The 72,089-nt window shown below is 33.0% G+C and overlaps 2 protein-coding genes and 1 non-coding gene across 8 annotated transcripts; all 3 read right to left on the bottom strand.

Moving 5' to 3' along the window:
• Positions 1-14,546: 14,546 nt before the first annotated feature.
• On the bottom strand, positions 14,547-14,653 carry LOC136221037 (small nucleolar RNA R71). Its single transcript, XR_010684829.1, has one exon. It is a non-coding gene; the product is annotated as a small nucleolar RNA R71 (small nucleolar RNA).
• Positions 14,654-34,826: 20,173 nt separating this feature from the next.
• Positions 34,827-44,979, bottom strand: LOC136218780 (polynucleotide 3'-phosphatase ZDP-like). The gene is made up of 14 exons (XM_066005882.1): positions 44,496-44,979; positions 43,970-43,999; positions 42,398-42,442; positions 42,018-42,095; positions 41,598-41,852; positions 41,130-41,159; positions 39,149-39,199; positions 38,623-38,682; positions 38,207-38,458; positions 37,734-37,763; positions 36,337-36,387; positions 35,928-35,987; positions 35,688-35,748; positions 34,827-35,054 (listed from the first exon to the last, which is right to left on the bottom strand). The coding sequence occupies exons 1-13, from the start codon at positions 44,712-44,714 to the stop codon at positions 35,737-35,739; spliced, it is 1,173 nt and encodes a 390-aa protein (XP_065861954.1). The 5' UTR covers positions 44,715-44,979; the 3' UTR covers positions 34,827-35,054; positions 35,688-35,736.
• A 5,871-nt stretch (positions 44,980-50,850) lies between these two features.
• Positions 50,851-70,301, bottom strand: LOC136218777 (polynucleotide 3'-phosphatase ZDP-like). 6 transcript variants are annotated; one of them, XR_010683938.1, is made up of 24 exons: positions 69,601-70,300; positions 69,162-69,191; positions 67,103-67,171; positions 66,627-66,686; positions 66,400-66,453; positions 66,187-66,246; positions 65,764-66,021; positions 65,254-65,313; positions 64,624-64,701; positions 64,203-64,460; positions 63,730-63,759; positions 62,067-62,117; positions 61,585-61,644; positions 61,366-61,425; positions 61,180-61,239; positions 60,825-61,079; positions 60,354-60,383; positions 55,199-55,249; positions 54,703-54,762; positions 54,500-54,559; positions 54,284-54,374; positions 51,947-52,004; positions 51,221-51,542; positions 50,851-51,065 (listed from the first exon to the last, which is right to left on the bottom strand). XR_010683938.1 is itself a non-coding variant. In XM_066005877.1 (22 exons), the coding sequence occupies exons 1-21, from the start codon at positions 69,817-69,819 to the stop codon at positions 54,306-54,308; spliced, it is 1,932 nt and encodes a 643-aa protein (XP_065861949.1). In that variant the 5' UTR covers positions 69,820-70,299; the 3' UTR covers positions 53,834-54,165; positions 54,284-54,305. The 6 variants fall into 6 exon arrangements, 4 of the variants coding, with proteins under 4 accessions (XP_065861949.1, XP_065861951.1, XP_065861950.1 ...); XM_066005877.1 differs by lacking the exons at positions 50,851-51,065; positions 51,221-51,542; positions 51,947-52,004 and adding an exon at positions 53,834-54,165 and having other exon boundaries at positions 69,601-70,299; XM_066005879.1 differs by lacking the exons at positions 50,851-51,065; positions 51,221-51,542; positions 51,947-52,004; positions 66,400-66,453 and adding an exon at positions 53,834-54,165.
• Between the last annotated feature and the right edge of the window lie 1,788 nt (positions 70,302-72,089).

Below are 72,089 nucleotides of genomic sequence, written 5' to 3'. Positions count from 1 at the left end.
TTTAACCCATCAAGAAGGTTTCTTGACGCATTTTATCTCCAAAATCCAAATTCGCAATCGGATAAAACATTTGTTTTATTAAAGATAATGGGCGGCCCGGTGCACTACGCGTCCCCGCTTAAGAGAGGGTCCGGGGAGGGGTCCCACCGCAAGGGTGTACTGGGGCCAAGCCTTTCTCTGCCAATTTTTTAACAAGAGTCCGCTCCTAAAACTCGAACCGTGTAGGTATCTTTTATTCCCGAACATAGTCCCAATAAATGAAGAAAACAAGTCAAAACAACAAAGAAATGTTGTGATGACGAAACAAGGATGCAAGAGTTTCAGAAGTAAGGTTCGTTACCTCCAACAGTAGCACACATTTTTTAGGAAGTGCAAGAATGACAATGCCCTTGTGTGAAAACCACCTGCAAAAGAACGACTCAAAGGCTAAAAGCACGAGATAGAAACTATAGAGAAAATCATAATTGTTATTTGGCATAACACAATAAAGACATCAATATGGTAATACATTGCACAAACTTGTGCTTTTCTTGCAACAACAATACAAGTTAAAAGCATAGTGACAATAAGGCCTGCCTTTATTTGGAGTCTTTTGAACCATAACTTTAATAGGAAAAATCTTATTGTCTAGTAGTTTTTAAGACAACACCAAAATGACATGAATTTGTATTTTCAATTAAGTTGATTAAATAGTTACTTAATCTATTAGCCATAGGAAACTTGTCTAGAAACATATAAAAGATAACAAACATACTGTCAAATTGAAAATATAATACTCATCCTCACTTAAAACTCCAGGAAAAAACATATAAATAGCAAAATCATGTCAATTTGGTCTACTATACTTTCATTCTGTGAAAACTTTAAAGTATAACAACAAATGTACCAAAAATTGAAGTAGATGTATTTAAATGATATATTTGTGTAAATTATGTTCATGACCCCCGAACTACAAAGCTACTAATATTATGATCCCTATACCTTATTCCTTGACATCAAAACGATTTTTATGCCAATAAATAAAATTTAAGGACCATGATGTTAGTAGCATTATAGTTTAGGAGCCATGAATGTATTTTACCCTTATTGTTTTTTTCAAAATTTTATGGAAAGAAAAGAAGCAAACAAATGGGTAGGCATATACCTTTGTAAGACCATATCTATCCTAAAAGATCTTTTGTTCCTTCATTCAAACCTTTCAATGTAACATGGCAAGTACTCCAGCATTCCATCTTTCAAAGTGGACACCAACATTCTGATATCAACCACAAAATAGAATGGAAAACAAGTTCAACAAACAAAAGCTGAGAACTTTCTGCAAACAGTGATAATGGAAAAGCTAGACAACTAACGGGAGACCAGCTGCAACAGTAAAAAAAGAAATCAACTTAATTCATCTAGTGCCCTCCATTTGTGCATATGTGTGTTCCTATATATGTATGTATATGTATGTGTGTGTGTGTGTGTGTGTGTGTGTGTATATATATATATATATATATATATATATATATAAAGAGAGAGAGAGAGAGAGAGAGACATGTTCGCTGGAAACAACTTGAATTGGACCAATGTTTACGACACATACTTGCCTTTGAATGGTACATTTTCCTTCACATGACCTTGAGCACATAGTAATATAAATTAGATATTTGTTCACATTTCAAATGATAACCACATATGTGCAGTGAATAAATAGACTAGGAAAAAAAGAGGAATATGAAAGAAAATGTTCAATACGAAGGAAAATCACTTAATACGTTGTTTGGACACACAACAGTAGCTGCTCAATCAAAGGATGGAATGGAAAATAAAAGAAAACACTTAATTGTCAGAGAAATTTAAATAATGCAGTAGTGAGAAACAATTGTTTCATTTAGGTGGAATTAACAGTTTCTAACACTGGTAGAAGCGTTAAATGCCCACTGAATTAACAGAACTCCCCTACTATATACAAAATAAAGATAGTGTTTAATTTCATTGTAAAACAAATTACATATCTACAATGAGGTTTTGAGTCCCATGCAGTTCACCTATAAGAATATCATTATCATATAACACGAATGCTCTCCAAAAAGCATCTAACACCCATCTAAACATATTAACAACCATCAACAAATCATTTTATTCACTGATTAACGCAACCAAAACTAGCAAAAGCTTAATTTTTTTATAGATCATAATTGTATAACATTGATGGTTCAATTATGAAGTATCTGATCCACAAAATATGAATTGTATAAATTTTGAAGTTCGTTTTCTTTCAAACAACATGTTAGAAGGAAATGTAGCGCACCTTGTTATTGATAGCATGTTATAGAATTCTATTTATAGGCAAATGGAGAGTGTTGATGTAGCATCTTTGCCAGAGACTGAAAGTGCAATTCAGATTTCATACTTTATCTGGAAAATATCAATTTTGTTCCCTATAAATATTTCTTCTTTAGTTCGGTCAAAAGAGAAAGAGTTGACTTTTTTAAATTAGTGCATACATGAGCATGTATATTAGTGCAAACATTAGCATGAATATTAGCACGAATATTAGTGTGAATATTTAGTATGTTAATTTAATAATCAAATCTTAATTAAATAAACACATTTTATAAATGGAAGAGTTAATTAAGCACAATTATTCATTTGTACAACTCTTGGCCAATACATGCATATAATATACTTAATAATATTATACCAAAAATATACTAAATGTACCTTTTAGTCTTTTGTATTTGAGTTAATATTACGAGGTGTATATTCATTTAAAAACATGGCATGTATATATATATATATGAAAGGATTAATTTAACAAAACTCTTTTAATAGAAGACTTTCATATATGTATGATTATGTTTAAGTGAAGAATATTTTAATTTTTGTTTATAAACTCCAAAACAATTTGTTTATAGTAAGCCTTTTGATTAGATATATTCGTGGAATAATATTATCTAAGGCTTAATTTGATTAATTAAAGAGGAAATTACATCAAAAATCATGTTTGAATTTTAATTTACATTTAAGTAATTCCTATATTTGTGTTTTATCATTTCATACTTTTATTTCTATTTTTGTCAAAATTCAGTTATTTTCTTCATTATTTAAAAACCATATATTTGAAAAGAAAGAAAGTGAGATACGGATGTAGTTAAAAAACTGAAAAATGTGACAAAATAAAAAAAAATCTTCTTTAAGGATGAGGAAATTATAAATATATACTTGATTCATGACTTTTGTCTAATTCACCCTTAATTAAAGTGTAATACATGTCTGAAAATATGATCGTCTAATTATCAAAACTGGGTCAGGGACGGCCCTGGGCCTAGGCCAGGGGTGCACCGGCCTAAGGCCCATAGCTGTAAAGGGGCCCAAATATTTTTTATTAACTGTATATATATGTGTGCGGTAAATATTTATACCAAAACCAAAGAGTATCCTAGTGGTTGAAGTTTATAGTTTCAACTAGTTTTTGGCCCGTGCGATGCACGGATTCATCTTAATATATAAATATTAATAAAAATACAATCTAATAATTACAATTAATGACATAAATGTGTTATATAAATTAAATATTATTATTTGATTTTCACATTTACTTTAAATAATATTTTTATATATAAATATAATAATAAAATAAAAACTAATATATTATATATTATATTATATTTTTTATCAGTAAAAAAGGAGAAAGTGACACCTCAGTTCCATCGTTACTGTTTCATATTATATATAGATGTAGAGAATTAGAGAGATTTTAGGGATTAATTTAAATTATGTAGTACTCTTAGATATATGGGATAAAATAATCTTTTTATAGATAAATATACATAATAAAATTAAAATTAATATATTAAATTTTTTATCACTAAAAAAAGAGGAAGTGACACCTCAGTTCCATCGTTACTGTTTTATATTATATATAGATAGATGTGTAGAGAATTAGAGAGATTTGAGGGATTAATTTAAATTCTGTAGAACTCTTAGATATAGTACGGATAAAATAATCTTTTTATAGATAAATATATATAATAAAATTAAAATTAATATATTAAATTTTTTATCACTAAAAAAGGAGGAAGTGACACCTCAGTTCCATCGTTACTGTTTTATATTATATATAGATATATAGATGTGTAGAGAATTAGAGAGATTTTAGGGATTAATTTAAATTCTGTAGAACTCTTAGATATAGTACGGATAAAATAATCTTTTTATAGATAAATATATATAATAAAATCAAAATTAATATATTAAATTTTTTATCACTAAAAAAGGAGGAAGTGACACCTCAGTTCCATCGTTACTGTTTTATATTATATATAGATGTGTAGAGAATTAGAGAGATTTTAGGGATTAATTTAAATTCTGTAGAACTCTTAGATATAGTACGGATAAAATAATCTTTTTATAGATAAATATATATAATAAAATTAAAATTAATATATTAAATTTTTTATCACTAAAAAAGGAGGAAGTGACACCTCAGTTCAATCGTTACTGTTTTATATTATATATAGATAGATGTGTAGAGAATTAGTGAGATTTTAGGGATTAATTTAAATTCTGTAGAACTCTTAGATATAGTACGGATAAAATAATCTTTTTATAGATAAATATATATAATAAAATTAAAATTAATATATTAAATTTTTTATCACTAAAAAAGGAGGAAGTGACACCTCAGTTCCATCGTTACTGTTTTATATTATATATAGATGTGTAGAGAATTAGAGAGATTTTAGGGATTAATTTAAATTCTGTAGAACTATTAGATATAGTACGGATAAAATAATCTTTTTATAGATAAATATATATAATAAAATTAAAATTAATATATTAAATTTTTTATCACTAAAAAAGGAGGAAGTGACACCTCAGTTCCATCGTTACTGTTTTATATTATATATAGATGTGTAGAGAATTAGAGAGATTTGAGGGATTAATTTAAATTCTGTAGAACTCTTAGATATAGTACGGATAAAATAATCTTTTTATAGATAAATATATATAATAAAATTAAAATTAATATATTAAATTTTTTATCACTAAAAAAGGAGGAAGTGACACCTCAGTTCCATCGTTACTGTTTTATATTATATATAGATGTGTAGAGAATTAGAGAGATTTTAGGGATTAATTTAAATTCTGTAGAACTCTTAGATATAGTACGGATAAAATAATCTTTTTATAGATAAATATATATAATAAAATTAAAATTAATATATTAAATTTTTTATCACTAAAAAAGGAGGAAGTGACACCTCAGTTCCATCGTTACTGTTTTATATTATATATAGATAGATGTGTAGAGAATTAGAGAGATTTTAGGGATTAATTTAAATTCTGTAGAACTCTTAGATATAGTACGGATAAAATAATCTTTTTATAGATAAATATATATAATAAAATTAAAATTAATATATTAAATTTTTTATCACTAAAAAAGGAGGAAGTGACACCTCAGTTCCATCGTTACTGTTTTATATTATATATAGATGTGTAGAGAATTAGAGAGATTTTAGGGATTAATTTAAATTCTGTAGAACTCTTAGATATAGTACGGATAAAATAATCTTTTTATAGATAAATATATATAATAAAATTAAAATTAATATATTAAATTTTTTATCACTAAAAAAGGAGGAAGTGACACCTCAGTTCCATCGTTACTGTTTTATATTATATATAGATGTGTAGAGAATTAAAGAGATTTGAGGGATTAATTTAAATTCTGTAGAACTCTTAGATATAGTACGGATAAAATAATCTTTTTTATAGATAAATATATATAATAAAATTAAAATTAATATATTAAATTTTTTATCACTAAAAAAGGAGGAAGTGACACCTCAGTTCCATCGTTACTGTTTTATATTATATATAGATGTGTAGAGAATTAGAGAGATTTTAGGGATTAATTTAAATTCTGTAGAACTCTTAGATATAGTACGGATAAAATAATCTTTTTATAGATAAATATATATAATAAAATTAAAATTAATATATTAAATTTTTTATCACTAAAAAAGGAGGAAGTGACACCTCAGTTCCATCGTTACTGTTTTATATTATATATAGATGTGTAGAGAATTAGAGAGATTTTAGGGATTAATTTAAATTCTGTAGAACTCTTAGATATAGTACGGATAAAATAATCTTTTTATAGATAAATATATATAATAGAATTAAAATTAATATATTAAATTTTTTATCACTAAAAAAGGAGGTAGTGACACCTCAGTTCCATCGTTACTGTTTTATATTATATATAGATGTGTAGAGAATTAGAGAGATTTTAGGGATTAATTTAAATTCTGTAGAACTCTTAGATATAGTACGGATAAAATAATCTTTTTATAGATAAATATATATAATAGAATTAAAATTAATATATTAAATTTTTTATCACTAAAAAAGGAGGTAGTGACACCTCAGTTCCATCGTTACTGTTTTATATTATATATAGATGTGTAGAGAATTAGAGAGATTTGAGGGATTAATTTAAATTCTGTAGAACTCTTAGATATAGTACGGATAAAATAATCTTTTTATAGATAAATATATATAATAAAATTAAAATTAATATATTAAATTTTTTATCACTAAAAAAGGAGGAAGTGAAACCTCAGTTCCATCGTTACTGTTTTATATTATATATAGATGTGTAGAGAATTAGAGAGATTTTAGGGATTAATTTAAATTCTGTAGAACTCTTAGATATAGTACGGATAAAATAATCTTTTTATAGATAAATATATATAATAAAATTAAAATTAATATATTAAATTTTTTATCACTAAAAAAGGAGGAAGTGACACCTCAGTTCCATCGTTACTGTTTTATATTATATATAGATGTGTAGAGAATTAGAGAGATTTTAGGGATTAATTTAAATTCTGTAGAACTCTTAGATATAGTACGGATAAAATAATCTTTTTATAGATAAATATATATAATAAAATTAAAATTAATATATTAAATTTTTTATCACTAAAAAAGGAGGAAGTGACACCTCAGTTCCATCGTTACTGTTTTATATTATATATAGATGTGTAGAGAATTAGAGAGATTTTAGGGATTAATTTAAATTCTGTAGAACTCTTAGATATAGTACGGATAAAATAATCTTTTTATAGATAAATATATATAATAAAATTAAAATTAATATATTAAATTTTTTATCACTAAAAAAGGAGGAAGTGACACCTCAGTTCCATCGTTACTGTTTTATATTATATATAGATGTGTAGAGAATTAGAGAGATTTTAGGAATTAATTTAAATTATGTAGAACTCTTAGATATAGTACGGATAAAATAATCTTTTTATAGATAAATATATATAATAAAATTAAAATTAATATATTAAATTTTTTATCACTAAAAAAGGAGGAAGTGACACCTCAGTTCCATCGTTACTGTTTTATATTATATATAGATGTGTAGAGAATTAGAGAGATTTTAGGGATTAATTTAAATTCTGTAGAACTCTTAGATATAGTAGGGATAAAATAATCTTTTTATAGATAAATATATATAATAAAATTAAAATTAATATATTAAATTTTTTATCACTAAAAAAGGAGGAAGTGACACCTCAGTTCCATCGTTACTGTTTTATATTATATATAGATGTGTAGAGAATTAGAGAGATTTTAGGGATTAATTTAAATTCTGTAGAACTCTTAGATATAGTACGGATAAAATAATCTTTTTATAGATAAATATATATAATAAAATTAAAATTAATATATTAAATTTTTTATCACTAAAAAAGGAGGAAGTGACACCTCAGTTCTATCGTTACTGTTTTATATTATATATAGATGTGTAGAGAATTAGAGAGATTTTAGGGATTAATTTAAATTCTGTAGAACTCTTAGATATAGTACGGATAAAATAATCTTTTTATAGATAAATATATATAATAAAATTAAAATTAATATATTAAATTTTTTATCACTAAAAAAGGAGGAAGTGACACCTCAGTTCCATCGTTACTGTTTTATATTATATATAGATGTGTAGAGAATTAGAGAGATTTGAGGGATTAATTTAAATTCTGTAGAACTCTTAGATATAGTACGGATAAAATAATCTTTTTATAGATAAATATATATAATAAAATTAAAATTAATATATTAAATTTTTTATCACTAAAAAAGGAGGAAGTGACACCTCAGTTCCATCGTTACTGTTTTATATTATATATAGATGTGTAGAGAATTAGAGAGATTTTAGGGATTAATTTAAATTCTGTAGAACTCTTAGATATAGTACGGATAAAATAATCTTTTTATAGATAAATATATATAATAAAATTAAAATTAATATATTAAATTTTTTATCACTAAAAAAGGAGGAAGTGACACCTCAGTTCCATCGTTACTGTTTTATATTATATATAGATGTGTAGAGAATTAGAGAGATTTTAGGGATTAATTTAAATTCTGTAGAACTCTTAGATATAGTACGGATAAAATAATCTTTTTATAGATAAATATATATAATAAAATTAAAATTAATATATTAAATTTTTTATCACTAAAAAAGGAGGAAGTGACACCTCAGTTCCATCGTTACTGTTTTATATTATATATAGATGTGTAGAGAATTAGAGAGATTTTAGGGATTAATTTAAATTCTGTAGAACTCTTAGATATAGTACGGATAAAATAATCTTTTTATAGATAAATATATATAATAAAATTAAAATTAATATATTAAATTTTTTATCACTAAAAAAGGAGGAAGTGACACCTCAGTTCAATCGTTACTGTTTTATATTATATATAGATAGATGTGTAGAGAATTAGAGAGATTTTAGGGATTAATTTAAATTCTGTAGAATTCTTAGATATAGTACGGATAAAATAATCTTTTTATAGATAAATATATATAATAAAATTAAAATTAATATATTAAATTTTTTATCACTAAAAAAGGAGGAAGTGACATCTCAGTTCCATCGTTACTGTTTTATATTATATATAGATGTAGAGAATTAGAGAGATTTTAGGGATTAATTTAAATTCTGTAGTACTCTTAGATATATAGGATAAAATAATCTTTTTATAGATAAATATACATAATAAAATTAAAATTAATATATTAAATTTTTTATCACTAAAAAAGGAGGAAGTGACACCTCAGTTCCATCGTTACTGTTTTATATTATATATATAGATAGATGTGTAGAGAATTAGAGAGATTTGAGGGATTAATTTAAATTCTGTAGAACTCTTAGATATAGTACGGATAAAATAATCTTTTTATAGATAAATATATATAATAAAATTAAAATTAATATATTAAATTTTTTATCACTAAAAAAGGAGGAAGTGACACCTCAGTTCCATCGTTACTGTTTTATATTATATATAGATGTGTAGAGAATTAGAGAGATTTTAGGGATTAATTTAAATTCCGTAGAACTCTTAGATATAGTACGGATAAAATAATCTTTTTATAAATAAATATATATAATAAAATTAAAATTAATATATTAAATTTTTTATCACTAAAAAAGGAGGAAGTGACACCTCAGTTCCATCGTTACTGTTTTATATTATATATAGATTCTAAGGGCCCTAGTTTTGACCCCCACAAACTGCAAAGTTTTTTTCCAAAAAAAAATATATTCAAATATTTGGTTTTCTAAAAATATATTAATATGAAGAATTTTTTAAAAAAAAAACTGATATACAATTATGTCAAACTAGTAAAATTATTATTTTTAATATATTTTAAAGATAATGGCTTATAAATTAAGGGGATAGCATATATTTACTAAGGTATTAGAGTCTAAATTTTTTTAATTTGAGTATAAAATCATACTTTATTTCTTTTATATGAAAATTAGGTGTCTTCTATGGTTACTTTGTTTTTGACAAAGTACAATTACTTGGGTGTTTTCACCATTGGATAATGGATTAGAAAATTAATCAAATGGTGAAAACACATAAATAAAACTTACTTTGTTAAAAACAAAATAAACATAGCCTTTACCGTGAAAATTAATAATATATTGAAAATTAATTTTGATGATATGATTGAATTGTAATTTTGTAACCAATTGTGATATTAATATAAAAAGCCCTATAAATTATTTAGGTTTTGAAGGGTCATTTTAAAAAAAAGGTTTTAAAGGGTCAAATAATTAATATTTTATATTAAAAAAAGGTCAAATTGATATTTTGAATAAAAATTGAAGGTTAATTTAAGAATTAAACTCATATTTTGGCTTTTGTGATATGCAAAATTTTGTCATACCATTTTGTAATATTTTTCGCTTAAAGTTCCATAAGTGACATTTAACTTGGATGAAAAATTAATCGATTTTGTTATTTTTTTTTTTGCCAAATAACACAATTTTTGAGTGCGATATATACATGTGGCAATTGATTTAATTTTTTAACAAATACATTTAATAGGTAGATAAATAAGAAATTTCATGTACTGAAATATTTTTTATGTTAAATATTTTTAATCAAGGAGTAGGACCTGATGTCATCCCTATTGAGGTTTGGAGATGTTTGGGAGAAAGATGAATCGAATGGTTGACGACGTTCTTCAACAAAATTTGGAGAAACAATAAGATGTCATCAGAATGGAGGAAAAGTATCTTAATCCCTTTGTATAAGAACAAAGGCGATGTCCAAGATTGTGCCAACTATCGGGGAATCAAATTAATGAGCCACACTATGAAACTTTGGGAGCGAGTGATCGAACAAAGGCTAAAGAGGACGGTGAAGATCTCGGAAAACCAGTTTGGCTTTATGCCGGGAAGATCAACTATGGAAGCCATCCATCTAATAAGACAATTAATGGAGCACTATCGAAATAAGAAGAAAGACTTGCATATGGTTTTCATTGACTTGGAGAAAGCATATGATAAGGTACCAAGGGAAGTACTTTGGTGGGCCTTGATAAGGAAAGGCATTTCGCGGAAATATATTGACATCATAAAGGACATGTATGAGGGAGTATGCACGAGTGTACGTACTAGTGTTGGGAAGACTGAAGAGTTTCCTATTACGATTGGAGTGCATCAAGGTTCCGCAATAAGCCCATTTCTTTTTGCCATCGTTATGGATGAACTAACAAGTTCACTTCAAGATGGTATACCATGGTGCATGCTGTTTGCAGATGATATTGTGTTGGTTGATGAGACGAAAGAAGGAGTGGAGAGAAAGTTGGAACTATGGAGACAAACTCTAGAATCTAGAGGCTTTAAGTTGAGTCGAAGTAAGACAGATATTTGGAGTGTAAGTTTAGCAACCATAGGAGTAGGGAGGCAGGGACAATCACCCTAGATGGGAGAGTTGTTCAGGCCTCGGGTTGCTTCCGGTATTTAGGATCTATTATCCAAACGGATGGAGAAGTAGATGGAGATGTTGCTCATAGGATTAAAGCTGGTTGGTCGAAGTGGAAGAGTGCTACGGGTTTCCTTTGTGATCCCAACATGCCTAATAGACTGAATGAAAAATTCTACCGGATGGCAATTAGACCAGCATTGTTATATGGTACGGAGTGTTGGGCAGTGAAACACTGCCACATCCATAAGATATCGGTGGCGGAGATGCGTATGTTGAGATGGATGTGTGGTCATACGAGAAAACTTTAGCCATAATACATGTTGAATTTTAAGTCAATATAGGATGAATGTGCTATTTTTCTTTTTCCCAAATTACAATTTTATAATTCATATTAATCAATCAATTAGTTGAATTCTTAACTTTTGGCCACGATTGAGACCAACCTTATCACAATCGAGGTATGAAAGGGAAGAAAATTAAGTACCGTTTACTTTTGGCCACGGTTGTGACCACCCTTATCACAATCGAGGTATGGAAGGAACGTTTAAAAAATAATAATAATAAGCGTGTATAAGTTTAAAGTAACGATTGCGTCCACCCATGGCATGGTCGGTACCTCTTAAGCAAACACAAAGCAATAAAATACGTATAAAGTTACGATCAAGACCACCATTATCTCGGGCGTAACTAAGCAATAATTAACCCAAGTACTTATTCATTTTAATATATCTCATATATTAGTTTAGGTTTGGGAAAGGAAATTTTGTGCTTTGAAATGCCTTGAGACGAAAGACTCAATAACATGCGTGCTTACCTTGTCCCGAATGCTTCAATTCCAAATTGGAAATACAAGACGAGTGATATATCGTATATTGTACTAAGTTAGTTTGATATTTTGCGTATAAATTTGCCATGCGAAGTTAGTCTTTTCGGCTTAACTAATTTAAAAGGTAATACAGAGATATGTTTTATTTTCATAAAGAGATTAGTTAGAGAATAAATTCAGTGAAATTTTGCTCGGGACTAGCAAAAGATTAAGTGTGGAGATTTGTTAAGCCCAAAATATACCTAAAATATCATCAATAATTACATCAATATTGCTACGAATTTATGATATTTATAACCATTTAGAAAGCTTTTACTCTCGAATATGTTTCTTTCATGCAAGGTACATAAATATTTGGTAAAATCCAAATAGGAGTAAAAAGAGCTCAAAAATAGAAGAAAAGCCCTACAAAAGGAGTCGAAGACGGCGAAAATTAATAACGCCAAGTCGAGGACACGAACGAGAGCGAAGAAGTGAAAAATGCTCCGTTCCGCGACCGCGGCCCCCACTATTCACGGTCGCGACACGCGTCCCTCAGCCTCTCCTTCCCTTCGTCTAAAGTACAATTGATGCTCCCCCATTCTCGGTAGAGAATTTAATATTCTCGGTACGAGCAGGAGATTTTAGAGGCCTAGTTACACACTTTCATTTTCGACGAAACGCGATCGTTCGGGTGGATAAAGACGTCCTTTCGCAGCGGACACGATCCTTCACAACGGACACGACACTTCAATCAAGACTCTTCAACATCTATAAATAAAGAGTTGATGGAGAGTTGAAATATAGTGTGTTATACGTGTAGAAGAAAGAGATTAGTGTAGAATTTATGCAGAAATTCCGAATCAAGTGATTCAGAAGTTAGATTTCAATTCTGATCAAAAGCAATATGATGTACACACATTGTTTACAAAATAATAACAAATTCAGTAGCGTTTAGACATTGTTCCAGTTTAGTTTACATTTTGGTAGTGGACCGACCCAGACTCTATTACGAAGATTCAACGAGAAGATTGAGTAGAGGAATCGCCCCTGAGCCTGACAAACTCTAACGAAACCCAAGGAAAGGATTGACAACCCGTTCACTTGCACGCCGTCGAAGAATTCAATGCTCCATATTCTCTGTAAACTTGTATCAATTTATATTTCATCTACTAAAGTCCGTTCTATTCGATAGATTTTTATGCAGCACTTATGGTAACCAATCCACTAAAGTGACTGCTGGTGTTTTCATTAAAACGTAGTTTAATTCAAAATCTTTACAAGGAAACTTTGTTGAACACTTAGGCAAATTATTATCTCGGTAGAGTTTTAATTTGGTTAAGGGCAATTATCCCGGATAAGGGTTTTGTCGCGTTCAAAGCCTATTAATTAGAGGTTCCGTCATTTATTTCATCTTTATAATTCGTACAAAGTTTAAAGTTGTTTTCTTTGCTTAATGCAAACAAATATACTTGTTTACTTTTCTAAAGTACTAAAACGTTCCTGTTTTGCAAATTCATTCTTAAATCAGATATTTTCTAACATCTTCATACTCTAATCTAACTCTTATTTTAGCAATTTCTAAACCAAAACCGATTAAACGATTTTCCAATATTATAAACCTTAAAAAGTAAATTTAACCGATTGTAAATAAGTTTTTGTTGAAAAACGTCCCCTGTGGGATCGATATCTTTTATTACTACAAGCGTATACCGTGCACTTGCGGAAATCGCTCAACAAGTTTTTGGCGCCGTTGCCGGGGAATGCCAAAATTTTTGACAAAATTTTAAATTTTTCGTGTTTTATTACGAATCTAGGTTTATTTATACTTATTCAAACTTTTATATTTTATTTATTTTCAATTACTATCATATTTATTTTTCAAATTCTGTTTTGTAGGTAGTTTCGGTTCGTGCGAAATTTCAAGTTCATGCGCAGTTCTCGAAGTTCAGGCACGTCACCAGAGCCTATTGACCCAGAAATTGAAAGAACTCTTAAAAAGAACAAGAAAGAAAAGAAAAAGAAAAACAAAACCCCAATAAAAACTAAAATTACCGAGCCAGAAGTTATGGCCACACTTATGGATTACGCTAGGCCAGGAGTGGCCGGTGTAACAAACAGTATAGTTAGACCCCAAATTAATGTAAACCAATTTGAAATTAAGCATGCGTTGCTTAATATGTTGCAAAATAATGTAACGTTTTACGGGTTACCTAACGAAAATCCTAATACCCATTTGACAAATTTCTTAGAAATTTGCGACACTTTTAAAATACCAAATGTGACTGCAGAAGCAATCAATCTTCGCCTTTTTCCTTTTACTTTGAAGGATCGAGCCAAAGAGTGGTTAACTTCTATGCCAGCCGCATCAATTGAGACTTGGGAGCAATTAGCCCAAGCATTTTTATCAAAAAAAATTCCTTTAGCAAAAACCGCAAGAGTCATTAAAGAGTTAACATCTTTTTCTCAAAATGATAGTGAAACTCTTTATGAGGCTTGGGAACGTTTTAAAGAACTTCAACGTTTATGCCCACACCACCAATTGCCCGCTGAACTTTTAATGCAAACATTTTATAATGGACTAAATCCTACAACTAGAGGTTCATTGGACGCTATGTCTGGAGGGTTATTCATGAAGAAAACATCTGCCCAAGCAAGAGAACTTTTGGAGGAGATGACAATCAACAGCAGTATGTGGCCCGCGGAACGTGGACACCTACCATCAGCGAAACCATCATCCTCAACAACATCATCAGTTAAAGGTATAGTGAACCTTGATCCAGTAGCGATGTTGCAAGCCCAATTTTCTGCCTTATCGCACAAAATTGATAGGTTTATGGCACCGTGTGATTCTAATGGTAAGCCAATCCAAACAGATGTGGATTACGAAGGTATGAGTGAAATTGAACAGGTAAATTTTGTCCAAGGGCAAAACCAAAATAATAACCCTTATTCCAATACATATAATCCTGGATGGAGAAATCATCCTAACTTTAACTGGAGAGATAATAATAATGCTAATACTAATCAAAATCGTACTACCAATTATCAAAATCAATCAAGAGATTCGATTAGCACTTTATCTTCTAAAATCGACAAATTCATTGATGCTATGAGCGAAAAAATAAGTAATCACAACGATGGTTTTAAACGGATCGAGAATAAATTCGATCAGCTTATTAAAAACCAATCATCTAGCATCCATAATTTGGAGATTCAAATTGGACAACTCGCTAAATCAATTCCATCTCGCAAAGAGGGAAGTCTTCCAAGCCATACGGAAGAAAATCCGAAAGAGCATGTTAAGGCTATCACTCTTCGTTCAGGGAAAAACTACTTAGGCCCGGAAATGCCCGGAAATTCGACTTTACCTGGAACTGATTTATCAAAGCCCAAAGAGGATACATTAAAACAAAAAGATGCACCAATTGACTCTAGTACAAAAACTTTTGTACCCAAACCACCTTTTCCACACAAAGTCCGCAATAAGGACTATGATAAACAACTTTTAACATTTTTAGACAAACTTAAAAATTTGCATATTAATTTGACGTTTATGGATGCAATTACGCAAATTCCCAATTATGGTAAATTCCTCAAAGATTTAATTTCAAAGAAAATCAGTTGGGAAGGAATTTCATCCATTTCACTAACTGAAGATTGCAGTTCGATTGTGTCAAGCAATTTGCCCACAAAACTCAAAGATCCCGGATGTTTTACCATTCCATGTAAATTGGGCGATATAGAATTCCCAAGTTGTCTTTGTGATTTAGGAGCAAGCATTAACTTGATGCCATTATCTATTTTTAATAAGTTAGGCTTAGAAGAAGGCATCAAACGTACCAATATGGTTTTACAATTAGCGGATCAAACCACTAAAAGACCATACGGTATAATTGAGGATGTTTTAGTTAAAGTTGACAAATTTATTTTTCCTACCGATTTCGTTATTTTAGATTTTGCTTATGATGTAAATTGTCAGCTAATCTTTGGTAGACCGTTCATGAACACGGGACGTGCTCTAGTTGATGTATCGGAAGGGAAAGTAGTTTTACGAATAGGAGATGATAAGATTGAGTTTGATATGAACCAAGCGATGAAATATCCTATGGAAGATTTCGCTTGTATGAAACTTGATTTAATTGAAGAATGTGTAAATGACATTGTTCAAAAAGAAGAAATAATAGAACCTATAATGAGTGAGGAACTAGAAGATAAGGACCCAGAACCTTTGATTCGAGAAGATGGACCAGTTCCGCCTTCAATTGTAGTTCCACCTAAATTAGAACTTAAAGAATTACCAAGTCATTTGAGGTACGCTTTCTTAGGCGAAGGCGATTCTCTACCTATTATTATCTCTAACAAATTAACACAAGTCCAAGAAGAGAAATTGAAAGAAGTTGTTAGAAATAGGATAGGAAGTATGGGTTGGCAAATTTCAGACTTAAAAGGTATTAATCCAAGTATTGTAATGCATATAATTCATTTAGAAGAAGATAAGCCACCTAAAGCGGATAGGCAAAGACGCCTAAATCCGAACATGAAAGAAGTAGTAAAAAATGAAATTACTAAACTTCTGGACAATGGAATCATCTACCCTATCTCGGATAGTGAATGGGTTAGTCCAATCCATTGTGTACCTAAAAAGGGAGGCATAACAGTTGTAAGGAATGAAGAAGGTGAATTAATACCTACGCGAACCACCACTGGTTGGAGGGTTTGTATAGATTATAGAAATTTAAATAAAGCAACTAGGAAAGATCATTTTCCTCTTCCTTTCATTGATCAAATGATCGAAAGGATAGCTGGTCATGCTTTCTACTGTTTTCTTGATGGTTATTCCGGATTCTTTCAAATATACATTTACCCGGATGACCAAGATAAAACGACCTTCACATGTCCTTACGGAACATTTGCATATAGAAGAATGCCCTTTGGTCTATGTAACGCACCTGCAACATTTCAACGTTGTATGACTGCAATTTTTAATGATTTCATTGAAGATATCATGGAAGTTTTTATGGACAATTTTTCAGTTTATGGAGATTCTTTTGATTCGTGCCTAGAAAATTTGGATAAAGTTTTGTCTAGGTGTGAAGAAACAAATTTGGTATTAAACTGGGAAAAATGTCATTTCATGGTTGACGAAGGAATTGTTTTAGGTCACAAAATATCTGAAAAAGGATTAGAAGTAGATAGAGCAAAAACCTCAGTAATAGAGAAATTACCCCCTCCAACTACTGTTAAGGGAGTAAGATCATTCTTAGGACATGCTGGTTTTTACAGAAGATTTATTAAAAAAATTTCTGTAATTTCCAAACCACTTACTAATTTACTCATGAAAGATTCAACCTTTGATTTTAATGAAGAATGCGTTAAAGCGTTCGAAACATTGAAAACAGCTTTAGTCAGTGCACCTGTTATTGCTAAACCCGATTGGGATCTACCATTTGAAATTATGTGTGATGCAAGTCATTTAGCTGTCGGATGTGTTTTAGGTCAAAGGAAAGATAAGAAACTTCATGTCATTTATTATGTAAGTCACACACTGTCTGGTGCACAATTAAACTACACCACAACTGAGAAAGAAATGTTAGCCGTAGTTTTTGCATGTGACAAGTTTAGGTCATATTTATTAGGTTCAAAAGTTATTATTTATACTGATCATGCAGCATTAAGATATTTATTTGCTAAGAAGGATGCAAAACCACGTCTAATTAGATGAGTTTTATTGTTGCAAGAATTTGATATAGAAATAAAAGAAAAAAAGGGAGTTGAAAACCTTATCGCCGATCATCTATCGAGACTTGAAGATGAAAACGGTCATATAGGTGAAACTACCGGTATATGAGATGATTTCCCTGATGAATACCTCTATCAAATAAAAAGTGCCATGTCACCATGGTATGCAGATATTGCTAATTATCTTGCAGCCAATATTGTTCCGGAAGGATTAGATTTCCAACAAAAGAAGAAATTTTTCTTCGATATTAAACAATATTTTTGGGAAGATCCCTTTTTGTTCAAGACTTGTGGTGACGGGATAATTAGGAGATGCGTTGGTGAAAATGAATACGAATCCATAATGTCGGAATGCCATTCTAGTTCTTATGGAGGACATAATGGAGTTAACAAGACAACTGCTAGAATATTTGAAAGCGGTTTCTTTTGGCCTACGATGTTTAAGGACGTCCGTTCATTTATTACTCGTTGTGATAAGTGCCAAAGAACAGGAAATCTAGGAAGGAAAGATGAGATGCCCCTCACAACCATATTAGAAGTTGAAGTCTTCGATATGTGGGGAATAGATTTCATGGGACCTTTTCCCCCTTCCAATGGTAAAACTTACATATTAGTTGCCGTCGATTATGTTTCGAAGTGGGTTCAAGCAATTGCAACCCCGACGAACGATTCTAAAGTTGTCGTTAATTTTCTTGACGATATATTCTGTAGATTTGGTTGTCCAAGAGTTATCGTTAGTGATGGCGGTACTCATTTTATAAACAAGAGTTTTGAAACGCTTATGAAAAAATATGGAGTACGCCACCGCGTATCAACGCCGTACCATCCTCAGTCAAATGGTCAGGCGGAGATATCAAACAGAGAACTCAAATGGATTCTCGAAAAAACAGTTTCATCTTCTAGAAAAGATTGGTCTTCTAAACTCAATAATGCACTATGGGCATACCGTACTGCATTTAAAACAACAATAGGAATGACTCCGTACCGCTTAGTGTATGGGAAGGCATGTCATTTGCCAGTCGAATTAGAACACAAAGCCTATTGGGCTATTAGAGAACTAAACTTTGATTTACGATAAGCAGGTAAGAAACGTTTGCTCAATTTGAATGAGTTAGATGAGTTACGTCATCTATCTTACGAAAATGCAAAGATTTATAAAGAAAAAGTGAAAAAATGGCACGATGCCAAAATTAAAGTTAAACACTTTAATGTTGGGGATAAAGTGCTGTTATTTAATTCACGACTTCGTTTATTTCCAGGAAAACTTAAGTCCAGATGGATAGGACCATATTTAGTCGTCAAAACATTCGATTATGGTTCTTTAGAACTGGAAGGTCCTACCGGAGTTCGATTCAAAGTTAATGGTAATCGATGTAAAATCTATTACGAAAATATTTCCCAACTAGGAATTGAGTTCGTAACAAGATTGTCTGACGTATAAATTACTCAGTTTTTCTTACACAGTTTATTTTATTTTATTGTTTTTATATTTTTGTTCATTTATTTTATTTTATTTTGTTATATTTTATTTTATTTTATTTTATTTTTTCCAAAATGCCATTTTTATGATTAGATGACTTTATGTTATGATTTAAATGCATAAAATATTTCTATTTCATGATTTTAGATTTAATTTTTAGGAAATTAAGATGAATTTGAAGTTTCAGGCAATTCTCTGCCGCGAATTTAGAATTCCCTGCCGAGAATCCTCTTTTTTTAGAACAGTCCAAATAGGTTAGGATTTCTCTGTTCATACCGAGAATTTTAAATTCTCTACCGTGAATTGGGAGGTAGCTTAGACGCCTGATTTCCGCAAGGAAATCAGCGTGTCGCGACCGCGGCTTTGCCATTCGCGGTCGCGACACGCGTGTTTCCTGCACTATCAGGTCTGCAACACTCTAACCCTTTCGACGAACCTCTTGGCAAACGAAACATTAAGTTTCTTCATTTCTGAAAGGTGCAATTTATACCTTTTCATAATAAAACGATACCTCTTTTCATTTAAACTCTTATAAATTAATCCTAGAGGATTCAAGTTCTGTTACAATTCTTTTCATCTTTGTCAGAACTCTGATTTTCTTCGCAAACACCGTTCTTTACTAAAGTAACACAAACTTTGCACCATGCCTACCAAGAACAAACCATCTAGGCACAATACTGCCTCAATCAACAAACGCCCAGACTTATCCAAGCGATATGGGGCGCCTTTTCCTATCTTCAGTCACGATGAAGGTAGGCGTTATTGGAATCACCGTTACAAATTCTTCACCGGAATGTTGTATATGGATGAATTTCTTAATAGCCAATTAGGCATTTCTGATGACATAAGCCGCTATATGGAGCGCCTAGGGTGGACAAAATTCGCCCAAATGCGATTTCCAATAATAGGCGACTGGATACTCGAGTTCTTCTGTACCGTGCGTTTTACTAATAAACGATGAGTACGTCTCAGTTTTCGTCGAGAAGGCGAAATCTTCACTTTCGGCTATCCTGAGTTGCATGCTTGGTTTGGTTTTCCCCCGAGGGATACAATCAAACGTCATCCTGGACGAGACATGACATCCTCGGACATTTAGAGAATGCTCACTGGATTCTAGCGATTCAATTCAAAACTCGCCTATAATCACTCTTTTCGCTCCAACTCCAAGCTGTATTTACACAAATTTCTGTGTAACAGTTTATTCGGGCACACATTCAGTAGTGTGGTCCGTGACACAGATTTGTATGTTCTTGGAGATATATTCCAGGGAAATGGAGTGGATTCTTCCAAAATTCTGATGGAAGGTCTTGTCGCCGCTTCTCGATCCAAAGATAAGAAGATTGGGTTCGGCAATATAATCTGTGGAATAATTCTCGGTTCAAAGGGTACTATTGATATCCCCTGGAGTGATGATGAATTCTTCCCGACAATTGACTATGAATTTCTCGAGCACGAAGGACTTGTGAAACGTGTCTTTCGAGTAGGGCCTCAATTTTTGTCTGCACCGGAACGTGAAACTTTCGTGCAGTTTCAAATTGATCGTATTAAGGCCAGAAATATCCCGTTAGATAGGGATGAATATGTAGAATAGTTTATGTTTTTCATTTTATTTTTTGTATATATTTTGTTTTGTATTAATTATTAGTTTGTTTTCATTACTTGTACATATGTTAGAATAATAAAGATCTTATTTCATTCAATTCTTAATTTTTATCCATTTGATCCATTATCTATACTTAGCATATTTCATATGAGTAATTTCTAATTTTTCTTACTCAAATTAAGATAAAAAGGATTCACTTGAACTAATATGGTTTTCTATTTTTCCACACGTATATCTACATTTTATTTATAACTCAATTTCTTTTTAATGCATTAGGTTTTCATTTAATCAATTCAATTCATGTATTAAATATGTTTTACCATGCACTTATTATGCATTTAATATGGTTCTCTTAACTTATATGCATAAATGAACATTTAAGTTTCATTAATTCTTCATAATCAATTTATTATACTTTAATTCATTTTATTAAGTTTCAACCTTTGGTTTTCTTTGGAATTAATGACATTTATTTAAGTTTTAAGTGCAGGAACACTAAATATTAAGTTCAGGAACCATTTCCTCAACAAAATTGCACAAACCATGTCAAAAGGCACCAAAATAGGCCATTTTTACTAATTCTCTACCGAGAATTTATTAATTCTCGGTATGAGCAGCAACTTTGGCAGAATTTCAGGGCGAAAATTGCCTGAACATCGCGTGCCGCGGCCGCGGCTTTGCCATTCGCGGTCGCGACACGCGTATAAATTACCCTTTTCAATCCGATTTTGCCACCAAATTTTGCCTATTCCTATTCCTATTCTACCTATTCACCTAACTATACAACCCTATATAAACCTACCTCTTACACAAACCTCACATCACCTTTATTTTTACCCAATCCCTTACTCTAAACTCTTCCCCAAAAATCTACTTTTACTCTTCCCAATTTATTCACTCCAATTTCTATCCTCTTTTCTCTTTCAATCACTTCCAATTCAAAACCCCAACCTCATCTTCAAGCTTTACTTTTTCTCTCAAATTCTTCTTCTTCTTCTTCTTCTTCTTCTTCTTCTCACACCCTACAAACACAAAACACCATCACCATGGTTAGAACTAAGCGTGTTGGTAACAAGCCCGCTATTACGGAAGCTAATCGCCTTTGGGTTCAATGCGGAGCTTATTTTGACATCTATTCGGAGGAAGAAGCCGCTCGTTTCAAACATTTTTCTCAAGCCGACCGCCAATTTGTTGATATGCACTTCTTAGACTTCCATTCGGTAAGAGCATTAAATTTCTCTACTCGAATTGATGCCTTTATTGAAGCTTTGGGTTGGCAAGAATTCGTTAATATGCGTTTCCCGCGTATTAATGAATATGTAGTGGAATTTTTGGTCACTTTGACCATGAACAAGAAGAAAACTTCAATTTCTTTTAGGAATAATGGTATCCCTTACACCATTGACTATGAAGCAATGGGCAATATGTTTGGTTTCCCTACTTCTGATTTTTATGATAAGCCTAAGGATTTTGATAATGATGCGGTTTGGCAAACTCTTTCGGACCAAGACTATTTTAATTCGAAAAACACTTCAAGCAAGTTGATTAAGGACAATTGTGTGTTCTTCTTTCATAAGTATTTGAGTTTCTCCTTGTTTGGTCGTGTTGAGAGTTCTAAGGTTCAGGTTCAGGATTTGTATGTTTTGGATAGTTTGCTTAAAGGCTTGAGGATTGATAGCATTGGTATGTTGTTCGATAATTTGTTCCGTGCTTCGAGGGCTAGTACCATTCAGATCCCTCTTTGTAATTTTATCACCGCTATTGTGTTGGGAGCACGGGGTGAGTTGGCCGATTATGACATGTCCACCTACCGTGGGTATGTTCCGCTTTTGGATATCTCGGCTCTTGAGCGAGCTCATTTATTGCTTCCACAAGGACCTCCCGTCTTTATTTCATATGCTACCCGAATTGCCCATCTTCGTGGCACTATGGGTGGTGGCGCTTCAAGTTCTCAATTTGTAGGTACCGAAGGCGGCGGAGAGGCGGAGGGCGAGGAGGATGAACCACCGGCTCAAGCACAACCCCAAGCACCTCAAGCGGCGGATGATCCGGTAGATTTGCGGAGGATTTTGACCCAAATCAATTCCAACAATCGTCAAATGAATTTAAGAATTGATGATTTGGTTGAAAACAATATGGTGATGAATGACAACCTCAACCTTTTGAGGCGTGAACATCGATCGACTCGGCATCGGATGCTTTCCTTTTTCCGATGCCGCAATGTGGAGACGTCACCTACACCTCCCGATTCCCCACCTCAAGCTTAGGTTGTTTTCTTTAATTTTATTATCTTGTTATAATTTGGTACAATTTTCATTTTCATATGTTTGGTACAATTTTCAATTTTTAATTTTATGTTGAATGTTTCATTTGCACCATTCCTATCTTTATTTCGTATGCTTAAATTTTTGTGCTTTTATTGTTGATATCTCGCTTTTGCACCAATGAGGACATGGTCCAATTTAAGTGTGGGAGGAGATGTACATCATTTTCATTTTTCTAGCACAAATAACAAATGCAACGAATCATTTATAACAAATGCAACGTATTTTGCAACATAAACTTGTTTAAAACGCTATTTTTATTAACTTCACATTTTCATATATTTTTAAAAATTAATCATAAGTTAATATGATTATTTTTAGGTTATCATTATCGTTAGAAATTATATTTCTATACGGGTAATATTTTTCAAAATTTTTCACGAATCTCCGATACGATTTTAAGTAAAAATTGTCTCGAGTGAATGTATTTTAAATAAAAAATTCTTTATTCAATCTCTATTTCTATATCATGAAATTCATGATACAATAAATCTTATTTTAAGTTTTCAATTAGGTTTATAGGCATTAAATTGAACTAACAATTTTAGCTCGGTTTGATTTCGTCTTACATTAACACCAATTGAAGTTTTTAAGGAAACTTTAGCCATAATACATGTTGAATTTTAAGTCAATATAGGATGAATGTGCTATTTTTCTTTTTCCCAAATTACAATTTTATAATTCATATTAATCAATCAATTAGTTGAATTCTTAACTTTTGGCCACGATTGAGACCAACCTTATCACAATCGAGGTATGAAAGGGAAGAAAATTAAGTACCGTTTACTTTTGGCCACGGTTGCGACCACCCTTATCACAATCGAGGTATGGAAGGAACGTTTAAAAAATAATAATAATAAGCGTGTATAAGTTTAAAGTAACGATTGCGTCCACCCATGGCATGGTCGGTACCTCTTAAGCAAACACAAAGCAATAAAATACGTATAAAGTTACGATCAAGACCACCATTATCTCGGGCGTAACTAAGCAATAATTAACCCAAGTACTTATTCATTTTAATATATCTCATATATTAGTTTAGGTTTGGGAAAGGAAATTTTGTGCTTTGAAATGCCTTGAGACGAAAGACTCAATAACATGCGTGCTTACCTTGTCCCGAATGCTTCAATTCCAAATTGGAAATACAAGACGAGTGATATATCGTATATTGTACTAAGTTAGTTTGATATTTTGCGTATAAATTTGTCATGCGAAGTTAGTCTTTTCGGCTTAACTAATTTAAAAGGTAATACAGAGATATATGTTTTATTTTCATAAAGAGATTAGTTAGAGAATAAATTCAGTGAAATTTTGCTCGGGACTAGCAAAAGATTAAGTGTGGAGATTTGTTAAGCCCAAAATATACCTAAAATATCATCAATAATTACATCAATATTGCTATGAATTTATGATATTTATAACCATTTAGAAAGCTTTTACTCTCGAATATGTTTCTTTCATGCAAGGTACATAAATATTTGGTAAAATCCAAATAAGAGTAAAAAGAGCTCAAAAATAGAAGAAAAGCCCTACAAAATGAGTCGAAGACGACGAAAATTAATAACGCCAAGTCGAGGACACGAACGAGAGCGAAGAAGTGAAAAATGCTCCGTGCCGCGACCGCGGCCCCCACTATTCACGGTCGCGACACGCGTCCCTCAGCCTCTCCTTCCCTTCGTCTGAAGTACAATTGATGCTCCCCCATTCTCGGTAGAGAATTTAATATTCTCAGTACGAGCAGGAGATTTTAGAGGCCTAGTTACACACTTTCGTTTTCGACGAAACGCGATCGTTCGGGTGGATAAAGACGTCCTTTCGCAGCGGACACGATCCTTCACAACGGACACGACACTTCAATCAAGACTCTTCAACATCTATAAATAAAGAGTTGATGGAGAGTTGAAATATAGTGTGTTATACGTGTAGAAGAAAGAGATTAGTGTAGAATTTATGCAGAAATTCAGAATCAAGTGATTCAGAAGTTAGATTTCAATTCTGATCAAAAGCAATATGATGTACACACATTGTTTACAAAATAATAACAAATTCAGTAGAGTTTAGACATTGTTCCAGTTTAGTTTACATTTTGGTAGTGGACCGACCCAGTCTCTATTACGAAGATTCAACGAGAAGATTGAGTAGAGGAATCGCCCCTGAGCCTGACAAACTCTAACGAAACCCAAGGAAAGGATTGACAACCCGTTCACTTGCACGCCGTCGAAGAATTCAATGCTCCATGTTCTCTGTAAACTTGTATCAATTTATATTTCATCTAATAAAGTCTGTTCTATTCGATAGATTTTTATGCAGCACTTATGGTAACCAATCCACTAAAGTGACTGCTGGTGTTTTAATTAAAACGTAGTTTAATTCAAAATCTTTACAAGGAAACTTTGTTGAACACTTAGGCAAATTATTATCTCGGTAGAGTTTTAATTTGGTTAAGGGCAATTATCCCGGATAAGGGTTTTGTCGCGTTCAAAGCCTATTAATTAGAGGTTCCGTCATTTATTTCATCTTTATAATTCGTACAAAGTTTAAAGTTGTTTTCTTTGCTTAATGTAAACACATATACTTGTTTACTTTTCTAAAGTACTAAAACGTTCCTGTTTTGCAAATTCATTCTTAAATCAGATATTTTCTAACATCTTCATACTCTAATCTAACTCTTATTTTAGCAATTTCTAAACCAAAACCGATTAAACGATTTTCCAATATTATAAACCTTAAAAAGTAAATTTAACCGATTGTAAATAAGTTTTTGTTGAAAAACGTTCCATGTGGGATCGATATCTTTTATTACTACAAGCGTATACCGTGCACTTGCGGAAATCGCTCAACAGGTAGGGGAAGACCTAAGCAAACTTGGATGAGGGTGATCGAGAGTGATATGAGTTTACTGGGAATTGAGGAAAATATGGTAGTGGATAGGACGGAGTGGAGGGAGCGAATTTGTGTCGCTGACACGACTTGATTTCACGGTTTTATATGATGGTTCATGTTAGCCGACCCCGAATCATTTCAGGACTAAAGCTTTGTTGTTGTTGTTGTATTTTTAATCAAGGGGCCCTTATTTATTATTCTGCCTAGGGCCCATGAATTCTCACGACCGGCCCTGAACTGGGTATTTAACAAATTGGACATCGCCCTAAAAAACACGTCATTTCACATAAATGATCATCAATGCATCATCGGGGGGACTTTTGTTACAAACAGGACACCACTTACGACCCAACACGGGGCCTCTTGGCCCATTTCTCCATCTCACACACATGGCACGTGTGCGCCTCTACAATTACCTACTTTGAAAATGTATGTTCATCTTTGAAACCAAGCATGAGAAAGACTATAAAAGACACAACTCTCTATCAAGTATGAACATTTATTATTTATCAATAACCCTTCTAGAGTCGTGTGAGATGGTGTTACACGCTTTCACGTCCTTAAAATGGATTAAAATGGCCTAAGCCTTCGAAACACAAGAACCTTAATCAAACATAACTCAACATTCATCAAACACCAATTGAATTTACCTCACCTTATTCGCGTTTTTGGAATTTTAGAAATAAAAATAATATTTTATGGTGTTCAGGAGAATTCTCTTAAATTTTTTAATGTGATCAAGTCTGACCTAAATCTGATGTACTTGTAGTATGGCCTGAGTTGGACTTGAACATAGTAATTAAATGCCAAGTTTAGTTAGTTTCGTACCGACTTCAACCCAGTCTAAATTAAATAAATACAAGTGCAACAATTTATCTTGCTTTCTAGATGGTCTCAACTTTCAATGCGGTGATAAAAAAACATACGTCAAATGTCAAAAAAAAAAACATTTAAAATGGACATATGGTGTTTACTCTTAAATATAAATAGTTAATATATGGAAAGCAAAAAAAGTAGATAATGAGGGAGGCACAATTGTTTGTTGTGGATGCCCAGTTCCCCGCACTGGCAATAATGCTTGTAGGTGAGTGAGTTTGCTTATAATGTGTTTGTTTAAAAGAACGAGATACACATTTTTATCCTCATGTATAGAAACATTACTTTCATCCTTTAATCAATTAATATTTTTTTTTTTATGAAAATGCTCATATCATTTCATTAGATGAAAAAAAATACAAGTACAACAACAAAATAGTAAGAAATTATTGGAATGGAGATTTATATAGTTAAGATAGGCGGGAAAGTTAGTTTAGTTGAAGAAGACAATTTGATTTTGTTAGCTGATATGATATTAATGATAGTTGATTACGCTTTAGCGTCAAAAATCTTCTCTCTAAATTGATCTAAGAACATCACTTCCATGTTCTTGATTTCTTCTTGATTTTCTCTCATTTCTTTTGCATTTCAATCATGGCATCACTGCGTCGAACATTTGCGCAAGCTGTAACCGATGAATCAGAAAAAATTACAAATAAATCATCTGAAAATAATAAGTCCTCTGGCCAACAACAATCATAACAGAAATCGCAACAACAATCACAACAAGGATCTAAAATCGCATAACGAGGAGGAATGAAATCGAAGAAATAATGGAGGAACAAATGGATCTGGTAGTTATCGCATCAGAGATGATGATAATCCAAGTCTTGTGCTTGTAAGTAATCATTTGAATGATGAGAAGTACATATCTTGCAAGAGATCCATGCTTCTTGCTTTAAATGCTAAACGAAAGGCCAATTATGTTTTAAAAGATATTGAACCAGAGGATGCAGAGTATGTAGAATATAAGAAGTGGAAAGAAGTTGATAGTTTAGTGTTTTCTTGGCTGATTAATACTATGTGATAGGAACTAGCTGATGCTTTTCTATTTGCACCTGATTGTAAGGCATTATGGTCAGAACTAGAGTCCATGTATGGTGAGAGTAATGGACATATCATTTTTCATCTTCAAAAAGAATTAGGAGAGATCACTCATGGAAACATAACTATTGTAACTTTTTACAACAAAATTGTAACATCCGTGTCTAAAAAAGAAATTATTCGATATAGATTTTGGAGTATTATTAATTACGATTTTACATGTATTATTAAGTTTAACTTTGTGTTTATGTGTAAATTAAAAGTTTGAGATATTTTAAATATATATATATATATATATATATATATATATATATATATATATATATAACTGAAGGGCCTTAAGTGATATTTTTTAATACATCAATATATTTGTTAGTTAGTTTACGTTTTACAATATCAAAAGAAATTAAAAACACTCAATTATATTAATACCATTCTTTATTTATAAAAAAAGTTAGATGGTTAAAACTTATATATATATATATATTAACAATTGTAATCCATGTACAATAACTTAATATAATTAAAATAACTTATAAATCTAATATCATTTTTGACACATATTAATACAATTATAATAATTTATAAATCTATAAACATTTGTGACACATATAATCCATGTGTCTAACATCATGATCTTCTCATTATAATAGTGACACATGACTTATTAAATTATTTTGAAATTGCCATATGGCATATATATATTTTGATGAATATTTTTATTCTTAAGAAGCTTTCTATATAAGCTCCATATGAATCTTACGGAAGGGGATATGTTTTCATGTATTATTAAGATTAAGAAGAATGGTGGTTTTAATTGAATTCTTCAAAACAAGAATAAAAATATATATAACCATTACAAAGAAGAAATATGATAGAAAACCACTATCGTTAAACTTTTGACAGTGGCGTGAACCAGTAGCTGTCAACGGATTACAACGATGAATTTTCAGTAACCGACGCCGACATTTCGGTAACTGTATTTTATATCTAAATTATTTTTAAAATGTTATAAATATAATTTTGAGTAAGTCTAGTTTCGATAGTTTCATCAAAGATTGACGATTAATAATTTAGCGTCTATTAATTACTAATAAAAATATAGATTTTAGACTAGTTGTCCTTTAGATTTAATAACGTGAAATTCAGTATTAATAGACAAAAGTTATGAATTAGAAGGTATAATGGTGATATTTACCAATTAGAGTCGGTATTGATATTTGTCAAGTAGAGTCGGTATAAAGTCGAACATAAAATTAGTACTAATAAGATTTATGACAGTGAAACGAGTCTAATAGTATCAATAGTTCGAAATAACTATGTCGGTTTAGAATCTTTATTTCGGTGACGGAAAATAGTATAACGTATTTAACTTTAAACGATATTAAATTTTATCGATATAATATTTTGAGCTATTAAATTCTTGGAATTCGATTAAATTACGAATCGATGATTAACTATTTTAGTTATATTATTGAATGATTATTTGATTTTAAATACTGTGATTATTTTTACAAAAATAGTTAATTGAGGTCAGATGATTTTGTGGTTATTGAATGAATTGGAAGTTTAGATGATTTTGTGGTTATTGAATGAATTGGAAGTTTGATTGTGAAAGGAAAGGAAATTTGAGCACATTATGATTTTCTAAATTTTTATATCCATCTAGAGTAATCCGGACCAGTGGTTTTGATAGTTGAAGACCATGTTCAGTGAGGGACATGGCATGTTTACACAGTGTAAAGACCTAGTCGGGTATTGGCAGCGAAGTGTGGGGTAAGACCAATACGGGATTAGGCAAGGTTAAAGAGACGTCTCGATTATATGATATATGTGGTTATGGATTGATACATAGGGGAGAAATTGATATAAGGTTTTATGTTTTCGGATATGAGCTGATTTTGATATAAGGTTTTATGTCTTCGGTTATGAGTTGATTTTGATATAAGGTTTTACGTTTGATTGATTACGAATTTGATTTGATAAAGCGTTTCATTGATTACGGATTTGGTTTGATAAAACGTTTGATTGATTACGAATTGGTTGGATAAAACATTTGATTGGTTACGAGTTGTTTTGATTAAATGCCGATATAACGATATCGATAATTATCTGTGATTTGGGTTGATTTGATAACGTGATTTTAAGGTTTTTAAGTTTAAGTTTTATATTGTCGAATCGATAAAGTATTCGCGTATATTAAATAAATAATAAATAAATTTTAGACGGTCTGAATAAGAGTTTTCGGTCTATTCCGAAATTAAGTTAAGTTATTAGGAAATTAATTAAGTTTTTAACGGGTTAAAAATTGATGAGTCGAATTCGTAGATCGGGATGCTAAATATATTATGAATAGCAGTAGCGATAAAATGAAATCTATTAATTTCATCAGTGTGTAAATAAGTTAAAGAGAACTACCTAAAATAGGTAGAACTACGTGGTTTTGATTCCCGGTTTAAATATTAAAAGATGTTCGGGATACGTAGGAAGCTAGGTAGAACTACGTGGTTTTGATTCCCGGTTTAAATATTAAAAGATGTTCGGGATACGTAGGAAGCTCGATAGAATTATCGAGTCCAAGCCAAATAATTAAATAAATTTTAGGGAGTCCGAATAAATTTTTATATATTAGAATATAGGTTCGGGTTTCAGACTGTTCGAAGTTCGTTATCCTATATTCCGTTCATACCCGATGCCGTTTAGGGTCGGGTGTGACAAAAATCACACAGTTATGGGATACATTCGCAATGTGAAATGCAACAATGTCTTGTAAGTGTAACGAGGCTAGATTGCGAAACAATTTTGTGAGGAAGAGAAACTCATGCCATTTCTCCCTAGCCTTAACTCTGATTATCATCCCTTACCTTCAATAGCTAAGGCTTATTCAATGTTTTTAAGAATTGAAAAACAAAGAGAAAATGTTGTAGAACCTTCACCTTCATTTGTCAGTAATGTGCAATCTAGTTTCAGATTTTCTAATGATTCAAAGAAAAAGTTCAACAAATCTAAAGGGAAAAATTGAAAGAATTTTTCTTATTGTAATAAAGATGGCCATGATAAGGACTCTTATTTTCATTTGAAAGGCTATCCACATTACTATAAAGGTCCTCCTTATAATAAAACAAGTTCTAGATTTGGAAATACTAATGCTCATGATTTTATGACTATGAGAACCATGGTGCAGCTTTAGATAATTCTGACACAGATTCTGAAGATGAGAAAAGTAAGATGATGCAGTTTATAGTACAAAAGTAGTTCCAGAAGTACCTTAAGCAAAAGAATGTGTCCGATAATAGTCATTCTCAACAACAAACACTAGATTTTATAGCCTTTGTTGGAGCTTATGTATTGCTTCCCCTAAATCCAGTTTTTGGATATTAGACTCAGGGGTAACTACACACATGTGTATTTCTCTGTCTATTATGGACTCTGTGACACATTCAACTATTTCAAGGAAGGTGTACTTGATAATTTAGTTCAACAAGTTGAATGCATAAGAATTGTCATGTTTCCTTATAGATTGCAATTAAAGATTGTTTTGCTTGTTCCAACATTCAAATACAATCTATTATCCATAAGCAAGCTTTTACATGATTCAAATATTTATGTGCATTTCTATCTTAAGTACTATACAAAAACTATGCGTTTCTCGAGAAGTCCATTTCATGGAAGATATTTTCCTTATGCTGAAACTACATACTCTTATGTTCCATAAGCTATTACAACAACTATTGCTTTACCTATTTCCATAGCATATTTCTCTATCCCCATATCAGATTCAATTCCATTGTTCAATCCTTCAACTTCACAATCTCTTACAACATCTTTATTTCATGATAATGTTGTTCAATCTACATAACCATCTTATTCAAATACTTGTCCTACATAATATGATGAGTTAATTTCTTCTAGTACACCTTCTTATGTCCATGTTCTTCCACCTATTTGGATGTTCAAGCAAAGTTACAAAGCTTCCTGCTTCGTTAAATGATTTTGTTACATACAGTGTGGTTGAAGGAGTTTGTTTTAGTTTCACTCCTTATCGTAAAGCTTTCTTAACTAACCGTGATAATGAACCTGACACTTAAGAAGAGGCTAAACAAGATTCTAGATGGGTTTCATGCTATGTAATAGGAGCTACAAGCTGTTGATAAGAATGATACGTGGGAGCTTGTATCATTACCACAGGGCAAGAAACCTATCACATCTAAGTGGGTGTTTAGAATTAAGTATAAAGCAGATGGTACTATAGAAAGATTCAAGGAAAAGTTGGCAAGAAGGGGGTACAATCAATAGTTTGGGGTTGACTATCATGATAACTTCTATCTAGTCACCAAGGTTGTCATTATAAGGGTACTTTTGCCACAACAACAGCTAAACAATGGCCAATTCACCAATTAGACATTAACAATGCATATTTGCATGGAACCATTGAAGATGAACTGTACATGGAACCATCTACAGGGTATTTAGTTCCAGCTGGCACAGTGTGCAAGCTTACTAAGTTCTTATATGGACTGAAACAAGCTGGGAGGCAACGAAATAAAGCTTTTACTCAACTACTATTGAATATAGGCTTTAAAAAGTCAATTCATGACTATTGTCTTTTCACTAAAACAAATGATGGTTATTTTATAGCATTGATAGTGTATGTTGATGATGTGTTGATTACTGGCGCATCAGAATAACTGAATAATGAAGTTAAGTAGGACTTAGATGCAAATTTCACTATAAAGGACTTAGGATTTGCTAAGTTCTTCCTAGGAATTGAATTAGCAAGATCCAACACAAGGATTTTGATCAGTCAACAAAAGTACATATTGTATTTGGTTAAAGACACTAGTTTGCAAGATGCTAAAGTAGCTTTTAGTCCATTTCCTGCAAATGTACAACTAACAAATGAAGCATTGATTGTCCTAAACCAGATCAATATAAAAGACTTATAGGTCGATTACTGTATCTAGATTTCACTAGACTTGATATTTCCTATGTAACACAATAGCTCAGTCGGTATATGAGAAAACCAAGTGCAATTCACATGGATACAAACATTTCATGTGCTACGATATTTGAAGGTGACAACTTATAAAGGGTTATTTTATCCTTCACACGACAACTTCAATTTAACAACATATTATGATTCAGACTGAGCCAGGTGCATAGATACTAGAAAATCTATGATTGGATTCTACATTTTCTTGGGAGATGCAGTAGTGTCATGGAAGGCTAAGAAGCAATGGACAATAACTGAATCCTATATAGAAGCAGAGTACAGAGCCACGATAACCACTACTTGTGAATAAAATGGTTAATATACATTTTGAATGAGTTTTAGATGACTATTACAATGTCAATCCCTATGTTTTGTGACAATAAAGCAACAGTTCACATTGCAACTAATCATGTTTTTCATGAGAAGACAAAACATATGGATGTAGAATGTCACATTTATGAGGGAATACTTAGAGGCTGGTTTTCTACACACTCATTATGTTGTTGATTCACAGCACCAAGTAGCATATTTGCTTACAAAGCCACTATCATCAAATCAAATGTCATATGCACTATCCAAGATGAAGATAATTGACATAACACCCCCTTCATCTTGAGGGGAAGGTGTTAGAATGAAGACTTATATAGCTAAGATATAATTGCCTATAGACAATTATGTCTCACAAACAGAGACACAAAATAGGCGGGAAGGTTAGGTTAACATGGAGAAGGCAATTTGATTTTGTTAGTTGATGTGGCATTGATGGTAATTGATTACTGCTATTAGTATATAAGTTGTAAGATCATACTTTGAATAAATAAGAGAAGTATGTTCGATCTAAATGTTCTTCAGGAATAAAACCTCACACAAGTAGAGGCTAAAACCAATACAAGAATGAATTATAAATCATATACTTCTTGTAAATCTAAATCCACAGAAAAGCAGCTGCAATCCAAGCTTCATTATATAGGACCTTCCGAACATTCAAATATGAGTCATTTCTTTTGCAACCACGTAGATCTATTGATATACATACAAGATCAACAGTTTCAGCTCTTGCTAAATCCCGAAAGCGTATAAATGAAAGGATTATAGAGAACAGATGCAGTTCATATGGATAAAGAGATGTGGTAAAATATATGAACTCCAACTAAAATGAAACTAAACAAATAAAGGAAAAATATGGAAACCAAATCGGTGGGATGAGGAAGAATGAAGACAAACTTCCTTCTTCATCCTCTAAATAGATGTGTAAAAGAGGAGGATAGATGTGTAAAAGAGGAAAGTTTGAGGCTTAGTAGATCTTGAACTTGAGAAGAAGAGCAAGAGGTTATAGCTGTGCAAAAGAGATAAAATTGTTGCACATCAATAAGTGAATGCGAGGAGTTGTGGAGAAACATAAATAGGGCAGAGGGTTTAGAGGCGTTGGATGAAGAAGAGTTTTCTTACTATTTGAAGAGAGAAAACCTAAGGTGGTTAGGATTGAAAGAAAAACTTTAGGGTGACACTGAGCATCTTTAATAAAATCAAATTAGCTAAATAAGGCTTCGAAATATGTCTGTTATATATATTTCAAAATATGTAATTTTTATTTTTTCTCTGGTATTCCTATTGCTAACCCCGAATTATGTTAAGTCAAATTCTCCAATTTAATAAAGTGTAAAACACAATACTCGTTTGCAATGAAAAAACCACAAACATATTTCTTAGGATCGATGTAACCACAATTTTTTTTATATAATTCACTCTAAATTTTATTAGATTAATTAATATTTAAATTAATTAATTATATAAATGTTTACTCATGAAAATTAATGTGATTAAAGAAAACATAATGTCATTTTTTAAAATAAATTACATAGAAAATTATAATGAACAAATAAAACTAAACATAAAAAATCACAAGAAAAAAATACTACATTAATCATCACTTTCATCTTCCCCCATAGCAGTTCCAAATCTCTTCAACTAAATCGACTTGCAATTGATGATTTATTGACCTGTTATGAATTCATACATAATTTAAAACATGTTAGATGTGAGTAAAACTGAACTGAAATCCAAAAAGCGAAAAAAGTGAACTAAAAAGACCGAACCGTACTCTAAATTGATTCAGTTTGTATTTCCTAACTATTTCGATTTGGTTTTATTTGGTATAAAATCGAAACTAAAATTAATCAATTAATGTGTACTATATATTGTCGTTTTTTATCATGTAGGGAAATGCAACTAATATAATGATCATGTTTGGCAAAAAGAGATTTGGGGCAAATTAGAAATTTTGACTAGTCAAACCTCTAATATGTGTTTGACGAAAGGAGATTTCAAATAGCTTTTTAAGCTCAAACTTCTAATTTTGAAAATGTTAGTATTTACTATTATGTTTTGGAAATTATATTTCTATTTTGAATATTACATGAATTAAAATTAACAATTAAACTAAGAAATATTAATCAAAATTACATGTCTATAACCGAACCAAACCCATATGGTCGTAAACAAGGTGATGTCTATGAAGTATAATGATGAACAACAACAATAGATGAGTTTCATGTTTACTTTAAACATAGATGCTACAAGAATAGACTAATTTGTACAACCTTTATTTTGAAGGAATCAAGATAATTTCCTACCTTACATATCTTAGGTATCTTCTCCTCCAGCTCCACTTCTTCCCCCATTTTAAACCGTTTTCTGAATTATATTATGAAGGTGAGTTATGAAAGAGATACATATTATGAAAGATAAGAAAGGAGTTTATGTAATTCCATTTTTACTTTTGTGTGAAAATATTATTTAAAAAAAAAAAGAGAGCAGTTTATGTAACTATTTATCTTCATAGGAATCAAGAAAAAGCAAATGCATTCATGTACCTTCCTTTTCTTAGCTTTCTTCCCCTTCAGCTCAAGTTCTTCCCCACTTTCATCTGTTCTCTGAAATTCATTCAAAAAAAAAAAGTGTAAGATGAGATGGATATATGACGAAGAAAAATGACAAAAGATGACTTCCATTTTCACTAAAGAGAGATGCTATAAAAATATCCCACTCTATGAAACTTTCCATCTCGATAGTAATCAAAGAAAATAAAAGTGAGAAAATTTACAGATAATTTTCTTAGAAAAATCCTGTATAATTATCTTTTTCTACTCTAAACATTTGAATCATTTACTTGGAGTAACTAATATAATCTACCTAAACATATAGATTATTGAGCTATTCATATTTTTTAGTATTTATTTTACAAATTTTGCATCATGTACATATGTGCATTTCAATCAATACCTTCGAAGCAGAATTTGGGCTTCCTTCAACCATATCTTTAACTCCTGAAATCTGCAAAGTTTAAAAGTAATCACCTGGTGCTTTAATTAATTTAAAAAGAACAAAAAAACTGCAGGGGCTGCAAGAACAATCACAAAATGTATGTGGCAAATATACCCTATAAGTTCGATCCACGCTTCACCTTAGTCCCCATAAATAAATAAATAAAAAGAAAGGCACGGTAAGAGGTAATTTTCTTGCAACATTATATGTACATCATCCTACTTGATCATATTATTGAATTATTATGTCAATGACAAAAGAAAAAAAAGAATTTTCCATGAAATTCTATAAACTTTTAGTATTAATCCTAAAGAAAGAAAGAAATAGTTCAAAAGATAAAACAGGAAAGCAAGCAGATACCCACAATATACAGCCTCCACCTAATCTATCAACATTATTATTCAGAAAGAATATTTACAAGAAAATATTATACTTAGCAACCCATCTCATGCTGGAGAAGAAAATGCCTCATCTGCATCAGGCAATGACAGATGTAGCACAGCACAGACAGGTTGAAGGAATCTAACTGATCAGCAAAAAGATCTCTTTTCACGATTTAATGAAAGCAAAACAACAAGATAATTTCGGATTTCAGGGAAACTGGGCAGAAACTGAATATAAATATGAGCAACTGCCAATTATTTCCTGATCAAGTATCATATCACCAATAGGTCTAAATCAGCCGGTTTCCTGAGGACACTCAATTTAAATCTTACAGGTTAACTTTCCATGACCTTTTAGAAATTAGAATCCAATCATATCCAAAATATGCTTAACTTGCTAGTTTTTCATTGTGCACTTTACAATGCAAGGTTCAAACCTATTACCTACTCAATTCTCAAATCTAAAACCAATAAAAACTAACATGGTCTTGTTTTTAATGAAAAAAAAAAGCGATCTGTGGTCATCTAATAACAATAGTTAAGAGCCAATCCTCATAAACAGAGTTTCGACATACAATTTAGCAGCATCTTTCCACTATAAAAGAGCAAAGCCTTTGCTTTCCTTTTTTCCCTCTGTTAACATCCAATGTGCTCAAAAAATAGGAACTTAAATAAGGAAAACTCACAGAATGATGCTATGCTGCATTAAGAGTTTAAGATTTGAGCATCTTAGTTAGAACTTCAGTTGTAAATAATTTGAGGCATAACTTTCAGCATTGGAATTATTCTATTCTTAAGTCATACTTTCTTTAGACACGAAAGCCTACAGAGCCCCAACACTAGTTACCAAAATATTTGTGATTGTCTTGATTATGATGGTTCTTAGCTTATCCACTTTTAAAGGGTCACTGAACATATTGTACAGCATCACTAATTTAATTTGCACCATGCATGGCTCTTAAATCCACTTACCAATTTCTTCAAAGCTTCCTGATCATTTTCCTGAGAGCAGAAGAAACCAGAAAAGTCAAGAAAGATAGAGAGCAGACAATTAGACTAACATTTGCAAATGCTAAAACAAAAACCATACTAAGGGAAAGAATAACTCAGAACTATGATTTTCCATCGCAGAAATAGTGTGGGGTTGAGCACAAACACTAGTGTGCATGGACACATCACTCAAGCAGAATCAGTATCCATATGGATGCCTCTAATTCTAAGATTCTAATTTTAAATTACAAATTATCTAATGATAATTCAGAGATAATACCAGATATTTTTTTAACTAACATTCAAGCCATTAGAATGCACAAAATCATAACCAATGTGGATTACTTTGTAGACAAAAATAAGAAAAAGCAGAATCACATTTCAGGATCAGCATTAAACAAGTTATGACTCCAAGTAACCTTCAAAAAGGTTAAACTCAAAGAGAGATCAGTGACCTTCAATGAAGCAAACCCGATAATCTCCTCTGTCGATTCAACCTTCTCAGAGAAACAATCCAAGTGATGCCATTTGGCCATATCAAACCCTCGCGGGTCTTTGCTGACCAAACCCAACCGCAAGGTCTTAGCCTGTATAAATTGAGAGCACTTCTTGCATGATGACCTCTTCGATTTAGCGTACTCAGCCATGATTTGGACCGAAGGAGGCATTGCTGGATTTTCAAGTTCTTCCCCAATTTCGTATGTTTTCTGAGTTAGGTTACAAACAAGGTGTAAGTAATGAAGGATTTGTGATATAAAACTAAGAAAGGATGAATCCAATTTTACAGTTAAAGTGATGCCATAAAATAGAGTAAATTATGGAACTTCTAATATTTGTGGGAATCAAGAAAAAAAATGCTACCTTCCCCTACCTTCTTTTTCTTAGATGTCTCCTCCTCCAGCTCAAATTTATCCACATTTTCATTCGTGCTCTGCATTTGGTTGTATACAAGGGAATGGCTATGAAGTATATATGATGACACAAGAACTGAAGAGTCCATGTTTACTTCAAACAGAGATTCTATAAGAATAAGACCAATTTGAAAATTTTCTATCTCGATGCTATAAAAACACAGATGAGTTCCATGATGAATATATGATGAGAAAAGTAACAAAAGATGAATTGCATTTTCACTCAAGAGAGATGCTATAAAAATATACCATTTTATGAAACTTTTTATCTCAATTGTAATCAAGAAAATAGAAGTCAGAATGTTTATAGATAATTTTCTTAAAATTACTACAACTAATATAATCTATCAAAACATATACACTATTGAGCTATTCATATTTTTTAGTATTTATTTTATCAGTTTAACAGATTTGAAAAATATGCATTTGCAGGACCTATACAATATTTACAAATTTTGCATCATGTACATGCATTTGAAGAAATACCTTCGAAGCAGAATTTGGGCTTCCTTCAACCACATCTTTAACTCCTGCAATCTGCAAAGTTTAAAAGTAACCACCCGTCGTTTTAATGGAAAAACAAATGCAGGGGTTGCAAGAACAATAACAAAATCTATGTTGCAACTATACCCTATAAGTTCCATCCACCCTTCACCTTTTTTTTTTAAAGGTAGGAGGGTAGACTAAAGTCCAAATCAATTTTTTACCTCCTACCTCCCGAAGGTTTGAACCTTGAACGTCCAAATTTAAACATTAGCTGATTACCACCAGGCCCAGCCCCTTGGGGTTGCATTCCTTCAATCCACCCTTCACCTTACTCCCCATATGTACATCCTACTTGTTCATATTGTTGAATGATTATATCAACGACAAAGTGAAAAGAGAATTTTCCTTAAAAAGTTTCCATGAAATTTTATATATTTTTAATATTAATCCTAAACAAACAGAGAAAAGTTAAAAAGATAAAACTGGAAAGCAAGCAGATAGCCACAATAAACAGGCAAGTCATCTATCAATATTATTATTAAAAAAATAAAATTTACAAGAGTAAACCTTATAAATAACATACTTAGCAACCGCTTTCATGCAGGAGAAGACAATGCCTCATCCCCATCAGGCAATGACAGATGCAGCATAGCAAAGACAGATTGAAGGAATATAACTGATGTATGCAATAGCAAAACTATCACTTTTAACGATTTAATGGAAGCAAAACAACAAGATAATTTCGGATTTCAGGGTAACTGGTCAGAAACTGAATATAAATTTGCATGAGCAAACACCAATTATTTCCTGATCAAGTACCATATCACCAATAGGTCTAAATCAGCAGGTTCCCGAAGGACACTCAATTTAAATCTTACAGGTTAACATTCCATGACCTTTTAGAAATTAGAATCCAATCATATCCGAAATATGCTTCATTTCGCAAGGGTACCAAATTATCTATATGTCAGTTTTTATGGTTTTAAATTGTATGTAATGATTCAAAAAATTTACAAGTATTTATATTAGAGTATATGCCTACTTCTTGATATTTTCCAACAATTGCTCCCTCATTTGCTGCTGTAATAGCTCCCTAATTTGCTGCTGCGACTTCACCCTTACTTTCTTTTATTACAACTTAGTATGTTCACACATATAGTCTACAGATGTCAGCTAGTCATGTACACATTAGGATACTGATACATAATTTACAGCAAATAACATCACTAATTCCCACACTATGCATAACTTAGTAGGATTTATGATATGAGATGCACAATAAGTAATATTTTACAATGCCATGTAACAAGCTTCTCATTTATTCATAAAAATTAGAAAAACTTCTAAAACCAGCTGAGTGTTTCATTAGAATCAAGAAGCCTTTTATCATTGGTCAATATCAAACTAGATTACTAGAATACCTAGTCAATGGCTTAAACTTTCTAGTTTTTCGTTGTGTTCTTTCTAATGCAAGGTGCAAACCTATTACCTACTCAATTCTCAAATCTAAAACTAACATGGTCTGTTTAATAAAAAAAATAGCAATCAGTGGTTTTCTAATAACAATGGTTAAGAGCTACTCCTGATACACAGAGTTTAGACATACAATTTAGCAGCATCTTTCCACTATAAAAGAGCAGAGACTTTGCTTTCCTTTTTTCCCTCTTTCAATATCCAATGTGCTAAAAAAACTAGGAACTTAAATAAGGAAAACTCAAGGCAGTCAGGATGATGCTACAATGCATTGCGAGTTCAAGATTTTAGCATCTTAGTTAAAACTTAAGTTGTAAATAATTCAAGGCATAACTTTCAGCATTAAAACTATTCTATTCTTAAGTCATGCTTTCTCTGAGTTAGACATTAAAGCCTACAGAACCTCAACACTAGTTACCATACCAATTGTGGTTGTCTTTTTTATGATGGTTCATAGCATCACTAATTTAATTTGCACCACATCTACATGGCTCTTATATCCACTCACCAATTTCTTCAAAGCTTCCTGATCATTTTCCTGAGAGCAGAAGAAAGCAGAAAAGTCAAAAAGATAGATAGCAGACAATTAAACTAACATTTGCAAATGATAAAACAAAACCCATACTGGGGAAGAATAACTCAGAACTATGATTTTCCATTAGGTTGAGCACAAACACTAATGTGCATGGACACATCTGGCTCAGTCCAAGCCAAGCAGAACTGGAATCCATATGGATGACCCTAATTTTAAGATTCTAATTTTAAATTACATATTACCTAATGATAATTCAGAGATAATAGCAGATATCTTTTTAAGTAACATTCAAGCCATTCGAATCCACAAAATCGTATTCAATGTGGATTACTTTGTAGACAAAAATAAGAAAAAGCAGAATCACATTTCAGGAACAGCATTAAACAAGTTATAACTCCAAGTAACCTTCAAAAAGGTTAAACTCAAAGAGAGAGCAGTGACCTTCAATGAAGCAAACCCGATAATCTCCTCTGTCGATTCAACCTTCTCAGAGAAACAATCCAAGTGATGCCATTTGGCCATATCAAACCCTCGCGGATCTCTGCTGACTAAACCTACTCGCAAGGTTTTAGCCTGTATAAATTGAGAGCACTTCTTGCATGATGATCTCTTCGATTTAGCGTACTCAGCCATGATTTGGACCTCTTTGGAAGGAGGCATTGCTGTTTCAAGTTCTTCCCCAATTTCATATGTTCCCTGAGTTAGGTTACAAACAAGGTGTAAGCTATGAAGGATTTGTGATGAAAAACTAAGAAAGGATTAATTCAATTTTTAAGTTAAGAGAGATGCCTAAAATAGATAAATGATGCAACTTCTTACATTGGTGGAAATCAAGAAAAAAAAAATACTACCCTCCCCTACCTTCTTTTTCTTAGATGTCTTCTTTCTCTTAGATGTCTCCTCCTCCAGCTCAAATTCATCCTCATTTTCATTTGCACTCTGTATTTGGTAGTATACAAGGTAATGGCTATGAAGTATATATGATGAACAACAAGAACAGATGAGTTCCATGTTTAATTGAAACAGAGATGCTATAAGAATAGACCAATTTGCAAAACTTCTATCTTTATAGGAATCAATATAACAAATTTGAAATATAGATTATTCAGCTATTCATGTTTTTGTAGATTTTTTTAGACAATAAATAACAGTTTAACAAATTTGAAATATATGCATTTGCAGGACTTGTACAATATTTTACAAATTTTGCATCATGTACATATATACATTTCAATCAATACCTTTGAAGCAGCATTTGGGTTTCCTTCATCTTTGACTCCTAAAATCTGCAAAGTTTAGAAGTAATCACCGGGTGCTAATATATATATGCAAGAGTTGCAAGAACAATAACAAAATCAATGTGGCAACTATACCCTATAAGTTCCATCGTCCCTTCAACTCACTCCCCATAAATAAATAAAACGAAAGGCACATTAAAAGTAATTTACTTGCAACATTATATGTACATCCTACTTGATCATATTGTTGAATCGAACATCTAGCGTCGATATAACAACAATTAAGTAAAAAGGGAATTTTCCTTAGAAGCTTCCAATGAAATTCTATATATCTTATTATTTCTCATAAGAAAATAAATAAATAGTTCAAAAGCTGAAGTAGGAAAGCAAGCAGATAGCCACAATAAACAGCCAAGTCATCAATCCAGATTATTATTAGAAAATAAAATTTACAAGAGTAAACCTTATAAATAATATTTTTAGCTATCCCTCTCATGCTGGAGAAGTCAAAGACTTATCTGCATCTGGCATTGACAGATGCAGAACAGCAAAGAGAGCTTGAAGGAATCTAAACTGATGTACGGAACAGCAAAAAGATCTCCTTTAACGATTTAATGGAAGCAGATCAACAAGACAATTTAGGATTTTAGGCCAAGTGGTCAGAAACTGGATATAAATTTGCATGAGCAACTACCGATTATTCCCTGCTCAAGTACCATATCACCAATAGATCTATATCAGCAGGTTTCCTGAGCACTCTCAATTTAAATCTTACAGGTTACCTTTTCATGACCTTTTAGAATACATTCATAACCAAAATATGCTTCATTGTGCAAGTGTACCAAATAATCTATGCATAAGTTAGTAGCCTTTATAATATGAGATGCTCAATAAGTAATATTCATGAAACTTAAAAAGTATTCTAAAGCCAGATGAGTGTTTCCTTAAAATCAACCTTCTACTTGGCAAATATCAGATCAGAATACCTAGTCAGTAGCTTAAACTTGCTAGTTTTTCATTGTGCACTTCATAATGCAAGGTTCAAGCCTGTTACCTACTCAATTCACAAATCTACAACCAATAAAACTCACGGTTTTATTTTTAAAAAAAAAAAAACAGCAATCCATGGTTATCTAATTATAGCAGTTAAGGGACAACCCTCATAAATAGAGTTTGGACATACAATTTACCAGCATCTTTCCACTATATAAGAGCAAACCCTTTGCTTTTTCTGTTTTTCCTCTCTTAACATCCAATGTGCACAAAAAACAACGAACTTAAATAAGGAAAACTCAAGGCAGTCGGGATGATACTATAATGCACATAGACTTAAGCATTTTAGTTAAAACTTCAATTGTAAATAATTCGAGGCATAACTTTCAGCATTAGAATTATTCTATTATTATGTCATACTTTCTCAGAGCTTAGACATGAAAGCCTGCAGAACCCCAACACTAATTACCATAACAGTTGTGATTGTCTTGATAATGATGGTTCTTATTTATCCATTTTTTCAGGGGTATTGAACATAAATTTAATTTGCACCACATCCATGTGGCTCTTAAATCCACTCACCAATTTCTTCAAAGCTTCCTGATCATTTTCCTGTGAGAGCAGAAGAAGGCAGAAAAGTAAAGAAGATAAGAGAGTAGGCAATTAACAGCAGAAAAGCAGAAAAGTAAAGAAGATAGAGAACAGGCAATTAAACTAACATTTGCAAATGTTAAAACACAAGCCACAGTAAGGGGAATAATAACTCAGAACTATGATTTTGCAGACATCCATTGCATAAATAGTTTTTGGTTGAGCACAAACACTAGTGCGCATGGACACATTTGGCTCATTCCAAGTAGAATTGGAATCCATATGGATGTCTCTAATTGTAAGACTCTAATTTAAAGTTAGAAACTATCTAATGATCATTCAGAGATAATAAAAGATATCCTTCTAACTAACATTCAAGTAATTCGAATGCACAAAATTATAACGAATGTGGATTACTTTGTAGACCAAATTAAGAAAAACAGAATCGCATTTCAGGATCAGCGTTAAACAAGTTATAACTCCAAAAAGGCTAAAATCAAAGGGAGAGGGCAGTGACCTTCAATGCAGCAAACCCAAGAATCTCGTCCGTCGATTCAACTTTCTCAGAGAAGCAATCCAAGTGATGCCATTTGGCCATATCAAAGCCTCGCGGGTCTCTGCTGACCAAACCCAACCGCAAGGTTTTAGCCTGTATAAATTGAGAGCACTTCTTGCATGATGACATCTTCGATTTAGCATACTCAGCCAATATTTTGACATCTTCGGAAGGAGGCATTGCTTGATTTTGGGAGCAGAAACGAAGCAATTGCTTTGTTCGTTTTCTGGAAACAGAATTAAGGGAATGTGCTCTTGTTGCTTGTGAGTTGGAAAAGATTGAAGGAGGAGGTGATCATAAAATTTGAGTTGAGTGATATTGTAGTTTAGGGCCCCTTCCCTTCCCGCCAATTAGGAAATTGATTGGTCAAAAGAAATGTCTTTTTGACTAATAATATTTGTTTTTCAGAAAATGACCAGTACTTCTTTAAGCAACTTTTGGTGGGTGCTGCAGCTTTTAAAGTTGGAGATACTGTAAATAGAAGTCGGCAAGAAAAGAAGTACTAAAACTTTCTTCTTCTTCTTCTTTTTTTTTTTTGTGAAAATATACTTTTCCCTTTAATTTTAGGGCTAATTACAAATCTAACCCAATTAAGAGGGGCCTTTTACATATATAACTCACTTTACTTCCATCTTACCAAATTAGACACTTTTAACCATTTTGGACAAAATTACCCTTAGTTCTATTCAATCATCGGTCTTCTTCTTCTTCTTCTTCTTCTTCTTCTTCTTCTTCTTCTTCGTTTCAACTTCTTCTTCGGTTCATCTTCTTCAATTTCTAATACCAATCATTATCGATTTTTGAGATTATTGACGTATTATGTTCAATTTCCCGTAGAAATTGTATGTTTTTAGCTTATACGCTTTCTTTTCTCGTTGGTCTTGCCTCTTTCTTCATTTGTAATGGTATCGTTTCAATTTCCTTTATTTTCCACAATTTTTCTCAATTTTCCTCCATTGTTGTCGCATTTGTGACGAAATTTGTCGCATTTCGTCACAAATGCGACAAGAGCTGTCGCATTTCGTCTCAAATGCGACATTTGCGACGAATGCAACAGCTCTTGTCGCAGAAATGCGACAAATTCCGTCACAAATACGACAGCAATGGAGGAAAATTGAGAAAAATTGTGAAAAATTGAGAAAATTGAAACGATACCATTACAGATGAAGAAAGAGGCGAGACCAATGAGAAAAGCAAGCGTATAAGCTAAAAACATACCATTTCTATGGGAAATTGAACATAATACGTCAATAATCTCAAAAATCGATAATGATTGGTATCAGAAATTGAAGAAGATGAACGGAAGAAGAAGAAGAACCAAAAGAAGAAGAAGAAGAAGACGAAGAAGAAGAAGAAGAAGAAGAAGAAGAAGATCGATGATTGAATAGAACTATGGGTAATTTTGTCCAAAATGGTTGAAAGTGTCTAATTTGGTAAGATAGAAGCAAAGTGGGTTAGATATGTAAAAGGCCTCTCTTAATTGGGCTAGATTTGTAATTAGCCCTTAATTTTAAATTTTCAATTTTCAATTTTCAATTCATGGTGCAAAAAGTATTAACAATTTTATTTGGCTTAATACATCATTTGCTCTCTGAACTTGTCCAAAATGGTTGATTGACCCCTGAACTTTCAAAGTATCTCGATAGCTTCCTGAATTTATATAAAATGTTCAGTTAGCCCCCTGAACTTGCGTAAAACGTAATCAATTGATCACTCGGTTGCAAAAAAAAGTAAGTTAAATACGAAAAATGTATTGCACGCGTCTTAAAAAAAGTAAAACAATCAAAATTGGGGTATTGCGGTTGTAATATTAGAGAATACAAGGCTTGTAGTTAAGCAAGTAATAACTTTATTTTTACTCTATTTTTGAATTATGTAATAACATTCTAAGACACGTGGAATATATCTTCCGAATTTAATTTACTTTTTTGCAACCGAGTGATCTATTGATTACGTTTTACGCAAGTTCAGGAGGCTAACTAAACATTTTATACAAGTTCAGGAGCTATCGAGACACTTTAAAAGTTTAGGAGGCCAATCAACTATTTCGGACAAATTCACGGGACAAATGATGTATTAAGCCATTTTATTTCTAATTCTACGAGTTCATACCATACCACATACCATGAAACCAATTGATTAAATATATAATCTAAGTAGGCAAATGGATAGCAAACAATGAAATAAAGAATAAAAAATTTCGGCTTAATAGGCACCCAACCCCCTAAACTTGTAACTTTTTTTCACCTGACCCCTTCAACTTAGGGGACAACCTCTCAACCCCCTCAATTCTCCAAAAACATCACATACAACCCCTTACACCCTTATGTTCGGTCAAAATATTGACTCGTGTAGAAAACGCGCTTGACTGTTGACCACACTAATGCCACGTGTCATTTTTTATTACAGTTTTCCATTGAGACCCCTGCTCGGCCAGCAAATCCAATTGTGCTCGGCGAGCAACTACCAGAGATGGATTTCGATCAGAATTCTTATGCCAGAATGGAAAATTTTAATAAAAAAATGACACGTGACATTGGTGTGGTCAACAGTCAAGCGCGTTTTCTACACGGGTCAATATTTTGACCGAACATAGGGGTGTAAGGGGCTATATGTGATATTTTTAGAGAGTTGAGGGGGTTGAGAGGTTGTCCCCTAAGTTGATGGGGTCAGGTGAAAAAAAAATTACAAGTTTAGGAGACTGGGTGCCTATTAAGCCAAAAATTTCACATGTGACATGTTAGATTTAAAGTAAACACAATCAACAACTATACACGTGTAAAGAATCACATGTAATCACATTTTTATTTTAGTATTTATTCAACCTAATCTTTACATTATAGAATATTGTTTGCCTCTTTTCTAAAAAACACTGTGATTTCATAAAAGTATAGTATTCTCGAACTGTGGAATAAAATTAGGTCTATTAACTTCTAAATATCAAATGATTGTAAAGAATAAAGAGACTATAACATTTTAAAAGATCCGATTATTAAAATAACACCGACCTTATATAAATGATTAAAGAACAAATAAAATAAAATTATACTGGAAACTTGAATAAACTTTAACTTTGAAAATTAAAACTAAAGAAATAACTAAGAAATCTAAAAATGTTGAAGTTGAGTTGTCTCTTTTCATCGTGATTTCTACCTTTTATAGATGTCTGGGGGATTAATTGCATACATAGTGTACAACATTTGTCATTTTTCACACTTTTGACTACAACCTTCAATTTTGCACACAAAACTAAACAACCATTTTGTTGGTCCCGTGTGATTAGTTCCAAGGGGGGGTTAGGAACTAATATAACTTTTTCGCTTTAATTACGTTGACTTAATTCAATTCTTTGAGTTTCACAACTCAGCTTTGGTCAGCGTGGCCGAGTGAGGTGTAAGACAGCTTTAGTCAGATACTGACTAGAACTGCTTTACTTGTGAGTTGGGAAATGACTCTCTTGTGATCAGCTTCCAACTCAGCACTCTGATTTACTCAGTGTCAGCTTAATCAATTTATATACTGAGTAAATATAGCAAGCAACACATACAGATATATATTTGAAAAAGAGTTAGAGATTACTCAGTGCGACTTATCCTGGTTCGGCCTCTCCGCCTACGTCCAGTCCTCAGAATCCCCCCGGGCTTTTTAAATCCAATACTGAGCTCTTCAAAGGTAGAGCACAAACCGTTTACAAGGCAGTTGAATATGCAAGAGTACCATCCTCTATTCGTCTACTCAACTTCTACTAAGTGCTATAACCGAACACCTAGATTTCTCTACCACTGAGTACTTAACACCGAGTACTCATCACACTCTCTCAATACTACGATTGATACAAGATTGTTCTTTTTCAGACAAAGAACACTTTAGATGATTACAAAGAAAATCACTCTAGCATTTACACAGGAATAGAAATTTGGTGTAAGATCTCTTTCTTGTATTGATGTGCTTTTGTATGTATGCTCTTATTCTCTTTTTGTTTTTCACAATCGGCAAAGGATCCAAGAATGAACTTGTCCTTTTATAGTTGAAGTCTGAAGCCTAATGATTTGAATCTGGAGTTATCCGTTGGATTCAAACGGCTTTATCTTGAGACATGTTCTGGTCAGCTTCAGATTTGCAGGCCAATCCTGTCGTCTGAATTCCGCAGTCGTCAGGTTTGTCTTCTTCCTGCATGTTTCGTTTTTTTGTGCCAGTTCGTCTTTTAGCAAAAGAACAGTTGACCCATGCATCTCGAAATTGACTTTTGCGTAATTCCAAGGTTTCTATTATTGGTGCAGACAGTTGTCGGATCTTGTCTTTTAGCAAACGGATCATTCGCATTGTTCTAAGGATTATTCAGCTTGACTTTGATAGCCGTTGTCTTTGATTATTGCCAATTCAGATACTGAGTTCTCTTTTACTCAGCTTTCATGGTCAGCTTCGTTCTGCAAGATATAGTTCCCAAGAAGACTTCTCTACTTTTAATACTGAGTTCCGTTCCACTCAGCTTCGTTGATTAGCTTGATCTTTAAGCTTCTGTTCTGAAGATGACTTATCTTCTGTCACGCTGAGTTATACTCCACTCAACTTGTGCTGTATTCTCATGCTGACTTCGTCCTGTCTTACTTTTTATTTCCATTTGCATTTATATTTATACTCAATATTGAACAAACATATTAGTACAATTAAATCAAAGCACTTAAATTTAATTGTCCCTTAATCATGGATTAACTTAAATAATTTTGTCAAATCAAAATCATGTGGAAAGGTGTTTCAACACATTTGGTGACCTCTCACTAAAGTGTACAACCGGTAATATGACCAGTTAATGCGACATGTCAGCAATTTAACCTCCCTAAAAGTCAAAATTACTGACGTGGTGCATTGACTTCGTGTTGACCTGTCAACTTTTGACTTTTATAGAGGTCAAATTACTGAAGTAGCACGTTGACTTTGCGTTTACCGATCACAATTACCGGTTATACGCTTTAGTGGGAAGTCACCAAAAGGTTGTACAGTTTTGTGTGCAAAATTGAAAGTTGTACAACAAATTGTGGAATATGGTAAAGGTTGTACACCACGTATGTAATTTACCCGATGTCGGAGGTAACTTCATGCTTCCTTCCACTAAGTCATGTTCTCCACATTCAAATCACGTCTTGAGTAACTGCTCCACCATTTGATCCCTTGATCTCCATGATGGATTCACTCTAGGAAAATAAGTCTCCTATGAGGTTCTCTCTAGGAAAATAGGTATACTCCGAAGGTCACTTTAGGAAATAGGTTTCCACTGAGGTTCACTCTAGGAAAATAGCTCTCCTCTGAGGGCCACTTTAGAAAGTAGGTTTCTACTGAGGTTCACTCTAGAAAAATAAGTCTCTCATTTGAATGAAGCATGCTTTGATTAAGTTGGGCATCATTAATTAGGCTAGATGTGGCAACGTTGTCAAAGGTTAGAGTGATACATGGGGATTAATTCCTGGTTGTGACTATTGGATGGTGTGACTCTTCATGTGTCCGCCCGTGGTTATAGAAGGAGGAAATAACATCCTGCAACAAATTTTACTGACTTTGAAAGCTACTTAGAGCAAAGAACGGTGAGAGTTTATTGCCAGACTCTATGGTTGTTGTTCGTTGTGACGGTGGCAGTGAAGTGTTTTATCGCTGATAGCCACTCTTTGAGGGTGATACTGGAAATGGTGAGATCAATATCTCCTAGAAATTAGGAAGCAGTTGTTAATTCTTGTGTATTTATATCCTTTGAGTTAATGGAAGAAGCATCATTTTCAACTAAAAAAATCTTATGGTGAATTCTTACACTGGAAGGATACTGTTTTATTGAGTTTTTGATTGAGACTAACACATTTCTACATGTTTAATTATAATTTCACATCAATTTCACGTAGTTTAATCTCATGTGAAATGTTCTAAATTGAGTAAAAAGTTTATTAATTTACTAAACCTGGCCCAAGAAAAAGGCAAAATATGAAGAAAAGTCAACAATGGTGAAGAAAATAAAATTGATATTTGAAACATCAACTTTAAGGTTTCATAAATGACGTTTAAACATGTTTGAATGCAGCTTCAGACAAATTTCAATCAATTCAACATTAGCATACAATTTGGGCAAAATTTTTAAAAAATTGGATAAATTGGATACATTCTATAAAAATTGTAAGTAATTAACTGTTGAAGTATCTATCAATTTAAGACAAACATAATTTAGTTATCCTTAAAAATATCATTTCATAGTTTTAGGTAATTTTTTTAGTTATTGAATATTTAATAATTTATTTAAAATTAAAAAAATTAATATAAAATTCAATGGCTGATCTTTTTTAAATAGACCGCCTAGGACTGCTTGGATCTGCCTAGGAACTGCCTGGGGCCGCATGGGCGGACAAAAATCGATAAACCGACTCATGCAGACTGGCTTGAGGAAATCGGGACGGTGCCCTAAAAAGGCGTCATCATCAAGTAGACTGTCGGGCACCTACTTCGTCACGAGCCACACATCGTCCTCAACATCCCTAGAGCGTTTGCTGCTCCCTGAAATTATATTACACATATAGCATATAAACGATTACAACGTTATAACAATAACTAAGGTAAACTTATAACAAAAACATATAAACGATTACAACGTTATAACAATAACTAAGATAAACTAATAACAAAATAAAACAAGAATGTAAATTATTTACCAGCTGACAACTCTCCAATAACAAAACGGCCGTCTCTCCCCTTCGTCACCTAACGAAGTGGGATCCTATCGACTGCCTCATGACTCGAGTCATGAATATCTATCTCATCCACGTCCATGTGAATGCCGACGTCATCAACATGCTCCTCACGAGCCACATGCACCTCCTCATCAGCTCTAATGTGATATCTCAGCTAGTCAGTAGGTCTCTACTGCCTTTGTGCCTCCTGCAACCTCTGTGCCTCTCTGTCCCTCCGAACAGAGGTAGTGACACCACGTCTGGTCGTGTCCCGCTGTCCGGAACTCCCGCCTATCTAAAAACTCTGAAAAATGACAAACCAAACGAATAACGTCAGTTGTTATTTACTCTAATTGAAATCTATTCCTAAACCCTAAGCATTTCCGTTATTATTTACTCTAATCCGATTATTATTTTGTCTAATTGAGTTACGTTCTTATTTACTATCAATCTCATTACTTATGTCAAATAAATTCACACTAATATTATATTTGTACACACTAATTTACGTCAATTAATGAAAAATAAATACAAATTTAACGCAAAAACAACAATCAGATGCTTCGGTAACTCGGTATAGGCGTTTTTCCAATTTCGCCCCCCCTAAAGGGAGGGGCAGGCGGAAACTCGAACCGCCTAGGCGGAATTCAAGTTCCGCCGGGAGACAAAACTTGTGTTTTCGAACCAAAAAATGGGAAAAATACGTACCTTGCCATGAATCGGTCCTTTTCCTTTGTCGTATCTCATTCCCGATATGATTTTTATTCTGAAATGTGATTTTAAGAGAGATTAGAGAGTTGAGAGATTATGAATGAGAGAATGAAAAGTTTTGGCAAATATATATCAAAAGGGCAAAATTGTCTACATAGGGCGGTAACTAATAAAATGGAGGCAATATATAGCAATTCACTTTATAATTTATAATTTAGTATTATTTATTTTTTAAATGAAAGATTGGGACGCGATTAAGAGGTTAGACATCCCAACTAGGTTGGCACCCCTAACGCACTTAACCAACCCTGAATATTATTAATAAAAAATAGAAAATTACAAAAGAGAGAAAAAAATTAAAGGAAACAAATATGAGCAACGTTACAAAGGTCATCGAAAACATGAGATTGACAAAAAATAAGGCGCAGAATGCCACCAGTGGAGCGCTGACGCAGATTTGCCAAAACAGGCAAGACGATCCGCAGCTTGATTACCTTCCCTGTAGATATGAGTGATTCTGCGGTTCATAGACGAGCAACGTGATAAGCAACTTAATCATTCTTGCTTAATCCTCCATGGAACCGCAGTAGATTTTTCACTTAGCAACTTAACCGCATATATAATTTAGTATTTAATATTATTTATATATAATTCATCATTATTTATTATAATTATAAATACTTATATATAATTTATAATTATCATTTTTTACTATAATTATAATTATTATATATATAATTTATCATTATTTATTATAATTATAATTATTTATATATAATTTATTATAATTAAAATTATTCAGTTCATTAGTATCAGTTCAGTAACATTCACTTTTAGTTTAGCTAATTTAATTTAATTTCAATAAAAAAAAACAAGACTTTAATCAACTTCAAGTCAATTCTACATTAAAAAATAATAATAATAAATTTACCAATTGCTTAACATACTTTTTAGTTCTAGTATTTTAATAAAACACTATTTAGCCATTAAATTTTGTTCTATTCAGCAGTTTAATCTTTCAAATATTTAAATCATTAAGCACTTTAGTCCTACAAGTGACTAAAATGTTGAAAAAAACTAAAGTTAAAAAACTAAACGGTGTATTATTAAAATACGAAAACTAAACAGTGTATTATTAAAAAATGACTAATAAATTTTGAAGGAGAGCCCCTGGTTCACCCCTCCCCGGTTAAAGAGGTCCAGTTAGTTGGTTGGAGGAAGCCCAGGGAAGGGGTTGTCAAGTTGAATACGGATGGCTCCTGCTTTAGTAATGGCAGAATTGCTGCTGGTGGAGTTCTTCGGGATGCTGGTGGCGCCTGGCTGGCTGGGTTTACCCATAACTTAGGTACGGGCTCCTCCTTTACTGCGGAGCTCTGGGGGATCTTGTCTAGCATTAAACTCGACATTCGCATGGGTGTTAAAAGACTTTCGGTGGAGTCTGACAATTTGGAGGCTATCAACAGGATTTCGGATAGACAGGTTGTTTGTCTTAAGAGTCAGAATCTCATTAAAGCCATCTTGAGGCTTCGTCCTGCCTTCGATTCTCTTACCTTCTCCCATATTTATAGGGAGCAAAACCGCGTGGCGGATCGCTTGGCAGCTGCTGGGCATGGGGGGATGTTAGGTGTTTCTACCCTTTCCGTTCCTCCTTCTTTTCTGTTACCTTCTCTTCTTGAGGATAGGATTGAGGTCAGTCTTCCTAGACTGATCCGGGTTAGGTTTTTGTTTGTTTGTTTTTTTTCTTCCCTTCTTACCAAAAAAAAAAAATGACTAATAAATTATTTACCCTAAAAGAAAAGGGAAAGGGAAATAAATGATTTTATACCACTCTACTAGCTTTATTATAAAATAGTGGTGAAGCGCATTGTGTGCAAATTTTAAAAAAAAAAAAACTAGCTTTATCGTAAAATACAACAAAATATAAATATTTGTAATAATAGCTTTAGTGAATCTAATAACTTTGAAATTTTAAAATCTTAGCAAACATTTTGAGAAAACTGTTTAAGAGCAATCGTCAGCTACCTTAACCATCCAAATGAAACGCTCTACAAAAACTTATCCAACATGGATATAATAATCTTTTTGCATACTTATATCAGTTAAATAAACTCTTGTAGGCATTACTTGATAGAATATCAGTTGTACAACAAAATGAGTAGTACAACCCTGCTCCACCAGCAACTTCTTAGCACCACAGTACTCCTCGGGACGTAGAACTTCAATGCAATTGTTTAATGAAAATGCAAGGAGACAAATTGTTATCTTAGAGGAGACAGTTATAGGATGAAACTAGATTTTGACTCTATAAATTGAGAGCACTTCTTGGATGATTACCTCTTCGATTTAGCCAACTCGGTCAGTATTTTGACCGCTTTGGAAGGAGGCGTCGCTGGATTTTTAAGTTCTTCCTCATTTCATATGTTCTCTGAGTTAGGTTACAAACAAGGTGTAAGCTACCAAGGATTTATGAAAATAGATGCTATAAGAATAGACCAATTTGTAAAGTTTTATCTTGATAGGAATCAAGAAAACAAAAAGCCTTTTGCGTACCTTACTTGTCTCAGATATCTTCTCCTCCAGCTCCACTTCTTCCTCATTTTCAACCATTTTCTGAATTAAATTATGAAAGAGAGATGATTAAAGTAAGAAAGGAGTAATTCCATTTTCACTTTGATGCGATATATTACAAAAAAGAGCAGTTTATGTAACCATTTATCTTGATAGGAATGAAGAAAAAAAAGGCGTTCATGTACCTTCCTTTTCTTAGATATCTTCCCCTTCAGCTCAAGTTCTTCCCCACTTTCATATGTTCTCTGAAATTCATTGCAGAAGAGGTGTAGGCATGGATATATGATGAAAAAAATGACAAAAGACGACATCCATTTTCACTTCAGATATTATATAAGAATACACCACTTTATGAAACTTTTTATCTCAGTAGTAATATAGAGAATAGAAGTCAGAATATTTACAGATAATTTTCTTAAAAAAATTCTGGCTTGGAAAACCCAGTATAGTTATCCTATTTTACTCTAAACATTTGAATCATTCACTGGGGTTAGATTTTCAATATAAAACTATAACCAATATAATCTATCTAAACATTTAGATTATTGAGCTATTCATATTTTAGTATTTATTTTAGACAATACATATCACTTTAACAGATTTGAAAATTCAGCATTTGCAGGACCCATACAATATTTTACAAATTTTGCATCATGTACATATGTGCACTTCAATCAATACCTTCGAAGCAGAATCTGGGTTTCCTTCAACCACATCTTTAGCTCCTGAAATCTGCAATGTTTAAACAAGCAACCACGTGGTGCTTTAATTTAAAAAAAACAAAAAACTGCAGTGGTTGCAAGAACAATAATTAAATCTATGTGGCAACTATGCCTTATAAGTTCGATCCGCCCTTCCCCTTACTCCCCATATATAAATAAATAAAAAGAAAGGCACGGTAAAAGGTAATTTTCTTGCAACATTATATGCACATCCTACTTGATCATATTATTGAATAATTATGTCAATGACAAAAAGAATCATATCAACCACAAAGGAAAAAGAGAATTTTCCTTAAAAACTTCTCCAGGAAAGCAAGCAGATAACCACAATAAACAAAGAGTAAACCTTATAAATAATATACTTAGCAACCCCTCTCATGCTGGAGAAGACAATGCCTCTTCTGCATCAGGCAATCACAGATGTAGCACAGCAAAGACAGGTTGAAGGAATCTAACTGACGTGCACAACAGAAAAAATTCTCTTTTAACGATTTAATGGCAGCAAAACAACAAGATAATTTCCACTTTCAGGCCAACTGGTCAGAACCTGAATATAAATTTGCATGAGCAACTGACAGTTATTTCCTGATCAAGTACCATATCACCAATAGGTCTATATCAGCAGGTTTCCTGGGCACACTCAATTTAAATCTTACAGGTTAACTTTCCACGACCTCTTAGAAATTAGAATCCAATCACGTCCAAAAAATGCTTCATTTTTAAAGTGTACTAAATTATCTATGTGTCAGGTTTTATGGTTTTAAATTGTATGTATTGATTCAAAAGTGTAAGAAACCATGTAATACACTAGGAATACATGGGATACCATGTAGAGTAAGAGTCTACATTGATATATTGATATGATAAGAAATACACATCTATATACACTTCAGTTGATTAAGGTATAGCTGTAATAGCATGGGTTTGACTATAACCCATGCTATGACAGGCTGTCACAACACACTCTAACACTCCCCTCAAGCTGGAGCATGGAGCAACCAGCTTGTTGCAGAGATAATAAAATAATACAACTCAAAAACAGAATAAACATATAACAAAATCACAGCTAACACACACACAAAATCTGAACTTCAAACCAAGTTACAATGACTAGACATGATTGCTAGAAATAGAAGGACAACACCGAAATGACTGAACGGAGGCGGAACAGCGGAGGCACGCACCGGCACGTGGAGGAGGTGGAGAAATTGTGACGGCGTGAGAGAGCCACATGCTGGTCAGATGGTCACTGGAATTTGCAGAGATGTCATTCGGAACAAGAGGTACCTCCTAGGATAGGTGGTGAGATGAACTGAGACTTGGAACCCTAGGTCCAAACAATCTTCTCACAAGGTAGACAGTAATGCTGAAAGAAACAGCCCAAAATACATACCCATAAATTCTGCTCACAAGGCAGAAAACAAATTCTGGATCTCAATCCAGAAACCTAAAACAGAAGCCAAAAACCATGTAATACACTAGGAATACATGGGATACATGGTGAGTAAGAGCCTACATTGATATATTGACCTGATAAGAAATACATATATATACACTTTAGTTGACAAGGTATAGCTGTAATAGCATGTGTTTATGCTATGACAGGCTGTCACGACACACACTAACAAAAAGAAATACAGGTACTTATATTAGAACATATGACTAATTCTATATATTTTTCCTATAATTGCTCCATAATTTGCTGTTGTAATTGCTCCATAATTTGCTGCTGTGATTCAACCCTTATTTTCTTTTATTACAAGTTAGTATGTTCAAATTTATAGCCTACAGCTAGTCATGTACGCAATAGAGACTGATTCATAATTTACAAATCATCATACAACAACAACAACAAAGCCTTAGTCCCGAAATGATTCGGGGTCGGCTAACATGAACCATCATATGAAACCATGCAATCAAGTCGTGTCAGCGACACAAATTCTCTCCCTCCACTCTGTCCTATCCACTACCGTATTCTCCTCAATCCCTAATAAACTCATATCACTCTCGATCACCCTGCTCCAAGTTTGCTTAGGTCTACCCCTACTCCTCACCACTACATCTCTCTGCCACTCTTCAGTCCTTCAAACCGGCGCATCAAGCGCTCTTCGTCTTACATGGTCAAACCACCTTAGTCGGTTTTCTCTCATTTTCTTCTCAATAGATGTAACCCCTACTTTTTTCCTAATTATTTCATTACTCACCCTATCATTTCTCGTATGACCACACATCCATCTCAACATACGCATCTCCGCCACCGACATCTTATGAATGTGACAGTGTTTCACTGCCCAACACTCCGTACCATATAACAATGCTGGTCTGATTGCCGTGCGGTAGAATTTTCCCTTCAATCTATTAGGCATGCCGGGGTCACAAAGGAAACCCGTAGCACTCTTCCACTTCGCCCAACCAGATTTAATCCTATGAGCAACATCTCCATCTACTTCTCCATCCGTTTGGATAATAGACTCTAAATACCGGAAGCACTCCAGGGCCTGAACAACTCTCCCATCTAGGGTGATTGTCCCTGCCTCCCTACTCCTATCGTTGCTAAACTTACACTCCAAATATTCTATCTTACTTCGGCTCAACTTAAAGCCTCTAGATTCTAAAGTTTGTCTCCATAGTTCCAACCTCCTCTCCACACCTTTCGTCTCATCAACCAACACAATATCATCTGCAAACAACATGCACCATGGTATAACATCTTGAAGTGAAATCGTTATTTCATCCATAACGATGGCAAAAAGAAATGGGCTTAGTGCAGAACCTTGATGCACTCCAATCGTAATAGGGAACTCTTCAGTCTTCCCAACACTGGTACGTACACTCGTGCATGCTCCCTCATATATGTCCTTTATGATGTCAATATATTTCTGCGAAATGTCTTTCCTTATTAAGGCCCACCAAAGTACTTCCCTTGGTACCTTATCATATGCCTTCTCCAAGTCAATGAAAACCATATGCAAATCTTTCTTCTTATTTCAATAGTGCTCCATTAATTGTCTCGTTAGATGGATGGCTTCCATAGTTGATCTTCCCGGCATAAAGCCAAACTGGTTTTCTGAGATCTTCACTGTCCTCCTTAGCCTTTGTTCGATCACTCGCTCCCAAAGTTTCATAGTGTGACTCATTAATTTGATTCCTCGATAGTTGGCACAATCTTGGACATCACCTTTGTTCTTATACAAAGGGATTAGGATACTTTCCTCCATTCTGATGGCATCTTATTGTGTCTCCAAATTTTGTTGAAGAACGTCGTCAACCATTCGATTCTTCTCTCTCCCAAACATCTCCAAATCTCAATAGGGATGTCATCAAGTCCTACTGCTTTCTTCAATCTCATTTTATTTAATGTCATTTTGACTTCACCCTTTTGAATTTTCCGCATGCAGTAGGGATACTTATATCTCCAACATCTTGTCCGCGTTCTCCATTAAATAAGTCATCAAAATAGGACCTCCATCGTTCCTTGATATCCTTATCTCCAACTAGGACTTTTTGGTCCACATCCTTCACACATTTAACTGTTCCGAGATCTCGCGTCTTCTTATCTCTCATCCGAGCAATTCTATATATGTCTCTTTCCCCTTACTTCGTATCCAACCTTGTATATAGATCCCGATTCACCTTTGCTCTAGCCTCTCGTATGACCTTCTTTACTTCTCTTTTAGCCTCTTTGTACTTTTCGTAGTTCTCATCACTCCTGCATTTCCCCAATATTTTATAGGATTCTCGCTTACTCTTTAGTGCTTGTCGTACTTCTTCTGTCCACCAAGATGTGTCCTTACCCGGTGGCATGCTACCTTTAGATTCCCCTAGAACTTCCTTCGCTACTTCCCTTATACTATGCTCCATCTTAGTCCATATCGAATCTATATCTAGATCCATATTATAAGTCCAAATATCTTTTTTGGCCATCTCATCCACACATTTTTGTTGATTCTCCCCTTGCAGTTTCCACCACTTAATCTTAGTCTCCAATTGTGGTGTTCGTTTTCGTATACATCTCCTACTTCGAAAATCAAGCACTACTACTCTATGTTGGGTTGTCGTACTCTCACCAGGGATCACCTTACAGTCAATATAACTCTTCCTCCAAGCACTCCTTACTAGGAAGAAGTCGATTTGGCTCGCATTACCACCACTCCGATACGTCACTAAGTGGGATGTTCTTTTCATAAACCATGTGTTCATGATACTCAAGTCATAGGCTGATGCGAATTCCAAAATATCATTTCCTGCTTCATTTTTATCTCTAAAACCATGCCCTCCATGAACACTCTCAAACCCATCTCGCCTAGAACCCACGTGTCCGTTGACATCACCACCCAGTACCATCTTTTCATCCCTAGGAACCTGTTGCACCACTTCTTCCAAGTCCTCCCAAAAAGCTTGTCTTATAGAGACATCTAATCCTATTTGTGGAGCATATGCACTTATGACATTCACAACCTCATCCCCTATCACGAGCTTAACACTCATAATTCTATCGCTCTTTCTTGACACCGCTACTACATCATCAATATACTCCCGATCAATAAGAATACCTATTCCATTTCTACCTTTATCCTTTTCTGAGTACCAAAGCTTATAACCCCAAGGAGCTATCTCTCTAGCCTTAGCTCAAACCCACTTAGTTTCTTGTAGGCACATTATATTTATTCTCCTCTTCATACCATCTACAATTTCAACTAATCTTCCTGTCAAAGAGCCTATGTTCCATGTCCCAAACCGTAACCTACTACCCCTACCCCTACCATTACCGTTACCCTGGACTAGCTTATTTACCCGCACCCTTGCATATTTGACACCACCCCCGGGTCATGGGGTGGCGCGCCGCTTCGAGGTGACGACCTAGCAACCCTTGCACATTTTTCACTACACCCGAGTCTAGGAAGTGCAGCGCGTCGCTGAGTAGGGAACGCCCCCACGATATTCATATTCTAGTTCATGTCACGCCCCCTAGGAACTTGTTGCACCACTTCTTCCAATTCCTCCTTAGAACCATCCCTTTCTTAGCTTATCCACTTTAACATGGGTATTGAACATATTGTATAGCATCACAAATTTAAAAGCACCACAACCACATGGCTCTTAAATCCACTCACCAATTTCTTCAAAGCTTCCTGATCATTTTCCTAAGAGCAGAAGAAAGCACAAAAGTCAAAAAAAGATAGAGAAGAGACAATTAAACTAACATTTACAAATGCTAAAACAAAAACAAAAACCATACTAAGGGGAAGAATAACTCAGAACTATGATTTTCCATCGCAAAAATAGTGTTTGGTTGAGCACAAACACCAGTGTGCATGGACACATCTGGCTCACTCCGAGCAGAATTTGAATCCAATTCTAAGATTCTAATTTTAAGTTACAAATTATCTAATGATAATTCCGAGATAATACTAGATATCCTTTTAACTAACATTCAAGCCATTTGAATATACAAAATCATAACGAATGTGGATTACTTTGTAGACCAAAATAAGAAAAAAAATAGAATTGCATTCCATGATCACGTTAAACTTATAACCCCAAGTAACCTTCAAAAAGGTTAAAATCAAAGAGAGAGCAGTGACCTTCAATGAAGCAAACCCGATAATCTCCTTTGTCAATTCAACCTTCTCAGAGAAGCAATCCAAGTGATGCCATTTGGTCCTATCAAAACCAAGCCGGTCTTTGCAGACCAAACCCAACCGCAAGGTTTTAGCCTGTATAAATTGAGAGCACTTCATGCATGATGACATCTTTGATTTAGCGTACTCGGCCAAGATTTTGACTGCGTTAGGAGGCATTGCTGGATTTGTGAGTCCTTCTTTAATTTTATATGTTCTCTGATTTAGGTTACAAACAAGGTGTAAACTATCAAGGATTTGTGATGAAAAACTAAGCAAGGATGGATTCAATCTTCAGTGAAAGAGATGACATCGTTACCTTCATTTTCTTAGATGTCTCCTCCTCCAGCTCAAATTCATCCTCATTTTCATTTGCACTCTGCATATGGTTGTATACAAGATAATCGCTATGAAGTATAAAGAACAAGAATGGATGAGTTCCATGTTTACTATAAACAGAGATGCTATACGAATAGACCAAGATAACAAAAAGGCATTTACCTACCTTACTTATCTTAGATATCTTCTCCTCCAGGTCCAGTTCTTCCCCATTTTCAACCGTTTTCTAAATTAAATTATGAACGTGAGTTATGAAAGAGATATGATGAAAGATAAGAAAAGAATAATTCAATTTGCACTTTAAAGCGAAATACTATTAAAAAAAAAAAAATTATAAAACTATTTATCTTGATAGGAATCAAGAAAAAGAAAGGCATTCATATACCTTTCTTGGCTTAGATATCTTCCCCTTCAGCTTAAGTTCATCCTCACTTTCATCTGTTCTCTGAAATTCATTGCAAAAAGAGGTTTAAGCTAAAGATAATATATGACAAGTAAGTGGCAAAGGATGAATTTTCACTCAGGAGATGCTCTATGAATTTACCAATTCATGAAACTTTTTATCTCAATAGTAATCAAGAATTTACCATATTTACAGATCATTTGCTTAAAAATAATTCTGGCTTGGAAAACCCTTTATAATTATTCTGTTTGACTTTAAATATTTGAATTGGGTTTACTTTGTCAATATAAAACTATAACTAATATCTATCTGATCATATAGATTATTGAGCTTTTCCTATTTTTTAATATTTATTTTAGACAAGAAATATCAGTTTAACAGATTTTTAAAAATATGCATTTGCAGGACCTGTATGATATTTTACAGGTTTAGCATCATGTACATATGTGCATTTCAATCAATACCTTTGAAGCAGAATTTGGGGTTCCTTCAACCACATAGTTAACTCCTGAAATCTGCAAAGTTTAAAGGTAATCACCTTGTGCCAAAAAAAAAATTCTGCGGGGGCTGCAAGAACAATAACAAAATCTATGTGGCAACTATACCCTATAAGTTCGATCCACCCTTCGCCTTACTCCCCATAAAAATAAAAAAATAAAAAGAACGGCACAGTAAAAGGTATTTTGCTTGCAACATTATATGTACATCCTACTTGACCACATTGTTGAATGTTATCTCAAGGACAAAGTAAAAAAATAATGTTCCTTCAAAAATTTCCATGAAATTCTATATACTTTAAATATTAATCCTAAACAGCTATAAATACTAGGAGACAGATTCGTAATTTACAGCTAATAACATCGCTAATTCCCACACTATGCATAATTTAGTACCCTTCATGATACGAGATGCGCAATAAATAATATTTCACAACCCAGCTGAGTGTTTCTGATACCGATTTATGACGATAGGGTTGATTTTGACCTTAAATCAACAAAGACGTTTTCAAGCTAAACTCGAAGGAGCCGTGAAACCCCCAATATTCACGAGCTAAACCTGTAGGAATCAAAGATCCTCATTGATAAGAGGGATGAACCCTAATACTTCTCAAAGAGAAATTATATTTTGATTGATAAAAAGTTACTTTTTACAAAGAAAGAGATGAATTTATATCATCCTGAAACCTAAAAATGAAATTACATAAAAGGGTAAATACATATAGCTAAATAGAAAAAGCTTAAAGGGGTAAAATGAGGGTAAGGGTAAGGGTAAAGGGGTGGCAAGCTTGTAAATAAAGGGGTGGCATGAGTTGTAAATAAGGGGTGGCAAAGTTGTAATTAGGAGGAAGCTAGAGTGAGGTGCAACGGTGATTTGTAAGGCTCTTTAAAAAGTCCACACAGCGTTTAGGAATAACCACATGGCGTGTGGGCTTTATATTCGAAATATAGACGGCATGTGGGAGTAGCCACACCGCGTGTGAATTTCAAAATCAGAAGCATGAACTCTTCTTTAGATCCACACGGCGTGTGGGCTCTGTATTTCACATAAATGGTCCTCTCTTTGCTTCGATGTGTTGCCCCTTTGACCCGGCTTCTTCCACCACTCATCTCCTCTCATTTGGTCAATATCAGACTAAATTTCAAGAATACCAGTCAATAGCTTAAACTTGCTAGTTGTTCATTGTGCACTTCATTCAAACCTATTACCTACTCAATTCTCAAATCTAAAACCAATAAAACTAACATTTGTTTTTTTTTAAGGCAATAAGTCATCGAATAACAGTAGTTAAGAGCCAATCCTCATAAACAGAGTTTAGAAATACTATTTAGCCGCATCTTTCCACTATATAAAAGCAAATCATATGCTTACCCTTTTTTTCCCTTTCTTAACATTCAATGTACTCAGAAAATTAGGAACTTAACTAAGGAAAACTCAAGGCACTCAGGAAAATGCTATGATGCATTAAGAGTTTCAAACTTGAGTGTGTTGGTTAAAACTTCAGTTGTAAATAATTTGAGGCATAACTTTCAGCATTAGAATTACTCTATTCTCAGGGGTATCGAACATATTGTATAGCATCACAAATTTAATTTGCACCACATCTACATGGCTCTTAAATCCACTCACCAATTTCTTCAAAGCTTCCTGATCATTTTCCTGAGAGCAGAAGAAAGCAGAAAAGTCAAAAAGATAGATAGCAGACAATTAAACTAAGATTTGCAAATGCTAAAGCAAAAACCATACTAAGGGGAAGAATAACTCAGAACTATGATTTTCCATCACAAAAATAGTCTTTGGTGAGCACAAACATGGACATATCTGGCTCACTCAGAGCTGAATTGGATTCCATATGGATGCCTCTAACTCTAAGATTCTAATTTTAAGTTACAAATTATCTAACGATATTCAGAGATGATACTAGATATCCTTTTAACTAACATTCAAGCAATTGGAATGCACAAAATCATAATGAATGTGGATTACTTTGTAGACCAAAAAAAAAAAAAAAAAAACAGAATCACATTTCCTGATCAGCGTTAAACAACTTATAACTCTAAGTAACCTTCAAAAAGGTTTAAACCAAAAGAGAGAGCAGTGACCTTCAATGAAGCAAACCCGGTAATATCCTTTGTCGATTCAACCTTCTCAGAGAAGCAATCCAAATGATGCCATTTGGTCCTATCAAACCCTAGCCAGTCTTTACAGACCAAACCCAACCGCAGGGTTTTAGCCTGTATAAACTGAAAGCAGTTTGTGCATGATGACATCTTCGATTTAGCGTACTCGGCCAAGATTTTGACTGTGTTGGAAGGAGGCATTGCTGGATTTGTAAGTCCTTCCCTAATTTCATATGTTCTCTGAGTTAGGTTACAAACAAGGTGTAAGCTATCAAGGATTTATGATGAAAAACTAAGCAAGGATGGACTAAATTTTCAGTGAAAGAGATGCCATAAAATAGAGTAAATTATGGAACTTCTTATATTGGTGGAAATCAAGAAAAAAAATGCTACCCTCTCCTACCTTCATTTTCTTAGATGCCTTCTTTTTCTTAGATGTCTCCTCCTCCAGCTCAAATTCATCCTCATTTGCATTTGCACTCTGCATTTGGTTGTATATAAGATAACCGCTATGAAGTATATATGACGAAGAACAAGAACAAATGAGTTCCATGTTTACTTTAAACAGAGATGCTATAAGAACAAACCAATTCCTAAAACTAGTAACAGTAGTTAAGAGCCAATCCTCATAAAAAGGGTGTAGATATACAATTTAGCAGCACCTTTCCACTATATAAGAGCAAAGCCTTTGGTTTCGCTTTTTTCCCTTTCTTAACATCCAATGTGCTCAAAAAACCAGGGACATAAATAAGCAAAACTCAACCCAGCCATGGTGATGCTATGGTGCATTAAGAGTTTAACACTTGAGCATCTTATTTAAAACTTCAGTTGTAAATAATTCGAGGCATAAGTTTTAGCATTAGAATTATTCTATTCTTAAGTCATGCTTTCTCTGAGTTAGGCATGAAAGCCTACAGAACCCCAACACTAGTTACCATACCATTATGATTGTCTTTTTTGTGATGGTTCTTAGCTTATCCACTTTTTCAGGGGTATTGAACATATTTTATAGCATCACAAATTTAATTTATACCACATCTACATGGCTCTTAAATCCACTCGCCAATTTCTTCAGAGCTTCCTGATCATTTTCCTGAGAGCAGAAGAAAGCAGAAAAGTCAAAAAGATAGATAGCAGACAATTAAACTGACATTTGCAAATGCTAAAACAAAAACAATACTAAGGGGAAGAATAACTCAGAACTATGATTTTCCATTGCAAAAACAGTGTTTTGGTTGAGCACAAACACTAGTGTGCATGGACACATCTGGCTCACTCCAAGCAGAATCGGAATCCATATGCATGCCTCTAATTCTAAGATCCTAATTTGAAGTTACTAATTATCTAATGATAATTTAGAGATAATACTAGATATCCTTTTAACTAACATTCAACCCATTTGAACGCACAAAATAATAGCAATGTACATTACTTTGTAGACCAAAATAAGAAAAGAACAGAATCACATTTCCAGATCAGCGTTAAACAACTTATAACTCTAAGTAACCTTCAAAAAGGTTTAAAACAAAGAGAGAGCAGTGACCTTCAATGAAGCAAACCCGATAATCGCCTTTGTCGATTCAACCTTCTCAGAGAAGCAATCCAAGTGATGCCATTTGGTCCTATCAAACCCTAGCCGGTCCTTGCAGACCAAACCCAACCGCAAGGTTTTAGCCTGTATAAATTGAGAGCACTTCGTGCATGATGACCTCTTAGATTTAGCATACTCGGCCAAGATCTTGACTGCGTTGGAAGGAGGCATAGCTGGATTTGTAAGTACTTCCCTAATTTCATATGTTCTCTGAGTTAGGTTACAAACAAGGTGTAAGCTATCAAGGATTTGTGATGAACAACTAAGCAATGATGGATTAAATTTTCAGTGAAAGAGATGCCATAAAATAGTGTAAATTATGGAACTTCTTATATTGGTGGAAATCAAGAAAAAAAAAATGCTACCCTCCCCTACCTTCTTTTTCTTAGATGTCTCCTCCTCCAGCTCAAATTCATCCTTATTTTCATTTGCATTCTGCATTTGGTTGTATACAAGATATTCGCTATAAAGTATGTATGTATGATGAAGAACAAGAACAAATGAGTTCCATGTTTACTTTAAGGATAGACCAATTTCTAAAACTTCTATCTTGATAGGAATCAAGATAACAAAAAGGCATTTGCCTACCTTACTTATCTTAGATATCTTCTCCTCTAGTTCCTCCCCATTTTCAACCATTTTCTGAATTTAATTATGAAGGTGGGTTATGAAGAGATATGATGAAAGATAAGTAAAGAGTAATTCAATTTTCACTTTAAAGCGAAATATTATTCAAAAAAAAAAAACAGAAATATTATAACTATAATAACTATTTATCTTGATAGGAATCAAGAAAAAGAAACGCATTCATGTACCTTCCTTGTCTTAGATATCTTCCCCTTCAGCATATGTTCTTCCTCACTTTCATCTGTTCTCTGAAATTCGTTGTAAAAAGAGGTTTAAGCTATAATGAATATATGAGCTCAAGGGATGAATCCCATTTTCACTAGAGAGATGCTATAAAATATACCATTTCATGGAACTTTTTATCTCAATAGTAATCAAGAAAATAGAAGTCAAAATATTTACAGATAATTTTCTTAAAAATAATTCTGGCTTGGAAAAACATGTATAATTATTCCGTTTGACTTGAAACATCTCACTCGCTTATTTGGGTTTACTTTTTTCAATATAAGACCATAACTAATATAATCTATCTACATATAGATTATCAAGCCTTTCCTATTTTTTAGTATTTATTTTAGACAATAAATATCAGTTTTACAGATTTGAAATATATGCATTTGCAGGACCTGTACGATATTTTACAAGTTTTGCATCATGCACATACCTGCATTTCAATCACTACCTTTGAAACAGAATTTAGGCTTCCTTCCACCACATCCTTAACTCCTGAAATCTGCAAAGTTTAAAGATAACCAACTGGTACCAAAAAAAAAAAAAAAAAAAAAACTGCAGGGGCTGCAAGAACAATAACAAAATCTATGTGGCAACTACACCCTATAAGTTTGATCCACCCTTCACCTTACTCCCTATAAATGAATAAGAAGGTAATTTTCTTGCAACATTATATGTACATCCTAATTGATCATATTGTTGAATGTTATCTCAAGGACAAAGTAAAGAAACAGTTCAAAAGATAAAACAGGAAAGCAAGCAGATAGCCACAATAAACAGCCAAGTCATCTATCAATATTATTATTAAAAAATAAAATTTACAAGAGTAAACCTTATGAATAATATACTTAGCAACCCCTATCATGCTGGAGAATACAATGCCTCATCTGCATCAGGCAATGACAGAAGCAGCACAGGAAAAACAGATTGAAGGAATCTAAATGATGTATGCAACAGCAAAAAGATCTCTTTTAACGATTTAATGGAACAAAACAACAAGATAATTTCGTATTTCAGGCCAACTGGTCAGAAACTGAAGCAACTGCCAATTATTCCTGATCAAGTATCATATGACCAATTCATCTATATTAGCAGGTTTCCTGATCACACTCAATTTAAATCTTACAGGTTAACTTTCCATGACCTTTTAGAAATTAGAATCCAATCATATCCAAAATATGCTTCATTTTGCAAGTGTACCAAATTATCTATGTGTCAGTTTTTATGGTTTTAAATTGTATGTATTGATTCAAACGAATTACAGGTATTTATATTAGAGCATATGACTAATCCTTGATATTTTTCCTATAATTGCTCCCTAATTTGCTGCTGTGACTGCACCCTTATTTTCTTTTATTACAAGTTAGTATGTTCACGTTACATATATACCAAGTAGAAGGATCAAATCTGTTATTTGTGTTGGTTTAATTCTGTTATTGCTTCTGTTAAATTCCTTTCCTTTAGCGTCATCGTTACTTTTGGGGAAATGTTAACTAATTTGTCTTTTAGTGAGAATTCCTGACCTCAACTGCTATATTAAGGTCATGCTTAAGGAATGTGAAAAGCAATGAAATATTATCGAACAACTATGTTTCTCTCTCAAAGTCTGTACTCTTTCTCTTCTTTTCTTTTCTTCTCTTCTTCTCTAAATGCTTCCTAAACCTAATTCTGTATACTTCTGACAGTTCACACATATAGTTTACAGCTAGTCATGTACACATTAGGAGACTGATTCATAATTTACAGCTAATAACATCAGTAAAGCCCACACTATGCATAACTCATTAGCCTTTATGATATATGAGATGCACGCCATGTAAAAAGATTCTCATTTATTCATGAAAATTAGGAAGACTTCTACAACCAGCTGAATGTTTCCTTAGAATCAAGAAGCCTTATAACATTGGTCAATATCATGCTAGATTACTAGAATACCTAGTCAATTCTCAAATCTAAAACCAATAAAAACTAACATGGTTTTTGTTTTTAAAAAAAATAAAGAAAAACAATACGCCGTTATCTAATAACAGTAGTTAAGAGCCAATCCTCATAAACAGAGTTTAGACATACAATTTAGCAGTAACTTTCCACTATATAAGAGCAAAGCCCTTGCTTTCCTTTTTTCCCTTTCTTAACATCCAATGTGCTCAAACAACTAGGAACTTAAATAAGGAAAACTCAAGGCAGCCAGGATGATGATATGATGCATCAAGAGTTTAAGACTTGAGCATCTTAGTTAAAACTTCAGTTGTAAATAATTCGAGGCATAACTTTCAGCATTAGAATTATTCTATTCTTAAGTAATGCTTTCAATCACTCAGTTAGACATGAAAGCCTATAGAACCCCAACACTAGTTACCATAACAATTGTAATTGTCTTTTTTTTGTGATGGTTCTTAGCTTATCCACTTTTTCAGGGGTATTGAACATATTGCATAGCATAGCATCACATTAATTTGCACCACATCCACATGGCGCATAAATCCACTCACCAATTTCTTCAAAGCTTCCTGATCATTTTCCTGAGAGCAAAAGAAACCAGAAAAGTCAAAAAGATAGATAGCAGACAATTAAACTAACCTTGGTAGTTGCTAAAACAAAAACCATACTAAGTGGAAGAATAATTCAGAACTATGATTTTCCATCGGAAAAATAGTGTTTGGTTGAGCACAAACACTAGTGTGCATGGACACATCTAGCTCTAATTCTAAGATTCTAATTTTATGTTACAGATAATTCAGAAATAATACAAGGTATGCTTTTAACTAACATTCAAGCCATTCGAATGCACAAAATCACAACGAATGTGGATTACTCTGTAGACCAAAATAAGAAAGAAAAAAAACGGAATCGCATTTCAGGATCAGCGTTAAACAACTTATAACTCCAAGTAACCTTCAAAAACGTGAAAATCAAAGAGGGAGCAGTGACCTTCAATGAAGCAAACCCGATAATCTCCTCTGTCGTTTCAACCTTCTCAGAGAAGCAATCCAAGTGATGCCATTTGGTCATATCAAACCCTAGCCGGTCTTTGCTGAGCAAACCCAATCGCATGGTTTTAGCCTGTATAAATTGAGAGCACTTCTTGCATGATGACCTCTTCGATTTAGCGTACTCAGCAAAGACTTTGACGGGTTCGGAAGGAGGCATTACTTGATTTTGGAGCAGAAACGAAGCAATTGCCTTGTTGGTTTTTTGGAAACAGAGTTAAGGGAATCTGCTCTTGCTGCTTGTGACTTCGAAAAGATTGAAGTTGGTGATCATAAAATTTGAGTAGAGTGAGTGATTGTAGTTTAGGGTCCCACTCCCGCCCAGTAAGAAACTGATTTGGTGTCTATTCCTTCCAGGATTAAAGGGCAAAAGAAATGTCTTTTTTACATATAATATTTGTGTTTCAAATTATACAAGACAGATTTTCCGAGTTTCTGGTCATGGGTGTGCAAACCAGTTGGGCGATGGACAATGTTAGCAGTTTGAATGTAAGAGAGACGATGAGAGAGCGGGGGATATAGACTTTGAGTATGACCAACTATGTCAGTGTTAATACTCAATCAAGTTGACTATATGTCATGTTTAGAAACTAGTGAAGTAAGAAATTGTTGAATCTTAGATTAGATAGATATCATTGGTCATTTGACTGGTGAAACCGGAAATCATGTGACTATATCTATACTCGGCAATATGTAATTGTGAATTCAAACTTATTGATTCACTAAAGATTAAGAAATGTTCACAGATGAGGTTGACTAAACTGTCTCTCATACTACTGAAAACAAAAAAACAAAAAAAAACTTATTCTAACTAACTAGAATTTTTTTTTTCAATGAATTCCTTTAAATTACTTATTTTTAATTAGTTGACTTGATATTGTATAGAAAATGATTATTTGAGAGGTTACTACCAGGGTTTTAAAGGTTACACAGAAGATTACTGTTTGAATTAGATAATATAAAGGCCAACTAAAGTCTATTTGTGACTAGTAAGACGAACTAGATATTCGATTTAAGCACCACCTCTAGATAAGCTTATCAGGATCACTCGCAAAGGATATAGATGGAACCTTCGATCTCGTAATGGGGAAAAAATGGAAAAGATTTCTCATAATGTCTTAAGATACATGTAAATGATTACATGAATCTAAAAACATTCAATTAGTGTTACATGCAGATTGAATTCAAAATTCAGCTTAACCCAATTAAATGAACACCATGATAAAATTGGCTGAATGAAAATTTTATTTTAATTAGATTAAATTGGAAATGTAAATTCATATATATATATATAGTTTTAATATAATAATAATAATATAAATATATATTCGTATGTATAGAAAGATAATATTATATAACATATATTTAATCACACATTAATTAAAATCTAGAGTTTACTTAAAATATGATTTTTTTTGGGAGAGATCAATTATATTTCTAACTATTTTGGAAATAGAATTGTATTTAAAAGAAAGTTGATTTTTCCACCCTGATCTTTTATGCGTGCCCCCTCCCATCTATCTATACAATATACTAAGAGCTTATTTGGATGGGGTTAATTAAAGTAAGGTAAAGTAAGTGTATTGAGATTACCTTATTTGTTTTGAGGGTAAATTAAAGAGTAAGGTAAATAAGGGTAGATGAGGGTAAATATCTCATTATTTTCTTTACACCCCAATTTGGGGGTGAAGCATGGTTAAGTATTTTACGTTACAAAATTATCCTCATAATTTTTCTGTTTCATCCATTGCTTTTTTTTATATAGAAAAATTGTGTTTCATATGTTCCTAACTGGGGAAGTGGTTCACAAATATTTAAAACTCAATAGATGAACATTGAATTTACAGTGAGAGGATTTTCTTGGCATAACAATAATAAACTAAATTCTATAGACACGATATTGATATTTGTTTTTTAATTTTTAGGAAAAAATTAATTTCAAAAATAATTAAGTCACTGGTAAAGAATTAATGTTAAAAAAAAGTACCAATTTAGATTTTAGTAACAAAACGAGACACGATATCGATATTACTCCATTAAGTTCTGTCATTTGTATCTGAAAGAAGAAATCAGAACTTAACGGAATAATAGGAATGACATGTCCAATCCGTTATCGAGGTCTAATTAATACTATTTTTTAAACGTTAAACCTATATTGGTGCTATTTTGTACGTTAAGCCTAAATTGAGACTTCCCCAATAAACATATTCCTATTTTGGTACCTTTTACTTAGTTTAAATGAGTAAGGATGTAAGAGTAATTTGGTATATAACCTTACTTTACTTTACCTTCAAACCAAACACAGTCATATTATTTAACTATCACTTACCTTACATTCCATCAAAACACAACAAGTTATTTTATAAATGTCACCTACCTTACCTTATCCTACCTTACTTTCATTAATCCCCATCCAAACAAGCCCTAAAT

Source organism: Euphorbia lathyris, chromosome 2, assembly GCF_963576675.1.
Source record: "Euphorbia lathyris chromosome 2, ddEupLath1.1, whole genome shotgun sequence".
Classification (NCBI taxonomy): domain Eukaryota; kingdom Viridiplantae; phylum Streptophyta; class Magnoliopsida; order Malpighiales; family Euphorbiaceae; genus Euphorbia; species Euphorbia lathyris.
Note: the sequence above shows the minus strand (reverse complement) of the source record. Positions and strands in the feature narration are given on the sequence as shown.

Bases quoted from the DNA above. Each gene is read 5' to 3' on its own strand.
- LOC136218780 (XM_066005882.1), bottom strand. From the start codon at position 44,714: ATGCCTCCTTCCGAAGATGTCAAAATATTGGCTGAGTATGCTAAATCG. The intron at 42,096-42,397 runs GTATTGATTGAA...TACCAAATACAG, and splicing joins ACCCAAATGCTGCTTCAAAG to AGTGCAAATGAAAATGAGGA. The intron at 41,160-41,597 runs GTCACTGCTCTC...TTCTGCTCTCAG, and splicing joins TCGGGTTTGCTTCATTGAAG to GAAAATGATCAGGAAGCTTT.
- LOC136218777 (XM_066005877.1), bottom strand. From the start codon at position 69,819: ATGCCTCCTTCCGAACCCGTCAAAGTCTTTGCTGAGTACGCTAAATCG. The intron at 67,172-69,161 runs GTGAGTGGATTT...TAAACTTTGCAG, and splicing joins AGGAAGCTTTGAAGAAATTG to ATTTCAGGAGTTAAGGATGT. The intron at 64,461-64,623 runs GTAGGAGAGGGT...AACCTAACTCAG, and splicing joins AGGCATCTAAGAAAATGAAG to AGAACATATGAAATTAGGGA.